The following is a 72089-nucleotide window of genomic DNA, read 5'->3' on the forward strand; positions in this document are numbered from 1 at the left end:
GGGTATATGAAACTTACCATTGGAGAATTGCATTTAATCTTACATGTGAGGTATCATCTTCTCCAATGCTATCTAACTTCTTCTTTTAATTAAAATTAAAAGCATGAAGAAGTTGAACTAATCGTAATCTTATAACTCAAAAATATTATTTGTTTTATTTAAACCAAAGCAAATGGTAAACTATAAAGAGATAATGCTTTGTGTTCGGGGAATTGAAAGCAAAAAAAAATCCATCAGAAATGAGAAAGAAATTATGCTTCTTGCAATGATGAATGTTCTCATAACATTATAAGTTTCATATCAACTCCATTTCCATAAATTGTCCAGAATTAAGACCAAATACGAGATAATGAAATTTATATGTATAGATGGGAAGGTCTTAAATTTCATATTAAATATGGAGTGGTATATCTAAAACTAAAATATAAGAGAAATTGAAATGATCTAACTTTGTTGCAAATTTCCTATCAATTGCTTTAATACCATAGTGATTACCCAAGATTGCCAAAAAATATTGTATACAACACAATGCCTCAACGGATGTTTCGCATTGCAAGTTTCTTCGTCATACTTAAATTTCAATCCGTGATTTTTACCTTTGCCAATATGGGATATAACGATTGAATGTTAATGGAAAAGGGGCATGTATCAGATTCTATCTTAACATAAAATCTTAAGATAAGGCTTCATTTGATTTTTGCGATGCGATATATTTTTTGCGGTGGCAACTTTGTGATATGGACATATGCTATGAAAATATGTGATGCAATGGGGCGATGGAAAAATCGAATAATCATTATATCGGGGAATAGTCACATCGTACATCACACATTGCAGATTCAGAATTGTGATATGAGCATATATAATAAAAATTACGATGAAGTAATTGCGATATCGACATACTGGGAAATTGGGAAATAGTCATGTCAGAAATACCAATATTATTCTGCGATTGCGGGGATGCGATGGATGACGTGGTAAATTGGTGGGACCAGTTTTGGATATCGAAAGAAATCGGCGATCGGCAAGTTTATGTATATGATGTAACATTGTTGATATGCCTATGTGCGATGAATAACGGACCCGATAAATTTATTATGTTAATTTAATATCGTATCGAATCCAGAACATTGGGACTTTTAAACCTATGCCCCTACCATTATTGCGATTCAATGGATGCGATATTTTTACTTGATTTAAATTTTATATCGGGTCTGAAATTGTGTGAACATAGCAATATTGGCAAGGTCAACTATCGGATATGCGAAATGCGATATACGATATGATAATTGTGGAATTTTGCGAGAGAGACGTTGATCCAGGTGGATTTTGGTGGCCACCTGCCAAATCCACCTGGACCCCCACCATTGTCTTTCTCAGCATTTTCAGTTTCCTTAATTGTAGCACAATTTACTATTTTTAGCAGTTTTTCGGGTCCTGAACTTCCGGAGCCGTTTGAGGCCCTAAACGACGTTTTTTGGGGAATCCGGGGGCAACACGAGTCCATGGAATGGACTGGTGTTGCCCGCTCCAACAATGATAGTGCTCGGATAGATCTTTCTAATGAGCTATTGTACGCGTCAAACGGAGATCATATGCCAAAGTTACGACCCCGGGAAGTTGATGTACCAACTTACCCCCAAACGGGGCCCACAGTTTGGCGTTTCATCTCCTAGGGTTAGGTTTTGGAATGTTAAGGGCTTTTCCATTGTTTCTCAACAATAAATAGGCCTTCGAGCCTCATTGTAACACAGTTCAGAGGCATGTAGCCATCACATTGCTTCTCAGAGATAAGCTACCATCGCCCTAGCTAGTTCATTTCCATTTCTGTTTGTAAGCATATTTCAGTATTTTCCATTAATGAAACTAAGTATTATTTCCGCTGCATATTTGTGTATATGGTTATCTCTGTAATGTGTTGCGTTCCTGTTTAAATCTGGATCAGTGGTATCAGAGCGGTCTGCTTTTTCTCTGTTTTTCTTTGCATGTCCCCAACAAGGTCGGGATATAAGAAGTTAGGGCTTGAACTGGTTGAACCTTTGCAAGACCAGCCTCGCAAATCCCGACGGCCTCCCATGGCGGACGAGAAGAAAGACGAGGTGGCAGGAGATCCCTTCAAAATCTTGCTCGAAGAAGCGCTCGAGCGACAACGGAACGTGATGATGGACAGCTTTGCGCAGATCCTTCAGCGGCTACCCAGAAGCGGCGCATCGGCTTCCAGCAGCTCCTCTGGAAACGCCACACCCTTTAAGGTACAAGTTAATTTTGAAATCCCCATATTCGAGGGTCAGATAGACGCCGATGCCGTAGATAAATGGTTAAATCTGCTAGAGGGTTATTTTTCTGTTCATGAGTTTTCGAGTCGGGAAAAGATTGTTTTTGCTCTTCTCAAAGCAGCCCCCCACGTCAAGGACTGGTGGGAAACCTAGTGCGAGCAGAAGGATGAAAGTACTGGCTCACTATTTTTAGCCGCACCCACCTGGGATTCGTTCTGGGATGCCATCAAGGAGCAGTACTACCCTGTCGGAAGCTATGAGGATGAATACATAAAGTGGACCACGCTGCGGCAGGGAAGGGACCAAGACGTGCCGGAGTTCACCAATCTTTTCCATACCCTTCGCACAAAGTTGGGTATCAAGGATTCGGAGCAACATTTGATACTCAAATATCGTGGCTGCATGCACAAGTAAATCCAGGAAGAAATATAGTTCCTAAACATCCCCTCGCTCGGCGCAGCGTACCGGTATGCCGTCAAGGTCGAGCAGAAGTTTAAACAAAAGAAGCGAGACTTTGGATCTGCGAATCCAAAGCAGGGGAAAGGTGCCCCTAAACCACAGAACAAAGGACAAAGCCAAGGCGGGACAGCCCAAGACAACCAGCCGAAGCTGCAAGCAAAGAGCAACGCCGCGAAGCCGAGAAAGGACACTGGAAAATGGTGCGAGTTCCATAAGAGCTCCACTCACAACACAAGTGAGTGTCGGGCCAAGCAGTCACTGGTGGCTGAGCTAAAGGTTTCAGAATCAGATGCATGTTCCGACTCTGAGTCAGAACCCGATAAGGGGTATGAAAAAGGGAAGCAGATCATTGATGCGGATCCCAGCGCCACTGTTGCTACCGCAAAGATCCAGAAAAATGAACCCGAAGATCCAGAGGAGGAGGAGCGTCTCTTCCACTCCTAGATGTGGGTAAAGGGCTCCCCGATACAGTTCATTGTTGATAGCGGTAGTCAAAAGAACCTCATTTCGGCAGAGGTCGTGAAGTGGTTGGGCTTACCGACCACAGCACATCCACAACCATACACCATTGGGTGGCTTCACCAAGGGCGAGATCTCCGCGTGAGCCAGCAGTGTCGCCTTCCATACAACATCAAGCCCTTCACAGATGAGGTATTGTGTGACATTGCTCCCATTGAAGTTTGTGATGTATTTCTAGGACAACCATACTTGTGGAAGCGACATGCTGTGTATGAATCAAGGCCCCGTGCTGTTATTATTACATTGGGAAATAAGTTGTTCAGGATACCAGAGGTAGCACCACCTGCCGCCATCTCATTGATTACTGCAAAACAATGCAGTAAGATCATTTCCAAAACCAGGAAATTTGTTTTCCTGATGATACGCCCTCAAGGGAAGAAGAAGACAGTGGCCGCGACCTCCAAACGGGGTCCCTCTGCACGGCAGCTACAGATGGACAAGATTGTGGAGGAGTACGAAGACATCTTCACCTCCCCGGCAGGGGTTCCTCTGCACTGTCAAGTCAAGCACTCCATCGATCTGACCCCAGGTGCGCCACTACCCAATGGACCAATTTATCGGCGCTCCGTTCTGGAGAACAATGAAATCAAGAGGCAGATTCAGGAGCTCCTGCAGAAAGGTCACATCCGTCCGAGTTCTTCGCCCAGTGGGAGCCCGATAGTGTTGGTACAGAAGAAGGATGGGATGTGGAGACTCTGTATTGACTATCGGGCGTTGAACAAGATCACTGTCCGTAATAGGTACCCGATCCCGCAGATTGATGACCTCCTAGACCAACTAAAGGGGGCGAAATATTTCAGCAAGATCGATCTAAATTCAGGATATCACCAGGTACCAATTGAACCCTCAGATGTGTGGAAGACTGCCTTCAAATCCAAGGAGGGCCTCTTCGAATAGTTGGTCATGCCTTTCAGATTGACGAATGCTCCTGCAACCTTTATGAGGCTAACGGATGACATCTTGCGGCCGTTCACCAACTCCTTTGTAGTAGTATACTTGGATGACATTCTGATCTTCAGCCAGAGTTGGGAAGAGCACTTCCACCACATCCGACAGGTTATCCAAACACTGCGGCAACACAAGCTATGTGCCAATTTGGAGAAATGCACTTTTGGCATGACCGAGGTTCAGTATCTGGGATACATCATTGATGAACAGGGGGTGCATGTCGATCTAGCCAAGGTCCAAGTCATTCGGGATTGGCCCTCTCCAACCACTCTAACAGAGCTCCGCAGCTTTCTAGGTCTTGCCAACTTCTACCGCAGGTTTGTGTTGGGATTTTCTCATATTTCTTGGCCCTTGAGTCAAGTCACCAAGGGCGGGGCGAAAGCAAAATTCTTTTGGTCTGAATCTCAACAGAAGGCATTCAGAGAGTTGAAGGATCGCCTCTGCATGGCACCAGTGCTCACGTTACCAGATTTACAACAACCATTTGAGGTCGAGACAGATGCCTCTGACTATGCTATTGGGGCAGTCCTTACTCAACATGGACATCCGGTGGCATATCACAGTGAAACACTTTCAGACACGGTCTGGAAGTACCCCACTTATGATAAATAGATGTATTCCATTGTACAGGCCTGCCGACAATGGAAGCATTACATTTTGGGGAAGGAAACGGTCATCCACACAAACCACCGACCTCTGCAGTTCATACAGACCCAAGGGAAGTTGCAGAATGATCGCCATCAGAAGTGGTCTACATACCTGCAACAGTTTCACTTGAATATCAAGTATAAAAAGGGCAACACCAATAATGTTGCAGATTGCCTCAGTCGACCACCGATCATGGTGCTAACCACAGTGCTCAACTCTTGCGGGCACGAGACTTCTGATAGGCCACTTCTCTACAAAAGCGACCCAGAATTCGGCCACACATACCAGACACTCTTGGAGGGTCGGCAGGTTGCAGATTTTCACCTCCAGGATGCCCTATTATGCCACCTCGGTCATCTTTGTGTTCCTTCAAGCGAGCGTGCCAAGATGATTTGGGAAGCACACTACAGTCGGGCTGCTGGGCATTTCGGGGTCGAGAAAACAGTGGCAGTACTGCAAAACTATTTCTATTGGCCGAATCTTCGACAGGATGTTGGGAAGTACATCCGATCATGTACTGCCTGTGCCATTGCCAAACCGAACATTAAGAAGCAAGGCCTCTATACCCCGTTGCCTACCCCTAGTCGACCTTGGGAATCCATCTCCATGGATTACATGTCAGGCCTTCCTTCCACTAAGCATGGAAATGACTGTGTTTTTGTGGTCGTCGACAGGTTCTCAAAGATGGCCATTATGATGGCCTGCAAGAAGAATATCACAGCAGAAGCCACTGCTAAACTTTTCTTTGAACGAGTGTGGGTGCACTTTGGGATCCCACAGTCTATCATCTCAGATCGGGACAGTCGGTTTCTCAGCACCTTTTGGTCCAGTCTCTGGTCAATGCTGGACACCAAACTCACGAAGTCCACAGCCTTCCATCCTCAAAGTGATGGCCAGACAGAGGTTGTCAATAGGATGATTGTGCACATTCTGCGCATGTATAACTCAAAGCATCCACGCACATGGGACGAGAGCCTCCCCTACATTCAGCACAGCTACAACCGAGCTCTTCACAGCTCCACTGGCCATAGCCCTTTTAAGGTGGGTTTGGGATTCCAGCCACTATGCCCCATTGATGTGGCCATGCCACTTGCAGCTACTCACATGAATTCAGCTCATGTCCAGTCCGAAACAGATAAGGCCACCAGCTTCATTGAGCGCATCCAACATATTCGCCAGCAGGTCCATGACATTCTTGAGAAATCAAATGCCAAGTACAAGCAGCGACATGATCAACATCGGGTGCCACACAAGTTTCAGGTGGGCGACAAAGTCTGGTTGCATTTGCAAAAGGAACGCCTTACTGGAGCCTATCGGAAATTGAGACCACTCCGATATGGTCCTTACACCATTACTAAGGCTATGGGCGACAATGCATTTGAGCTCAGCATTCCCCCATTCCTTGGCCTGCACCCAGTATTCAATGTGGATCGCCTTCGGCCATACTTTCCACCATTGCTAGACACATCCGACATTGCAGAACAGCTCAAACCCACAGAATTAAATCCAGATTGCATGGAACAAGCTGAAACTGATCGGACCATGGACACACAGATCAAGAACACTCGCCAACAGAATATCCAACTGTATCGAGTTGTCAAAGTGGGCCAACTCCTTCAGCAGGGCAAGTGGCTCACCAGGGAACAAGTTCAGCAGAAGTTTCCTCATCTCATGGAGGAGCTCAATGCAATGGGGACCATTGCTTCCTAAGGGGGGAGGAATGATCCAGGTGGATTTTGGTGGCCACCTGCCAAATCCACCTGGACCCCCACCATTGTCTTTCTCAGCATTTTCAGTTTCCTTAATTGTAGCACAATTTACTATTTTTAGCAGTTTTTCGGGTCCTGAACTTCTGGATCCGTTTGAGGCCCTAAACGACGTTTTTTGGGGAATTCGGGGGCAACACGAGTCCATGGAATGGACTAGTGTTGCTCGTTCCAACAATGATAGTGCTCGGATAGATCTTTCTAATGAGCTATTGTACGCGTCAAACGGAGATCATATGCCAAAGTTACGACCCCGGGAAGTTGATGTACCAACTTACCCCCAAACGGGGCCCACAGTTTGGCGTTTCATCTCCTAGGGTTAGGTTTTGGAATGTTAAGGGCTTTTCCATTGTTTCTCAACAATAAATAGGCCTTCGAGCCTCATTGTAACATAGTTCAGAGGCATGTAGCCATCACATCTCTTCTCAGAGATAAGCTACCATCGCCCTAGCTAGTTCATTTCCATTTCTGTTTGTAAGCATATTTCAGTATTTTCCATTAATGAAACTAAGTATTATTTCCGCTGCATATTTGTGTATATGGTTATCTCTGTAATGTGTTGCGTTCCTGTTTAAATCCGGATCAGACGTGTAAAAGAACATCATAGGTCTTGTATCAACAATTTTTTATCAGTAAACGCTAAGAGTCGCTTTCGATGGAATATTGTGATACAAATAGTTGTGATATGGATGATGTAATATTGAAAGGAAAGAATTGATAAAGATGAGTGGGAAGGGAATATCACAAATGTATATTCATCATAGTATCAGTGATATAAAAGTCAAGTTGAAGTATTCCGATATGAATTTTGTGATAATGTTTTAAAGGCCTATTTTTTTTTTTAATGAATGAAAGCAAAATTAAAGAATGTTCAAATTCTAATGACCAACAAATAAAATTTCCCTGAACCTTTTGCAGAGTTGAAATGGGTTTGCTACTTACTTCAAGTTTTTGAAAATGAATGAAAACCTGCAAATGAAACAGAACAAGAATAAGAAATAAACTAAGGAAAAGGAAAAACCAACAATATATGAGAATGAATTGATGAATGCGTACCTGGAAGAAAATTGTCTGTGAATTTTATCTAATGAATCTTTAATTTCTTCCATGGATTTCTCAAAATTCGGATTTTGTTCAAAATTATCTCTAAATTAGAGTGTGCAATCAGCTTAAAGAAAATAAGTTGTTCATGTTCGGGAAATCTGAAATTCATGGAATTCACCCGAAATGTAAATGAAAATATGCTCCCCTTTGACTTACAACAATAATTATTACCTTTGCTCATTCCAAATTAACTTAACCAAAATCTGTATTGTTAAGTTGGTTGTTCAATAATGTCTTTAGTAAATAAATATGGTTCATATTACAACATCAAATAATAAACTAAAGATCAGAATAGAATAAAGCCATTGGTTATGAAAGAATATCAACACAAATTCAAATGTGTGCTCACAGCAAAATAGACACTCATAAGGTCACTTTAACAAATTACAAGGAAGATAACATGAACTTCATGTGTTTACAACAAAAAGTAACATTGATTAATAATAATTGAATTGGCATTAAGCTTGCGAGCTTAGATAGTCATATATTTTATGGGACAATGATATCAAGAAGATTTTGCATCATCGAAATTTTCAACATAGCAATCTAAGAAAAAAACTTAGAAGGAAATGTTGAAACAGAGAAAATTGGCTTTCAAGTGATGTGTGGCAAGTGCATACTCAATTAATTTTAGCCAAAACATTATTCGAAATAAGCAGAGATGTAGTCATGGGTAGAGGTATTGCTGCAAGAAATTTTTATTTAAAGATCGGAAGCAAAAATCAAAAAGTTTCCGATGAGAGGAAAATATTTCTCTGAACATGTATATGACATGAGAAGGGTTGATTGCTTGCTTTATTTTTATCTGTAGAATTGTTAAAAATAAATTAACTATATAAGCAAACTAACTACATTAATTCTACTCCTATCATGACTATATACTTGAAAATGACTAGGTATAGTCATATTTCCAATGTAACCACTCTCTCATTTTAATTCCTACATATATGCACAGTCCAAACATTAGTGATAGAAATACAAATCTAGTTAAAGTAAGAAAGCTAAATATGAAAGCAGAATGTACAGTTATTGTTAGCAACTTAATTAAAATCTCCTTCTTTTGAAATTCCCTTTCCAATTGGATTTCAATTGGATCATAGAAATCTGAATGGATTTCCATTAATGATTGGAAAAGATTAAAAAGAGAAGATAACAAACCAGATTGTGGATATGAGTTTTTAGATTCACAGGCCTGAAAAAATTTGTTAGTGTTATGTGTAAGTGTTAAACTATTAACAATATTCCATGAAGGAAAACTTTCCAAATATTTTTCAAATGAGTTAATGAAAAATGGATGGAAATCTGTTAGATACAATGGAAGATTATTAATTGAATTAGATTGTTGGTCAGATTGTAAAAATACACTCTCTTGTTGATACTGCCTTTGAGAAGATAGAAGCTTTTGATAAAAAATTAGCATCGATTGAAATTGAAATATTGATAGCTTTTGATGTTCATGATTATAATATGAAACTTCAATTTCCCAATAGGGCAATGCATCAATGGAGTGTTTGATAGTGCAATGTTTAATATGCTAGCGTGAAGTAAAAATAAAATCATAAGTTAAATCTGATTTTAAACAAAATAAGTGAGAAAACAAAAATAAAATAAAATCACTATTGGTACAACTAATGGTACAACACAATTAGGATTGTTTTGAAGTAATTTGTTTCTCACAAGGATTGACCAGAATAATGGAATTTGAATTATTGCCAATTCCAACTTGTGCACTAGAAATAAAATTATGACCATTAATAGGAATGAGAGCTTGATCATGATATGAATCATAAATTGGCATGATTTTTCGGATGTCGAAATCATGAAGATAATTTGCTGCTTGAGAATGAAGATTAGTTGGAATAATTTCTGAATCAAAGAGTTCTTCATCCTCATATGTGTTTTGAATTTTCTCATGAGAATTGATTTGAGAAGAGTACAAATCAACATCTTCATTCTCAGAGTAATTATCATAAATGACTTCACGATATTTTTAGAATTCCCTTCGATCTCATCCAATGTATCAAAGCAAGAAGGAATATAAAGTACATGTTTATTAATGCTAAAAGAATGATCAATTATTGTTTTTCTATCTGGATAAGAACTAATTGGCATTTCATTTAGATTAGCCTCTGTATTTTCTAAAATATCATTAATACCAAGAGGGGAAAAATCACCATCAGTAAAAATATCAAGATAAAGGGAAAAATGAGAATCAGAAATAATGAACCTAAAGTTTCTCTGTTTGAGAACTCTTATGCATTATGTTCATTATAAATTTTAGATTCTAAATCATTCCTTTATGTACTCATTATTTCTTGAAGAAGATTGATTTGTTGCTCTGATTTTGGCATTTTCTCATCATGGAAAAATTCAGAAATTTGTACAACAGTTTGTGTGTTATTGGTTATTTTAATTGCTTCTTGTACTTTCTGATTTGCGATCTGATTTTTTGAATTCAATGAAGAGTCATTTTCAGATTTCAAAGCAGCGCTTTCTTCAAAATTGTTGTTGTTGTCTTCTTGCATTTGGATAGAAATATTTTCCAAGCTTTATGAGACCACTTCATCATAATTGATTTGCACATCCATATTGGAATTCTCATTTATGTTGGAAGGGGATGGAACAAAACTTGAACTAATTTTATATGAATTATGAATGGGAGGAAGAGAACAAATATGTTCAAATCAATTTAATGATTCTTCTTCTGGAGGTTTATCTTCGACTTTAAATTTTAAACAATTCAAACGAAATCGAATATTAAAATCAATAACGGACTCATTTTCAAACCTTCGTAGATATTCAATTTCATCACATACATGTTCATAATCATAACTGTCAAATTTACAAATGAAAATTCTAACAATTGATCCCAGCTATGAATTGAGACAACTGGAAGAGTTTGACACCAGTTTTTGGATTTTGCTAAGAATGTGACAGTAAAAATTCTACATAAAATGTCTTCATCAATTCCTTGAAAATCAAAATTAGAAAAATTTTAAATAAATTGAAAGGTATGATTAAAATTAGAATAATTTCTCTTACCATTAAACTTTAACTGAGACAAGAGTCTTACCACTTCGGGTGGAGTATTGGAAGATGCACATCCATGGATACAACTCCAAATTGGAAGTCTAAGAGGATCCATCGTTATTAAATAAATGTTAAATTTTAAAAGACTCCAATAGAAAAGAAGTTTCAATCCCTCCTTCTAGCACCACAATGTTGAAGCCTCGAAATTCGCTGCAACAACATGGGGGATGACCACCTAGTCCGGACCTTAAAGCAACTCCTTTTCCATTTGGAATGGTGGTTCTGACTGGTTCAACTAGGTCCAATTACCTTCTCTCAATCTCCAATGAATTTAAATATGACTTTCATTCACCAATGGAGAAAAGACATCATATCAACCCTCTTGTTGATCAGGGAAGAAAGTGATCCTTAAATAGATTTGGTGCTCGGCCAAGCACTACTAAAGTTTGCCTCTTTGGGAAGAGGATTTAAAAGAATGTAGAAATTAATCTAAATGCAAACTTATTCTAAGATGCAAGCAAAAGGAACTATTCTAATCCTATCTCAATTAGACAGATATAGCTCTAACCCAATTAAGAGCAAAATAATTTTGAATAATTGAGACTTAAATATGTATGATTTATAATGAATATCAAGTTAATTAAGTAGTTCAATTAACAGACATTATGAATACCGAAACACATCCTATTGAGACCTCTTAACTGAAATAATCAATCAACAACACTCAGGAAGAATTTCACAAAATGATATTGATCATTTAATCAGTAACTTGAATAATTAAATAATAATATGTGGAAGAAGTTCACAACATATCACTATTCAATAAATCAGTTTTACAAGACAGATTTCTGAGTAAATAGTTACTCAGAAATCAGAATTTAATCCATAAGAGTAGAGATACATAATAACATAAAATTGAGACAAATTATCCATATCGACAAAAGTGCACAAATATGAAATTAACTTGACACATTCTTGTCATCTTAAAATGAAACAAGTATTTAAAATAATAGTATTCGAAATACCAATTTTATTGAATCCATTCTCTAGCTCCGGTCTCCAACAGTCTTTTACAATGCCTGAGCTTCTGCTTACAAAACCAGAGCTACAATAGTGCAAACTTTGTTTATTATACATAACTCAAAATGTAAAAGAAAAACCTCAATAATCTCAAGATCTGAGATTGCTCTCCTCCCACATACAACTCTAAATCTCTATTACAAAAGTGCTTTTAGAATTTCAGAATTACAGAGGAGAGAAACTGTGATTACATTTTGCAATCTACTATTTCTAATATTTGCAAATGAATTCTTAAAAAGAAAGTTTGTTGAAGAATATATTTTCTCAATCAATTTTCATTTGCTGAAAATTCCATTCTTTAATTGCTAGAGCATTCTCATTGATTGAGATCTTGTTTTACTCATCTTTTCAACTGTTTTCCTGCAAAAATAAATTAAAACAAAACTAAAATGCTAAATCTGAAATTAAAACAAATCTAATTGATTTCAATTAAGTCAATAATTGAAAAAGAAATTTTAGCTTTTTATTGACGTCTGTAATGATTTAATTGGCCAAGGATATTATTGACGAATGGATCTGCATTCAGAAGAGGTTTGGACAAATGAAGATGTAGAGAATAAAACTCGGAAAATTGATTTTGTTTAAAAATTCAGAGCTTGATATTATATCTATTTTTAGACCCAACAAATGATCAAATATGTTAGTGAAACCTCTTCAAAAATTTTCTCCTTGATTTTATCTTTTCAATGAGCCATCATAAGTCTCATTTGGCCAAGTAAAACTCAATTTGTGAGTCTCCAAAGTTGATGAGTCAAAATTGCCAGAATTCTGGAATTTTTGTTGTTAGGCAAAAAAATCAGAATTTTTTAATTAAATTCTAATCTTAAATTAAATTTTAATTATCTAATAATTAATACTTAATATAATTAACATGCAATTAATTTTAATTTAATTTAATTAATTATATATATTATATATTAATTTATTTATTTATATTAAAATTAATTTACATTTTATAACATAAGTTAACGTAACATTACATAGACCATTTACTAAAAACGAATTCAATTCACAACAAATGAATGTGAGAATGACTTTAAAATGAAAGTCATGGTTTAACTTTGATTGCATCACATGAAACTTTTGTATCGCAATCGCATGAAACTTTCGATCGAGGGTTTGTAAAATATTTTCTTTGTAAATTTGCGATGCGATGGATCCAATAGATTTTATAAAATTTTATATATTTTTTAAGTGGCGTTGAGGATTGTCATGAATTGGTGGAATTATGGAGATGAAACAAAGTGGGGTCTACTTAAAGTGGGATTCTCCTATTATAAACTACAGCCACTTTGCTAATAAAAAAGAATGAACTTCAACCACTTTGATATTTTGAGATTTCGGGATTGGTAATTTGTTTTACAATAGGAAATTAGAATGAATTACCGAGATTCTAAAAAACACGTTTTTAAGTGTTCTACAATTTCGCTAGGTCATTTAGCAAGATCTTAGAAAAAAATTAAAAATTAATAAAAATTCAACTAAAGATTAATATTTACAATAAATGTATTTTTGAACTAAATTAATTATAAAAACGTTATTTTGTACATTTGATGCATTTTTTAACCCAGGCGACACAAATGATCAAACTTCAAAATTATACCATTTATAAAACTATTGACCAAATGAGGCAAAACAAGTATCGATGGAAATCTTGCCAAATGTCGGATTCAATGATAAAATCAAAATAGAAATCCGATGCAAACTAAAAAATAAAAAAGTAAGACAATTAAAAAATAAAAAATCATAAAATATGCTTAGCCAAAAATTAATGGAAAGAGTCCCCATTATTTGAGTCAATAAATAAAAAAATGGGGGGATTGTGTTTTACCACACAGCTCCATATTTTAGCTTTCACATTCTCCTTGGCTATTGGAAGCCCTAGGTAGGTGAAGTGCGTCCATCTTGCTTGTGTTGGAATCTCAAGGATTTGTGAGATATTCTGCATTATTCTTGGAGGAGTGTTCCAACCATATATTCTACATTTTGAATTATTTAATAGCCCTTTGGATACCTGAAGAAAGTCATCCAGGACTTTTTAAAATATTCTTGTTATTATACTTGATGCCCCTCCCAATAAAAGAGTGTCATCAGCAAAAAGAGAATGATTGATATTTTTTACTCCTTTTGCAATTTGGATACTTGTGATTTTTTTTCTTTCCTTTGATTTTCCAAAGCTGCACTTAGCGTTTTAGCCATTATAATATATAGAAATGGAGATATAAGACATCCTTGTCTTAACCCTCTTGAGCTCTGAAAGAAGTTGTTGGGTCTTCCATTTATTAGAGGCGCTATCCAAAGGGTTGAGATGCAAGCCTGTATGGTCTCGATTATGTCTTGAGAGAACCCAAATTTTTTAAGAACTGTTGTTAAATATGTGTGGCTGACTCTATCAAAAACATTTTCCATGTCTAGCTTTATAATAATTCCTTTCTCTTTCCTTTGAATGCTAGTATGAATTACTTCCTCGACAATAATCACATTGTCAATTATTTGTTGGTTGGGAACAAAGCCGCCCTAATTTTCAGAGATTACTTCATGGAGAACTCTCTTGATTCTATTGGGTATAATTTTTGTGATAATTTTGTAGGAGGAGTTGCAGAGATATATTGGTCTATATCTGTTGAAAGTTGTTGGATTGGAGTCTTTGGGAATTAGAGCCAGATATGAGGATTTGGTATTTCCTCACTTTTTTTTTGCATACATTTTTTGTCATCCTCATGAAGTCTTTTTTTATGACATTCTAATGCTGCCTATAAAAGGCAATTGTGAACCCATCTGGCCCCGGAGCCTTGTCTGGATGAAGACTCCATATTGCTGCGAGCACTTCTTCTTCAGAGATTTCTTTGTTTATTTCTGAATTTTGTTCATCACTTTTTTTTTGGATGTGTTGTAGAAAATACTCATGATCTGTTGGCTGCTCATTTGTTTTTAATAGATACTTGAAGTGGTTACGGGCTGCCTTTTTTAATTCCTCCACTCCATTTATTTCTTGTCCATCCACTTTAATTTGGTCTATCTTATTTTTGACTCTTCTAATTTTCATTGTGTTATGAAAGAAGGCAATATTTTTGTCCCCTGCTTTCAGCCAAAGGCATATGGATTTCAATCTGAGCTCTTCTTCTTCCTTTCTATTTTGCCTGTACATTTCCCAAAATAATTCATTTTCTTTCAAGTAATCTTGCTTATCCTCCTCTTTGTTTTCCTTTTCTTCTTGCATGCTGTCGATTTTTTTTTTGCAACTCTATTTTCCTTTCTTTTTTTTTATTTCATTCTCTCTTGCCCATATTTTTAGCTTTATTCTCAGATTTTTTTAATTTTGTTTCCCATACATAATGGGGAGATCCTGTAATGTTTTGTGCCCATCCCTCTTTGATTTGAGTTTTGAAATCTTCATTGCTGTCCCAAATTGAGTTGTATCTAAAAGGAAGAGGACCTTGATTGCTCGTTATGCCCAAAATAAGTGCTACAGGTTTATGATCCAAAGTTGTTGTATGAATAATTTTGGATTTGAAAGAGGTGTATTCAACTGTTATGTTTTCTTGAACTAAAATTCTATCCAACCTCTCCTTTATATTATTCTTACCCACTCTCTTGTTGTTCCATGTGTATTTCTCATTACTTGGTGAGATATCAATTAGATTGTGTTGCTCCAATATTTCTTCCAAGGCTTCTCTTGACAGATCTGCATGATGAGTCCCTCCAAATTTTTCTTCTACCTTTCTAACCAAATTTAGATCACCTCCAAAAATTATTTTCCTATTTTAACTTTCTATTAGTACCTTTTTTTATCGAGTTCCAACTTTGTTCTTTTTCTTTATAATGATTTGGAGCATATATGTTAATGAGGTTGTAATTTTCCTTTGTTCTGAGATCCTTTAAATCTATTTTGATCCAATGCTTACCGATTTTTTGATTTGTCATTTCCCATTTCCCTTTTTTCCAAAGGGTGCAAATTCCTCCTGAGGCTCCTGTTGCCTCAAGCGCTAGTCCTTCATAATTTTTTAATTTTTGTATCATTTTTCCAGTTTCTTGACTGTTTGTTTTAGTCTCCTTGATCATGAAAATGTTTGGCACTTCTTTCGTTAGAATGTATCTTGCTACATTTGCTTTGTAGGTTGTGCCCAGACCATGACAATTCCAAGAGACCACTATCATTATTTATTGGTTTGTTGATGCACGATACCCTTCCCTCTCTACTGATTTTTCTCACTGTTTCCTGTATTTTTCCCAAGGAAGGAGTCCATTGGTTGCTGAGTACCTAGAGCCATCTCTTTGGCAGCTCCTTCATCCCTTATTTCCTTGTTGGATTTTTTGCCTGCTTTTTTTGGGTGTTCATTGATTTGTAGGGTCTCTTTGGATTGGTTTCTAGTTAAGATACGGTCCACTGATGGGGGTGGGAAGGGGAACGATGGTTTGAAGGGATGGTGGACAAAATAAGGGGATTATGGGAATGTGATGGGGATCTGGGTGAGGGAGGATCTGTATTGTCTTCCAGTGGCCCAAAGGGGTTCGAGTTTGTGAGGTGCGGCAGTGGAAGGAGATGGTGAGGAGGTTTCATTTGATACTTGGAGCTGCGAATATGGGGGGGCAGATTGCTTTTTGGTGGGTTTGTTCCTTTTTACTTGCTCCCATTTATTTTCTTGTTCCTCAACATTTTCACTTTCCTTTTTTAGAACATCTATTTGCAAAATGACCATATTCGTGACATACCTTGCATTTGAATGGGATTTGTTCGTAGTCCAGCTACTGTATATGCATCCATTAGTCGACCTTGATCTTTATCGCTTCTGGGAGTTCTTTTCCTAAACCCACTTCCACGCATATTCTGGCACATGCATGCATATTGTCCTTTGGTTCACATCTATCTATATATTTTCCTACTGCATTTCATATGGCCTTTACTGACTCATCTCCCTAGAAATGTAGAGGGAGATGCAGTAACCTGACCCATACTAGCACTGCAATTGGCACATCCATTTCAGGATCGAAGTCTGGGGTCCATCAATTTAGGTATAGTCCTTTGGTATTAATGAAATATGGGCCATTTCTGAAGATTAGATCTCTATCTTCCTTTGTTTCAAAATGAAAGGTGTAGTATCCCCTTCCACATAATCTTATTGTGATTTTCCCATTGATGGTTGAGCTCCAGTTTCTTTCGACCCATCTTTGGACCGATTTGGGGGACGGCCATAGCCCAGTGAACTATCCAACTAGTCCATGTTCAGCGAGAGACAATGTTGCTCTGTGAGAAAGAGAAGGAGGAAGGGACATTTCTGGAATATCATCGAGCTTTTTAACAAACTTGTTTACTGTTGGATTGATTCTTGGAGGTCCTGTCACAGCTATAAGGGAGGAAAATGCATCAGCTACTTCTTCATTTCCTTGGAGTCGATCTGTTAGTGGATCACCCTCCTCTGGGGGATCCATTGGCTCTGAGATCTCACCAGCAGGAGGCTGCTGAGTGGCAACTGCATGCAGAGAGGGAACCCGCTAGGTCACAGTAGTAGGCTCGCATGCGCAGCCCAACAATCACACTTCTTATAAGTTGGTTATGTATAGATAACATTGTAGTAAGAATGATGTGGTGGAGTTTTAAAAGGACCTTAATTATAACCTATAAAAAAACACTAGATGAATAATGATTGCATTTATCCAAAAAAATTTGGCAAGGTCACATTGGAGAAACCTTTATTTAAGCAAGTATGATTTCAAAAGTTGACCTGAAACCCTAAAATCAATTTTTATATCATACTTTATTAGCTAAGAGCTAACGAAAATCCTTTAAAATTTAAAAGAGGTGCATGTCTTATAAGTTATGATATTCATAGACGACAAATTTTTATTATATAATTTGGAGATAGTTGGATTTTTTTAATAAACTAATTTATCTACCACAAGGATTATGGCTAATAAATCCATTAAAAATTGTTTTGGATATTGAGAATAAGATTAATATGTTAGCCATTTTTTTATTTTTATTGTTTTGAATCATAAATGGAGGATTTTCAATAACAAAAGTTGTAGCATATCTAACAACAAAACTATATCGAAAAGAGGTTTTGATCATCATTTCACAATCCAAAAAAATATATCTATTATATAATTAAATGCTTGAAAAATCCTTGGATACGTGATGTGTCTGTTTTTTCTTCTTTTTTGTAGTAGAACACCCCATCCCAATATGACTTCCACCTAAGAGTTAGAATTGGTTCACTATTCCATCAATTTCTCTTGAATTGTAAATTAAATTATCATGCTTTTCAATTGTCTCTTCATTAAATTTGAGAGCCTTCTAGGTCTCTGAAAGTTCCTCATGATCTATCATTGCATGCCTAATCATGAAATGGGTAGAGACAAATACGTATACAAATGATAGAAGAGCCTAATATGACCAAGGACAGAATTGAAATAGAAACAAGGCCATCAACCAAGAATAAAACCTATAAGCCAAATATCATAGACACTTCATAACCCACCAATTCATAATTCTAACCTTGATGCAAGAAACAAAGTGAAGAAAATCAATGATTTGGAATAGTAGGAACCAAAAAATAGAAATAACTAAGATTTCAATATTAGACTTAGCAAAATACTCTAAGAGTTATGAACATGTTATATTGAAGAGGAACTCTTGAATTGGAAGTATATTGAATTTCAATATCACATGGAAGTTAAGGCCAAGAGAAAGGGTTGCCACCCAGAAAACCATATGTATTGGTGCCCAGTATAGCTAGGGATCTTTGCACCTGAACCCATGAAATTTTAAGTCCTTATCTATTAAATTTCTATGAGGACTATACCAAGCTCAATCAAATGATTCAAATGCATGCACAAGGAAGGTTACTTGCATGTGGAAAGAGGTGGATAACCTTATTGAGCCCTCCCTCACTTAAAATAAACCTCTATCCATAGGATTAAACACATGCCCAATCAAATGCATGATTAGTGACAAGAAATCTATAATCATTGAATGGGTTGGTACAACTCTTTTTTATTGAGGATTATGATCCCCTCCTTTTTTGGAGTAGATAAATTTGCATAATGATATACTACCATATTATTTCCTTGCAAAATGTGGAAATATCTTGTAATATTCCTAATGGAAATTTTACAATGATAACAAAGACATGCAAATACAATAACACAGAAATTTTCAGAAACAAATACACATGAACTAGAAATTTCTACAAATCCCCCAACTGGCCAAGGTTTTACTAGTAATATCAACTTGTGCTACGAAGATATGGAGTAAGTGCACCTAGGCTTGCACAAGGCAAGATACAAGCACAAAGTGATGAGTACAAGTACGCCCAATGGCTACAATATTCAGTTCCTCCAGAAAATTGTGCTACTGCTCCAAAACTATGTTGTTGCTTAACTTTGACCCCTGATTTTCCCACTCTAGAGTGCCTAGAAAATCTAATAATTCGGGAGTGCGGTCATTTCCAAAGACCCAGAAAAACCTAGAAAGGGTTTCCCTTGTTTCCAACCCTCAAAAATTGACCCTTCATAGCTTGACCCTCCTCCAATTTTGAATTTTGTTGTTGTGACTGATCATGTCAATCTCTTATCTCCCAACTCCAACAATCCTCCTCAAATGGACCTCCAAATGATCTCCTGACACCCCAGCTCCAAACTCCCTCGGATGGTGTTGCCCCAAAGAGTCTCACTCCAATCACTGCGCAGTCATGGAGGAGATGACGCAGTTCTGTGTGTGATGAAATGAGAACTATGTGTAGGATGGCCCTCTTATCTGTAGCTTCCCTCTATACCTTGAAAATGATGAAAGGATGCTCCTAACTCCCCAACTTCCCAAAGTGCCTCACGTTATGATTGTGCAATCCCTGTGTTGTTGTTACTCCCCCTATTGTCGGTACTCGACTTACAGTTGTTGTAACTTGACTCCTTGTTGCTTCTACGAACTGATATGAAGTAGAATCCCTCCTAGGGTTGGCACTCAAAGTCCACCAAAGCAAGGGTGAGCTTCATTCCTTGGGAAGCTCTTATGCTAAACAACACAATATTGGCTCAACTAAACAGCTAAGGAAAATTTGATTTTCAAATAGACAAAAGACCATTATTTCTCCCTCATTCCTTCCTTTTATAATTGTTGGCCATGCATCCCTTGTGGGTCCCTCCACCAATTCGATTTTCCTCAAGGAATTTGAATTCCTTCTTCCCCAAGTGCGTACTTCATGTGGGCCCCATATTCCACTACCAATTTAATTTTCTTTTTCTCTAATTTGGTGGCCTCCATTTCTCCCAAAAATTAAGTGGGGACTCCTTCAACCCACTTTTCCTAATTTTTCATGCCAAAACATTCCCAACGCCCAAATTGAAAAAATGGGAATTCTTATGAACAAAATTAATTTAATTGGGGATATTACAGTCCTCCCCACAAAAAATAGCTTGTCCTCAAGCAATGCCAGAACAAGCACCCTCTCAATCAGCTAACACAAACAATCACTACACACTATACCGGGGTCCCAAATGTACCACCGGGTCACCCTAAATTCGTGCACCATCCTGTCATAAATGAATCCCTCGATACCAGGGTCCCATGCTAATCTCAAAAAGATGCCACCATGCCGACACTGCACTACTTTAATTACGACTGACTGCCCATCATGTCCATGTCGTATCCTCTTCTCTTGGAACCAGATGGGGAAATATGGATAAAGGAAAAATACATCTTGCTCAGGTATCTTCATGATGCCAAAGCCCACTCATCTAAAGCTAACCCTGAACCTTTGCAACAATAGGGAAATCCTGCCTCGCCATATGATGAAGGCCTATGAGAACCCCCATGTGTTGGCCCAAGAGTGAACTAGATCACCCTCTATCATGACTCCGCTCATCATGAGACAAAGTGATCTATCAACCAACTGAACCCCTAGATCCCATAGCCAAACCTGTTGCAACATAGCTCTAACAACTGTTGGAATCAATTCGTGCCTCGTCTCTAGCCCCTGCATGCAATCAATATATAAGCTCCAAATATCATGAACTAATATGATGCGTGTTAAATGGACTTGTGCCTGCCACTATGTAGTATGGGTGACCGTTGGAAACCACATGTGCTAAATAGCTACCCCCTGAATGCAACTAATAGACAGATGTTTGATACTTGCGATCGTCTCAATGTATGCAGATTTTTTCTACTCCATCCAATCATCACCACCAAGTATGCCATCTACACCCTCAGTAAAGTTCCAATACAGTGTATGAAGCCCGGATACCCACTGGAAAACTTCCTTAGCTATACACGATATCCCTTGCTCATGCATGGTCTCAACATGCCCTTAGAAAAGAGTGACATATGTCTCCCTCGTGACTAGCGCCCCAGACATAGGCTCAATGATGAACGATATGCCACCCCTGCAAATGATCACCTCATCCAGCAAACTGTGGTTGTCAACTGACAGACTAACCCAGTGCCACTGCTGAGAAGTGTCTTCCCTAGTGCGTTGAGTGTCTTCCAAATATCTCCAATGAGGTCCTCGTCCCCCACTTCTCATGCCCCAAGTGTGAAAAGTCAACAGCAAAATCGATTGCGCCAATGTCGGATGTAGAAGAGGGTCAAGTGTGTGAGTCCCCATGGATATTATCAACTATCGCTCATCAGTGTCCCCATCGATCCTGGGTGAACTACACCCCAAGGTATGCTCGATGTCTCTGTTCACGAGTCCCCCCGGAGGCAACACTCCAAGGCCTCGTTGTGCAGCGTCATACGCCCTTGTATACCACTGATCATCCCAGTACTCCTGGACATGCCACTGTACACCACGGCCTACCCTTGTACACCATTGGATACCCTCAACTAAGGCTATGCCATCCTGTATCGACCTGTGTCTCGCTTATGTCAAGTGTACCTGTCACTCCCCATGTAAACCAGAAAGTTGTGGTATACCCCCATGCATCTCCATGCTCCTCTGCAGGCCATTGCTCCTCGTTGCATAGCCCTGCACACCACTGGGTGTTATGGTCTAGAATTGCATCTGTATGCATCAGGTCGCACCTCCTCATCCATCCTAGTAGATCTGAGCGCCCTAAATCTGCTCCTACTAGAGGGGATAACTTTGTTGTGTCGATCCTCGGTGACCCCTGAGTCCTAAACCTCAAAGGGAGAACATTGTCCCCATACAATGCCTAGTCTGGTGGCCTACCCATGCCACCTCCTCCAACCATCCCCTGCTAGAGAGCGCTAATCATCCTGTGACCCCATGCGCAACCAACATGCCAAATCAACCCATGGACTCTGCTCATAAATTATCTAGCCACTAGTGTCGACTGAAACTCCCCTAAGGAACGCATGCACTCAGGCACTGGGTTGACTACAATTCCATAGCCATCTCGTATGGCTGATGTTGGATAGAAAGCCTCGCGTGGATCCCAGTGCTAATCTCGACCTCGAGTACCTTCCAATTCTTGTACCCATTTTCTGGTAGAACTCCTAGATGAACCATCAAAGTGGGTGAGGGTCATTTTTCCCTCAATGATACTCACTCTCCCTTGAGCCATGGGTTTGTCTATAGTTCACGCATCACAGTGCATACATGGCCAAATCTTCCATGATCTTGTTGGCTACTCCACAACTAGCCAAGATCATGCTCTGATACTACTATAATATTCCTAATGGAAATTTTACAATGATAATAAAGACATGCAAATACAATAACATAGAAATTTTCAAAAACAAATACACATGAGCCAGAAATTTCTGCAAATCCCCAAACTAGCCAAGATTTTATTAATAATATTAGCTTGTGTTACAAAGAGTTGGATTAAGTGCACTTGGGCTTGCACAAGGCAAGCTACAAGCACCAGATGACGAGTACAAGTACGCCCAACAGCTGCAATATCCAGTTCCTCCATAATACTATGTTGCTACTCCAAACCTATATTGTTGCCTGACTTCAACCCCTAATTTTCCAACTCTAGAGTGCCCAGAAAATTCTAAGAATTTGGGAGTGTGGTCCTTACCCAAAACCCAGAAAAAGCCAAAAAGGGTTTCCCTTGGTTCCAACATTCAAAAATTGACCCTTCACAGCTTGGCCCTCCTCCAATTTCGAATTTTGTTGTTGTGACTGATCCTGTCAATCTCTGCTCTCCCAACTCCAACAATCCTCCTCAAATGGCCTTCCAAATTATCTCCTAGTACCCCAACTCCAAACTCCCATGGATGGTGTTGCCCCAAAGAGTCTCACTCCAATGACTACGCAGTCATGGAGGAGATGACACAGTCCTGTGTGTGATGAAATGAGAGCTATGTGTAGGATGGCCCTCTTGTCTGTAGTTGCCCTCTATACTCCTGAAAATGATGAAAGGATGCTCCTGTCTCCCCAACTTCCTAGAGTGCCTCACGTTGTGACTGTAGAATCCTTGTACTATTGTTACTCCCCCTGCTGCAGGTACTTGACTTATAGTTTTTGTAACTTGACTCCCTGTTGCTGCTACGAACTGAGATGAAGTAGAATCCCTCCTAGGGCTAGCACTTGATGTCCATCGAAGCAAGGGTGAGCTTCACTCCTTGGGAAGCTCTTGTGCTAAGCAACACAATATTGGCTCAATTGAACATCCAAGGGAAGTTCGTTTTTCAAATAGACTAAAGACCACTATTGCTCCCTCATTCCTTCCTTTTATACTCGTCGGTCATTAATCCCTTGTGTATCCCTCCACAAATTTGATTTGCCTCAATGAATTTGAATTCCTTCTTCCCAAAGTGCGTACTTCACGTGGGCCCCATATTCCACTACCAATTTAATTTTCTTTTTATCTAATGTTGGTGGCCTCCATTTCTCCCAAAAATTAAGTGGGGACTCCCTCAACCCACTTTTCCTGAGTTTTCATGCCAAAAATTCCCAACGCCCAAATTGTAAAAATGGGAATTCTTCTTAACAAAATTAATTTAATTGGGGACATTACGTATCTCCCTCTTATAATTGAATATTGAACGTATGTAACCCTTCTAATCATCAATGTTAGTATAGCATCTTTGGAGTTAGATTCCAAGGCCATAATTCTAATAATGGTTGAAGAATTCCCTACCACAATCAATTCCTACATGCACAAAGTTTTGGTGAGATTCATGCCTTGCAAAATTTCATAGGCCTTGGCCAAATTGTTGGAGGTGATGCCAAGACTCCATGCATACGTATAAATAGTTGCTCCTCCGGGATTGATAATAAACCCTTTTGCATCTACCACCCCTTAGCTCATTTTTCAATAGTTGCAATACATAATATAGTTTATTAAAGGTGATAATGATATGTTAACACACGTTTTATTAATAATATGAATTATATTTTAACCCTCTATAGAATTGAGGGATCGTGAAATCCTAGATTGGTTTTTACTTCTGCTCAACTTGCCACTCTAGATAGATTTAGCATTGTTATAGGCCATTGTACATCAGACTGTAACATTTCTTTGGTTGATGGGGTGTTTCGTGGAGCCTCTATTAGAGATGGAAATGCATGGATAGACAAGTAAAAAGGGAATATGATATTTTCATTCCTATAATATTTTTGATCTCTAAGACAATATGGCTCAACTTCAATTGCAAGATTGTTAACCGGAAACCTAATGGCTCTCTACAATGGATATTTTAATGGGATAGAGGCATCAACTCTAAAATATAGATGATGAAATCAACCCTCTTAGGGATTAAATCGAGGAACTAAAGCTAACTAGTTTGCAAGGCACTAGAGTTCATTCATCTTCTACAAATTTTCTATGCTCTCCCTCTCTTTCGCTCCCTTCCCTAAATGAAGAAGCTCCTTTTTCAGAGCTTGTTTCTCTTACAAGTCTAGGAAACACTCAATCATATATTTAACCTCCATGCAACTAAAAAATATTCTATTTTGGGCACATATTACAAGATATTCACCACTAAGACTTTTGTATATGTAATAATTTTCTTGTAATACTTCACAAAGGATTGGCTTTTTGTTTTTTCAGGTGACTTTAAATAGTAAGTAATCTTATATGTAATTATGGATCTTTGTTGTGCCTCTATACATACAATTAAATTAAAATCCATAGTTATGGTTACCAATGTGTGTGTGTGTGTGAATTAGATGGAGCATTATTTTGAATTGTGGGTTTTCACTTACCACAATATTCACATGTGCTCACACTAGATTGATGTATATGGATTATTTTGTTTTTGGCACATTTTCATTTTTTTCAATCGAGATATTGCTATATAGATATTTAATTTTTGGGTGTGTTGAAGCCCCGAAAATCGGGTCGACAACAAGGGGGATACCCGCCCGGTCCGGACCTTGGTTGGCAGCTCCTTATCCGTTTGGTATAGCGGGTCCGACTGGGGATAATGGGACCAGTTTCCCAATCTATGGGTGTGTGTGTGTAGAATTGGATGTTGTTGATCTAACAGTAACTATCTAAGCTATTCTAATTCAAACTTTAATTTAATTCTATGCTATTGTAATCTAATAAACAGCACATCTAATCTATGCTAACCCGGGATGTAATTTTTCTATTATGCGATCTAAAGAGATTTCAAATAACAACTGGTAATAAAGATCATTCAGTGATTATAAGAAAGGAAATCAATTAAGATGAACTATTTTGCATAAAAAGTTAGGCAAAACAGTTATGAACAGCATATCGCATAATAAGTTATTCATACATTAAACATAAATAAATAGTTACCACCGTACAAAAGTGCCAAATGATAACTCAAGCATTCATGCAATAACATATAAACAACTAAAAACTGTATATCACTTTAACATATAAGCAGAAATGGTCAAGAGATAAAAGTACCATTTATGACTGGTCCTACTCATAAGCTTCAAGTAATAATGATTTATCTCTCCTTGCTCTAACATCTACTAAGAGTACAGAAGTGCAACATCAGTAGCAGATATCAAATGCAAACATCAACAAATCTTGATCCATTCATTCACCAAAACCTCCTATGAGGGTGCAAAAGTGCATGTTCTGAGGACAAGTTTTTGATAAATTTCTGGACCCTTCTCTAAATGCATGAGAAGGGTTTAAATACTACTAACTAAATAACTTAATTACACAGATTCAGGATACGGTTTAAATGACCGCCCTTTTTCAAAGCAAAATTATTTCTAAAAATTAAATCTAATATCTAACTATTTCTGCATTTGCCCCTTAATGTTGCGAGCATTCAATATTTGCCTGAGTAGAATCGGCTGACTGTCTTCCGCTTTTGTTTGAGCTAAGCAAACAGAAATGGCAAGCGCTGGCACCATTTTTCAGCAAAATAGAAGATATACTTGAGAATCATCTTCTGGCTATGTGGATTTACTGTGTATGCTCAGTAATAATCCAAATTCCACTTGGTTAACCCTCCAATTGCCTCTGCCTTTGCTTTCTTGCGTTTTCTGGGCTTACGAGTGACTAAGCAGTTAGGGACTTTGCTTTTTGAGCAATTTTCTCAGCGATAGCGCTAATCGCGCATCGTAAACTACCTCCGTTCTTTGATCCAAGCCTTTATGGTGCGTTTTTTTCCTTTAGTGCCTTTTCCTTCACCGGGTATAAGCTTCAAAATTTTATAAACATACTGCTTTCGTGAGCTTCTAACCTGTTGATATCAGCATTGTTCAACTACTCAGTCAACCATGGCTCTGACTGACAGATCTGTAATGGATAGCTCAGCAGCGTTCTAGAATTTGCGGCTCTGTTGCATGCGGTATCCGTTTATGAGGGCATCTCTTCTCTGTTTCCGAGCATTGGAGCTTTACCCTTTTCCTTAATCGCTCCCTGCACATTGCTTCATGTTGTTTCTGTTTTTTTTTGTTCCTGCAGTTCACACATGAGGAGAGAGTAATGATAATAGAAATTGACAAGAAAGCTCTGAGCTCTACGAATGTACAAAAACATGCCACCTGACGTGAACTAACTCTTCGAAAAACACAAAGCTGTCTTTCATTAACACTTGGCGTATCATTCATTAATTTCCATTAAAGCGCGTATCCAATTTTTGGTTTACGAACAGCTTTTCTTGAATGTTGAGCCGGGGAAAATCTGTGATGGACAATTTCTGCGATTTGTATCGCAGCATCGCATCATCACAGTATCGCGTTATCGCATTTTCATCAAGATGTGTTATCGCAGGGTTGCCCAATCACGTTTATCGCAAGATCGCAGATCGCAGTATCGCGTTATCGCAAGATCGCAGATTTGTTACAATCGTTAAATGGTTATGTGTTTTTATGCGATATTTGCGATATGCGATATCGCATATCGGCCATCGGCGATTTTTTTAAGGTTTTCGAATATGAGTGTTTCTTAATGCATGCGATGCGATGGAATTCGCGTCGCACTCTCGCAGTTTATCATTTTACTCACAAGGAAATGTCCTATCTTCTTCGCGCGATGCGATGTTTTCATGAGTTTTAATTGAATATTTTGAATTTTTTACTAAGGGTCCCCACTTACCTAGTGTTATTGCTAATACTAAATAAGGAGGGGGGTTGTTGGTGGCCACAACAGGGTTTCAAGTACATTGTTGTAAATCAGTTTAACTAGAACTTGAATACATCTTGATGAAGCTAGTTGGAACTAGAATCAAAATGGAAATATATTTAAAGGATTTTCAACTTAGATAAGGAAATATGGGAAGCATGTGAAATATCTATATGTGCCTACTCAACTCTTAAGTTGTCATTGAACCAACAATGAGAAGTTCCTTCTAATCCAAGGGAAAGGTGAATGGTACTAGTCTTTTATCTTCTGGGATGAATTTTTTTCTCCCACTTCCCACCAACAAATATACAGACCTTCAATTTTAGTTATGTGGATAAGATAGTAGTTTTAACATAGTTATAATTTCTCTCAAAAAAAGGTGATATATTGTATATATTCCTTGTACCCTAATTAAGTTCAAATGATCAAGGCAATTTCCTCAAATTTTAGGGAGATATATTGTTAGGGTATGTGTTACCCAATGCCCCATTGCCTCCAACACACCAACTTCTCCCTATTTTTATCAACTTTATAAAGGGAATGATGAAAAAATAATATTAATCCATCAAACATTCAATAATTCATCATTTAGTCTCTCCCTCACTCATTAAACAAAATGAATGCCCAAAAATCTTCCATCGTTAGTGAAATGTGATTTCCCTTTTTGAGTTGGTAGAAATTGGTGCCACTTTCATCTTATTCTCGCCCTCATTAGAAAATAAACAATTGTAGGTTCATATTCCTTAAAAAATTTGGTCCTTCTTATTCTGTGTAACAAATAAAAAAATTCCCTTTCCATAGAGATTATTCCTAGGGCGACGAACAAACAAATAAAGTGTGTTGAAAACGTAGAAAGGTTCTAATAGCTCGTGTGTATGAGTGAAAATACATCCTCAAATAGTGTGTTTTGAAACAAGAAATTTTTCATCAAATTGGAATAAATTGTAAGAGTTTCTTTGTTAGGTCCCTATAATACTAGTGATTACCCCATTATTATTGTAGTTGTATCCCTTATTAATATTGTTGTGCCCCTATTGCCCCCATATTGTTATTATTGTGCCCCATTCAATCCCTCTATTGTTATTTTTGTGGCTTTATATTATTATTGTTAGGTCGGCTGGGTTATATTGTGACTCCTTAAGGCTCGGGCAGGCGTGCACAATGGGCGGGCGCCCTCGTGCACGACGGAGAGCGCGTGTTGGCACGAGCGGGCGGACAAATTGGACGACGGTCGGGTGGCGAGCTGGGTGAAAACGCGCCCACCCGCCGGGCAGACGCACACGGGAGTCGGGTGGAAAGGCGCACGGGTGAACCGGGCGGATAGTCGTGCACGGTGACCGGGCGGATGAACACGAAACAGTTGGGTGGCGAGTCGGGCAGAGGCGCGCCCACCCTTCGAGCGGACGCACACGAGAGGCGGGTGACGGGCGAGCTGGGCAGGAGCGCGCCCACCCGCCGGGCGAACGCACACGAGCTAAGAGGCGAGCTGGGCAGAAGCGCGCCGGGATGGTTGGGCGGCGAGCCGGGCAGAGGCGCGCCCACCGGGTGAACAGATACACAGAGGTTGGGCGGCGAGCCGGGCAGAGACGCGCCCACCGGAGGAACGAAACGAACGGAAGTCGGGCGGCGAGCCGGGCGAGGGCGCGCCCGCCCGCCGGGCAAACATAAACACAGGCGAAACGGCGAGTTGGGCAAGGGAGCGCCCACCCGCCGGGCGAATGGACACGGGCACGACGTACGAAAGGCGAACCGGTTGATGAACCGGCGGGTCGACCCGAGGGCGCCCCGCACCAAACGGGCGGGCGACCCAAGGGCGAACCCGCCCAGGCGCGAGTGACGAAGAAGGCAGCGGGCAGACCAGGACGAGTTGGCAGCGAGCTAGGCGGAGATCGGCACAGGAGCGCGGGCAGCAAGGCAAAGACACAGAAAATAAGAAGTAAAAGGACCGAAGATTTATAAGGCATGGTCGGCCTTGCCTTAAAGCAAGGGCCGACCCGCCCATCAAGGAATTTCGGGGTTTCGTAGAACACAAGTATGGGCGTCGGCCAAATTTATGGAAGCTCCTAGAGGATGGAGGAGAAACTATAAAGGCGAGCTCATTGTGACAATGAAGGGCATCGAAGTCTTGGCGTTCTCTCTATACGCAGAAGACTGTAACAAAGGATGCGCACTCTTGTAGTGCGAGGTTGAAAGGGAATGCAAGTTGGGTTGTTAAGGAGGCCGAACAAGATTGAAAAGGAGAACTATCTTAGCCACCAGCAGCAAGCGTCCAAGCCGAGTAGACAGGGAGGCCGAATTGATAACAGCACTTGGTTCGGGTGAACAGCCACCGGGTGCAGATCGGGTTGAAGGAGGACTCGGGCGAGTCGCCTTAAGGAGATCTAACGTGTAGAGGCAGCACCGTGTAACAGTTGGGCGGCGAGTGTGAGTTCGGGCGAACTAACTCGGCCGCATTCCAAATCTGAACAGGCGGCGACCTGTGGTAAACCGGGTAGCAGCGGACGACGTTCCGGGTGGAGTCTGCCGCGGGCAGAACCGGGCGGAGTTCGGGTAAGAGCAAATGACGAGTTAGGCGGAGTGTCGACTCGGGAGCGGTTGTGGGTGAACACACACGGACCGGCGAGCTGCGGTTGGGTGAACCGGCTCGGCCGCGTCGTGCGGTGGCAACCAGCGACAGTGTCAACAGAAGGTGCGGGTTGGTCGTGCAGTGACAACCAGCGGGCAATAGTGAACGACCAGCAGTGGTCGTGTGGGAGTAACCGGTCGGGCAGTGGATCGGGCGAACGGTGAACGATCGTGCAGCAGCAAAACGACGTGCGGGCGGGTGCCCGAGTTGGGTTTTGTGAACGACGGTCGGGTGTTGCCCGACGTCCATTGTAAATTGTCAAAGGGTGCGGCCGAGACTTAGACCGGCGCACGGATTGTAAATCTTGTGATTTGGTTATAATATAAATCGGTTGGGCAGACTTTTGGGAGTTGCCCCTCCCACATATTGTTGTATGGTTTATTATTGTGGCATGTTATATGTTGAATGTTGAATTAATGTTTAACAGGATTTAGATGCATAATAATAAGTTGAAGTATAAGTGGAAGGCGTAGTCCATAGGCGCACACTTGGGAAAAGTGGGCGCCCGTTGGTGCCGCGCGCTGCCCAATTAACAAAAAAAATATTGGGGGCGTGACAGGTGGTATCAGAGCCCGAACGGACCCGGGCGTTGTAGCAGTGAGCAGTTGGCAAGCGAAGATACAGTTATGGAGAGCAACCAAGATCTTGTAATCTTGAACGTCTGTGGCAGAGATGTTCCAGCATTGACAAAAACAGATAGTTTACATAATCTCATATCTTTGCGATTGGTTGAGGAAGTGGGGCTGACATCTACCATGGAGAACTGGGGATGGAGCTTGGCCGTGGATGCGCCCGTACAGTTCGAAGGATATAGAGGGCAGCTGACTTTCATGGTGATCAATGCCGATGGTATTGATGTAATACTTGGGCAAAAGGGACTTCTTCAGATTGATCAGGCAATCGAACCGGATGGAGTTGCAGACCAAGAAGAAGAGGTCACCGAGGATACGGAAGACTTGACTATGATGGAGGATTGGCTTGGAGATAATCAAGCTAAGTCCGAATCATGCAGTTTGGGGACATGGGTGGACCCTTATGATGATGAACCGATGGAGGTAGCACTTGAAGATGTTCAAGACGAACCAGGATCGGGTGGCTTATCAGCATGGAAGAGTGAGGACACTCACGTGGAAAGCAAAGTACAAGGTATGGCGGATCTTGTAGAACGTAAGGAGAACCTCTTGGGCATCTTATACAGGTTGGAAAGGATGAAAGGAGGGCATCTCCGAATTCAGGATACACTTGAGGCCTTGGGAAGAAGTGTTAAAAGGGAGCTTCTTCAACTCGGTTGGACAGTGGAGCAAGGTTGGGCAAACCCGGAAGAAGAAGCCGTGATGAACGATGTTGTTGCAAACATGATGGAGGATGGATTTGAAGCTGTTCAAATCGACCCAGGATCGTGTACATGGATGGAGGAACCTCATATTGGTGAAGTAAGTATGGGTGCTTACTTTTCATTTGATCATTTGACAGATGGAGTATGTGTAGGAGATGGCAAGACCAGCTTGCCTGAGCATGGAAGCAGCTTGCTATGGACGAACATGGTGGAACCTTGCATGGAGAAGCAAGGGTCGTTGGCTGATAAAGAACTTGTCGGGGATCCTTGCTACCTTGAGATAGAAAGGGCAAGACCTCCGGACAAGGGGGGAACTTGAGGATTGTTGCAAGTGAAGTAGTCATGCTTTAGCCCCATGGCTAAAGTGCCCGGCATGACTCATGGATAGGTTGGAAGGGCACACCTTTGGGGGTAGACTGGTCATGGCCACTCGGTGGAGGAGCATGATGAAAGGAGCCCGTGATGATGACTTCTCGTGGCCAAGGTCCAGAGATAGTCATGATGGACACCTTAGTGGAGTGTCGTGAAGTATGATGATACGGTTGGTGATCGAGTTCACTAAGCCGAGAATGCAGTTTTGGGGGAAAAATACTAAGATAACATGTTGTCGAGGTCGACAACGACTTCGGGTGGAGGAGAATGTGACGCCCTTAAGGCTCGGGCAGGCGTGCACGATGGGTGGGCGCCCTCGTGCACGACGGAGAGTGCATGTTGGCACGAGCGGGTGGACAAATTGGACGACGGTCGGGTGGCGAGCTGGGTGAAAACGCGCCCACCCGCCGGGCAGACGCACACGGGAGTCGGGTGGAAAGGCACACGGGTGAACTAGGCGGATAGTCGTGCACGGTGACCGGGCGGATGAACACGAAACAGTTGGGTGGCGAGTCGGGCAGAGGCGCACCCACCCTTCGAGCGGACGCACACGGGAGGCGGGTGACGGGCGAGCTGGGCAGGAGCGCGCCCACCCGCCGGGCGAACGCACACGAACTAAGAGGCGAGCTGGGCAGAAGCGCGCCGGGATGGTTGGGCGACGAGCCGGGCAGAGGCGCGCCCACCGGGTGAACAGATACACAGAGGTTGGGCGGCGAACCGGGCAGAGACGCGCCCACCGAAGGAACGAAACGAATGGAAGTTGGGCGGCGAGCCGGGCGAGAGCTCGCCCGCCCGCCGGGAAAACATAAACATAGGCGAAATGGCGAGTTGGGCAAGGGAGCGCCCACACGCCGGGTGAATAAACACGGGCACAGGGCGACGTGCGAAAGGCGAACCGGTTGAAGAACCGGCGGGTCGACCCGAGGGCGCCCCGCACCAAACGGGCGGGCGACCCAAGGGCGAACCCGCCCAGGCGCGAGTGACGAAGAAGACAGCGGGCAGACCAGGACGAGTTGGCAGCGAGCTGGGTGGAGGTCGGCACAGGAGCGCGGGCAGCAAGGCGAAGACACAGAAAATAAGAAGTAAAAGGACCGAAGATTTATAAGGCGTGGTCGGCCTTGCCTTAAAGCAAGGGCCGACCCGCCCATCAAGGAATTTCGGGGTTTCGTAGAACACAAGTATGGGCGTCGGCCAAATTTATGGAAGCTCCTAGAGGATGGAGGAGAAACTATAAAGGCGAGCTCATTGTGACAATGAAGGGCATCGAAGTCTTGGCGTTCTCTCTATACGCAGAAGACTGTAACAAAGGATGCGCACTCTCTTGTAGTGCGAGGTTGAAAGGGAATGCAAGTTGGGTTGTTAAGGAGGCCGAACAAGATTGAAAAGGAGGACTGTCTTAGCCACCAGCAGCAAGCGTCCAAGCCGAGTAGACAGGGAGGCCGAATTGATAACAGCACTTGGTTCGGGTGAACAGCCACCGGGCGCAGATCGGGTAGAAGGCGGAACTCGGGCGAGTCGCCTTAAGGAGATCTAGCGTGCAGAGGCAGCACCGTGTAACAGTCGGGCGGCGAGTGTGAGCTCGGGCGAGCTAACTCGGCCGCATTCCAAAACTGAACAGGCGGCGACCTGTGGTAAACCGGGTAACAGCGAACGACGTTCCGGGTGGAGTCTGCCGCGGGCAGAACCGGGCGGAGTTCGGGTAAGAGCAAACGACGAGTTGGGCGGAGTGTCGACTCGGGCGCGGTTGTGGGTAGACACACACGGACCGGCGAGCTGCGGTTGGGTGAACCGGCTCGGCCGTGTCGTGCGGTGGCAACCGGCGACAGTGTAAACAGAAGGCGCGGGTTGGTCGTGCAGCGACAACCGGCGGGCAGCAGTGAACGACCAGCGGTGGTCGTGTGGGAGTAACCGGTCGGGCAGTGGATCGGGCGAACGGTGAACGATCGTGCAGCAGCAAAACGACGTGCGGGCGGGTGCCCGAGTTGGGTTTTGTGAACGACGGTCGGGTGTTGCCCGACGTCCATTGTAAATTGTCAAAGGGTGCGGCCGAGACTTAGACCGGCGCACGGATTGTAAATCTTGTGATTTGGTTATAATATAAATCGGTTGGGCAGACTTTTGGGAGTTGCCCCTCCCACATATTGTTGTATGGTTTATTATTGTGGCATGTTATATGTTGAATGTTGAATTAATGTTTAACAGGATTTAGATGCATAATAATAAGTTGAAGTATAAGCGGAAGGCGTAGTCCATAGGCGCACACTTGGGAAAAGTGGGCGCCCATTGGTGCCGCGCGCTGCCCAATTAACAAAAAAAATATTGGGGGCGTGACTCCACAGACGTTCAAGATTACAAGATCTTGGTTGCTCTCCATAACTGTATCTTCGCTTGCCAACTGCTCACTGCTACAACGCCCGGGTCCGTTCGGGCTCTGATACCACCAAGAATTGTTCATTTGTGTAATGTAAAGGAGGTTGCCCCCTCGAACAGGCTGAATTCTAAGGCGTTCAACTATATTTTCTATCTTTTTGTGAGCTGGTTTCATAACATTTGGTATCAGAGCATTGGATTCTAGGGTTTCGTTGCTCCAAATAGGTCATCGTGGAATTTTCGCTATAACTTTTTTTCTGCGAAGTTTCAGAAGCTAAAAAAAAACCCATTTGAGAAGACATCGCACTAAACCTTGGGTACAAATTTCATAGCTTTTCGCACTATATTTGCGGAGATATGATCTGAGGAAGTTGGTGTTTTTGCAGACTCTTGAATTACATTCCAAACAGGTGACTTGGGAAAAATCGTCATAACTTTCTCTTTGAGCATTGGATTGAAATTTTGTAAGAAGGTATAGAAAGACAACGGACTGTAGTTTCTTGTATATATTTTTCAGAGCCAAATGTCAAAATAATGACTCGTGGCACATCATACAAGTTCACTCTACTGAACTAGTCCATAATCAGGTCACTGTGGGAGATTTGGCATAACTCTTCCCTGGAGAATCCAATTTGGATCAGACTGGTGGCATTGGAAATAGGATGCGGAGGGCTACCGCAGGTCACAATTTCAGAAATGGATGATCTGAAATTGCAAAGATACATTAGATTCAATATCAAGCTCCTACAAAGTGAAAAAAAGTGTGTAGTTTTTTTTTAATTTTTGCATAAACTTGGTTTGAAAAATTAGTCTGAAGGAATTTAAAGGGCATAGTACAGCATTATTATCAATAATTGATGCCTCGGGGAAAGAAAATGCAAACACCTAGTAAGAAACTTGAAAGCTCTAGCATGACTCATGAAGAAGAGGAAGAAATGCAACATGATATATCAAAATTACGAGACCAAGTGCAACAAGTGTCACTTGCACAAAAAGGAACAGAATCTAAGATGGATGGTTTAAAGAAAGATGTAGAAGCTAAGATGGATGGTTTAAAGAAAGGTGTAGAAGCTAAGATGGATTGTTTAAAGAAAGGCGTAGAAGTTAAGATGAATGACATGGAAGCTAAGATGGACAATTTGAAGATAGATTTGAAGACAGATTTAACAAAGTTTCTACAAGAAATGCTTACTAATGGTGAAAGGGTAGTAAAGGAAACTCACGATGAGAACAAAAGAAATTTTAATCATGATTTCATAGACTCTAATGTTAGATCAAAGACCCACCATATTCCAAAAATCGATATGAGGAAGTTTCATGGCAAGGATCCCACAACATGGATATTACAAATGGAGCAATTTTTCGATCTCAATAATGTGCAAAACACACAAAAGGTACGTATTGCAACTTTATATTTGGAACCAAATCAGTTTGTATGGTATCAATGGCTTTACTCTCATAAAAAAATTATCACTTGGGCAATTTTTACAGAAGAATTGACAGCACATTATGAGGATACAAAAAGCAACACTTTTTTTAGCCAATTGATAAGTCTCAAACAAAAGGGTTCAATAATGGAGCACATTGAGGAGTTCCAAAAATTGAACATAAGGGTATAATACATTCCAGAGGAGCATAGGATTGATGTGTTCATAGGGACTTTAAAGGATAATATCCAACATGATGTTCGCCTTTGGGAACCTGATTCAATAGAGAAGGCATTCATGTTAGCAAGAAAAATGGAAAGCAAAATTATGGCAACCAGGAAGCATACCACTCACAACTCTAAAGATGGAAGTGCAGTTGCCCCTAGTCTTCCACAACCTGTGAGTTGACACCACAACAATTGGAAGTAAAAAGAGCAAAAGGTCTTTGTTATAGTTATGATAGCAAATACACTAAAGGTCATAAGTGTGCTGAGAAGAAATTATTCTACATAGATTGTGAAGAGGAAGAAGAAAAGGAGCAAAAAAGGTCAAAAGAAGAGGATATACTCCAGGAACAAAGCCTAGATAAAGAAGAAATGAATCCGACCATATCTTGTAATGCATTGGCTAGAATTACCACTCCTCAAACCATCAAGATAGAAGGACAAATCAAGAAGAAAAAGGTAATAGTGTTGATTGATTCAGGAAGTACCCACAATTTTATTCATTGTAAGATAGCAAAAGAATTGAATTGCTTCCTATATCCAGCACCAGAGTGTCAAGTGATGATTGCAAATGGAGGAACGATAAATTTCTCTAGAAAGTGCCATAATATCAAGCTATCCATGGGAAAATATGTATTGACTAGCCCAATGCTTTCCATTCCAATGGGAGGTGTTGATGTTGTACTAGGAGTCCAATGGCTACAATCCTTGGGTACAAGAGCTTTTAATTTTCAAGAACTTTTCATGAAATTTTCTGCGGAAGGAAAGGAAGTTGAATTAAGGGGTATTGCAGGGAAACCGGGAAAGATAATTAGCTCTAAAGGTATGACAAAGCTTTTGAAAAGCAACAAAGAGGTGTAATTGCACGATTATGTTCGCTAGATGTTTCCAAATTGCAATCATCTATTTCTCTAGATCTCCAAAAAGTCTTGGAAAATCATTCCAAGGTATTTGAGACTCCCAAAAGTCTCCCACCTATTCGTGACCATGATCATGCTATTCATCTAATTCCAGGAAGTGTTCCTCCAAATATCAGGCCGTACAGATATCCCTATGCCCAAAAGAGTGAAATTGAACATATGGTTGCAGAAATGCTAGAGGCTAATATAATTCAACCTAGTCAAAGTTCTTTCTCTGCTCCAGTGGTATTGGTGCACAAGAAGGATGGATCATGGCGCATGTGTCTAGATTATAGGGAGCTCAACAAGCTCACTATTAAAGATAAGTTTCCCATTCCTGTCATTGATGAATTGCATGGATCAATTTACTTCACCAAGTTGGATCTTCATTCAGGATATCATCAAATCAAAATGAAGACTGAAGACATTCTGAAAATAGCATTTAGAACTCATGAGGGTCATTATGAATCTTTGGTCATGCCTTTTGGCCTTGCCAATGCACCTTCTACATTTCAATGTTTGATGAATTCCATTTTCAAACCCTTCCTTAGAAAATTTGTGTTAGTATTTTTTGATGATATACTAATCTACAGCAAGTCTTGGAAGGATCATGTTGAACATGTTGACAGGGTGCTACAACTATTGGAGGAGAAACAATTATATGCAAAAAGATCCAAATGTTTCTTTGAAGTACAAGAGGTGGAATATCTGGGTCATATTGTATCTCATGAAGGAGTTAAGGTAGACCCTAGCAAAATTAAAGCCATTAAGGAATGGAAAATCCCCACATCCATAAAGCATCTGCGAGGATTTCTCGGGTTGACAGGGTATTATTGCAAGTTTGTTAAGAATTATGGGAGAATAGCAACACCTCTAACAACATTATTGAAGAAAGATGCATTTTCATGGACTCCAGAAGCAACAAAGGCCTTCGAACATCTTAAAGAGGCAATGTGCTAAGCACCGGTCTTAGCTACACCAGACTTCACAAAAACCTTTATTGTGGAATGTGATGCTTCAGGAAATGGAATTGGTGTTGTTTTAATGCAAGATGAAAGACCCATTACTTTTGAAAGTTGTCCAATCAAGGGAAAGTTTTTACACAAAGCTATTTATGAGAAGGAAATGTTGGCAATACTACATGCACTTAAGAAATGGCGACCCTACCTAATGGGAAGACACTTCAAGGTAAAAACGGATCATGATAGCCTTAAATACTTTTTAGAACAAATATTATCCTCTAAAGAGCAACAAAAGCGGGTCACAAAGATGTTGGGTTATGACTTTGAAATCATCTACAAAAAAGGGAAGCAAAATGTGGTGGCAGATGCACTCTCAAGAAAGGATGAGGATGTGGAAGCATTGTTGTGCGCCATTTCTATTATCCAACCAGATTGGATAAACGAAGCAAGGGAGGAATGGAAGAATGATGAAGAAGTGTGGGCACTTATTCGAAAGTTACAACAAGATTCCAGTACATCTGATACATTTAGCTGGCAAAATGATTCGTTATGGTACAAAGATCGCTTATACCTCTGTAAGAATTCCCAACTCAAACAAAAGATTCTTATGGAATTGCACACTTCTCCCTTAGGAGGGCACTCAGGATTTTTAAAAACTTACCACAGGGTTAAGAAGGAATTTTTTGGGATGGCCTTAAATAGGATATTCAAAAGTTTGTGGCAGAATGTTTGGTTTGCCAACAAAATAAAGTGGAAACAATTAAGACCCCGGGTCTATTACAACCTTTATCCATTCCAAGCCAACGTTGGGAGGAGGTTTCAATGGATTTTATCACAGGTTTACCCAAGTTTGATGGAAAGAGTGTCATCATGGTGGTAGTTGACAGACTTACCAAGTATGCACACTTTTGTGCATTATCACATCCATTTAAAGCCAGTATAGTTTCTATTGCATTTATGGAAACAATTGAAAGGCTACATGGAAATCCAAAGATTATTGTAAGTGACAGAGATCCCATTTTCACTGGAAATTTTTGGAAAATATTATTTTCTTGTCTTGGTACTCAGTTAGCTCATAGCTCATCTTATCATCCTCAATTTGATGGGAAAACTGAGATAGTAAACAAATGTTTGGAAGGATATCTTCGTTGCTTTGTATCTAATAAACAGACACAATGGGTCAAATGGTTGCCTCTCGCTGAATGGTGGTATAACACTTCCTTCCATACAACAACAAAAATGACCCCATTTATGGCACATTATGGATATCAGCCACCATCCATCACATCATATTTAAGAGAAAATTATAAGGTTCAAGTAGTGGAACATCACATCGAACATCAACAACAAGTCCTCCAACTCTTAAAGGATAACCTCATGTTGGCACAGAATAGAATGAAACAACAGGCAGATCAACATCACAGCGAAAGATGTTTCGATGTAGGTGATTGGGTATTCCTATGGCTACAACCATATAAACAAATGTCTCTCAAGCAAGATAAGAAGGATCATAAATTATCATCAAAGTATTATGGTCTGTACAAGGTGTTGCAAAAGATTGGTACGATGGCATACAAATTGGAGCTTCCTGCAGCTTCTCGAGTGCACCCAGTTTTCCATGTTTCATGTTTAAAGAAGGTTATAGGCGACAAGCTCCCAGTTCAAACAATATTTCCAGAACTTGACGAGGAAGGAAAAATTATATTGGAACAGGAAGCAGTCACAGAAACAAGAACTCGATAGCTACGAAATCGATCAATTTTGGAGTATCTCATCAACTGGAAGAACTTATCCACTAAAGATTCCACATGGGAGGATGAGACTTTTATACAGAAGCATCCAGAACTACTCAAGCGTTGAGGACAACATTTTTTGAAGGAGAGGGGCATGTTAGGTCCCTATAATACTAGTGATTACCCCATTACTATTGTAGTTGTATCCCTTATTAATATTGTTGTGCCCCTATTGCCCCCATATTGTTATTACTGTGCCCCATAGAATCCCTCTATTGTTATTTTTGTGGCTTTATATTATTATTGTTAGGTCGGCTGGGTTATATTGTGACTCCTTAGATTCCTATATATAGAAAGGAGGTTTTGTCATTTGAATCATCCAATAATTGTTCATTTGTGTAATGTAAAGGAGGTTGCCCCCTCGAAGAGGCTGAATTCTAAGGCGTTCAACTATCTTTTCTATCTTTTTGTGAGTTGGTTTCATAACATTCTTAGTTGATAATCATTGAAGATTTTTTTCAAATATTGTATTTGAGTATTAAAATATAATTTCCTTACCTTAAATGGATGCTTAATTTATGGTTTATATTCTTGATGTTTAAGTTTCTAAATTTTATTTTTTTATTTTGAATACTATAAGCTTTTGTGGAGTATTACAAGTATTTTACATATTTTCTATATTAAAAAATACGAGAGATATTTTGTGAATGAAATAATCCCACATCATTAAAGGAACAAGGGGTTTAATTTTATAAGTATGATCACTTTCTTCCCAGTCGCCAAAAGGGTTGGGCATATTAAATAAACCAACTTACCTACATTTCATGAAAATGGCTTACAAAATTGGAATCCAACATTGATTGATTGCATATGTTAAAAAATTAATTATTGAAATGACTAAAAGGAATATTTTTGCACAAACCCCTATGGCATGTTATAATGTAAGTTGTTTACTATGGATGGCATACAAGATCACATCTTGTGGATGGAAAGAAATTAAAATGCACCTTGAGTGTGGAGACATTTCATTTTAGGTAATGTTATACAATTTTGATTTTTCTTGTTCTTTGATTTTCACAATGTTTGACATCATTTTTAATTAAATTTTCAATCCCATTACCTTGTAGATACTCAACACCAAGATTAAATTTCTATACTTCTTTTAAGTTTCGATGATTTAGGTGGATAAAGGATAGCATGGATTGTATTTGGATGCCAATAAAGCAAGGAAATAGTCGTTCATCTAACATTGATATTTTTAAGGATGGTGCACATTTCAAAACATTTTCCATGAAGAACACTAGATTTTTTTTGAATTTAGAAGACACCTTGAATCTGAAGAGAAATCAAGCCGCAAGGAAGACTTCTATTTTATTTACAACTAAGGGGGTGAGAAAATTTTATAATTTATGTATATTTATTCTTTTTTTTTTAACAAGAATGGGTAGTGTATTTATTGCCAAAAGTGGAGCATGCTCCTATTTCAATCGACACTAGCTTACAAAAAATGAGCAATGAGAATGATCTAGGGGCGTATCCCCTTCTTATGCTTATATTCAAAAATTCATTGAGTTATTTGGCTATTCTTGATTTTTGTCTTACATATTGTCTCTCTGGAAGAGAAAAATCTGTGGCCTGTTCCTTGTGTTTTTCCTTTTGCTATTCCTTAAGTTTGTTGTTCCTTCTGTTGTTGTTCATTATGCTTGTTGTTCCTTTTGCTTATTGTTCCTTTTGCTTGTCGTTCCTTCTGCTTGTTGTTCCTTTCACTTAATGTTCCTTCTGCTGGTTGTTCCTTATGCTTGTCGCTCCTTCTGCTTGTTGTTCCTTCTGCTATTGTTCCTTCATCTGTTTGTTGTTCCTTTGGCCTGTTGTTCCTTTGGATGTTGTTCCTTCTGCTTGATTTTTCTTCTGGTGTTGTTCCTTCTGCTGATGTTCCTTCTGGTTGTTGTTCCTTCTGCAATTGTTCCTTCTACCATCTATTGTTGTTCCTTCTTGTGTTGTTCCTTTTGCTTGATATTCCTTTTGCTTGTTGTTCCTTCTACTTGTTGCTTAGCGTTCCTAGATTTGACTTTCAAAGTTCCAAATACCACTCTCAATCTAAATTTTGGGGCCAGTGAGTGCAGATCTGCCTACTGTAGATTGGTTAGGGAAAAGGATGAATCGAGCAAGGTCCTCCATTAAGGCTAAGTTTTCCTTGAGGTAGCAGACAATCTTTATTTGCCAGCGAGTCTGCTTGCTTGTTTAAATCCCGTAGAATATGGTATGAGTCAACTGTGTCAAAGTATTTCAATGTGTTTCGAATTCTCTGCAAGGTTTTATTTAAATCTAGGTTACAAAAATAATCTTCGGAGTTTAAGAGATTAATCAGAAGCTCCAAACTTCTGAATATTTTTATTATTTTATAACCTAGCTCCTTCGCAATCTAGCAAGATTTTAAGAGACTGTAACTCTCTGCTTGATTGTTCGAACTTATGCCTAGGCCCCAACTGAAGCTGGTTTTATTCGATCTATCTGGGGAAAGAATCAATCCTCTTGCGCCTGCAGTTCCTGGATTCCCCTTGGATGCTCCATCAAAGAAGATAGTGGCTTTTGAGGTCCCCTGCCACCACGTAAGAAAGTCACCTTCAATGAGATGCAAGTGCCAAGTAGGATCTTTCATCGGTTTGCTGGTTGAATCTTTCCTTTCTCCTGTCACGCAGGGTCCTAGCCATGCAGAGGCTTCTGTAGATAAAGAAGAGGCAAAAACTGATTTATCTATGATTTCCAACAAGAGGGCTTTCACTTTGGCAGCCACTTCCACTGATTTCGGGAGCCTATTGTTGAAAACGCCCTTGTTTCTAGCCAACCACACTTTCCACCAAAGGCATTTTGGAATAGCTTGCCAAATGTTTTTCCAGCCTGTGTTTTTTAGTTTTTTTCTCAGGGTTTTGATCTGCCCAAGAGGTGTAGAGAGAAACGACTGATATCTGGGAGGGGGTGGGAACGCTAAGTCCATGGAGGACCATCTTCCAGACTGCTTGTGTGAAATCGCAATCAACCAGTAAGTGGTCAGAGGTTTCGATAGCAGAAGTGCATAGGCGACATCTAAAGGGGCCATGGAACCCTCTTTTGTTCAAATTTTCTCCTGTTAGTTCCTTTTTATGCATGAGTAACCAAGTGAAGAAATTCACCTTTGGAAGGTTAAAGGGGGACCACACGGATTTCCATAGCTTCGGTGTCAGCAATGGTGCGTGTGTAAGTTGTAAAGAGGAGAATCCTTGAGTTGCTGTATAAAATTTGGTTCTTCTCCACCCCCATTTATCTTTGGATGAGTGATGGACAGGGGCGAGGCCAGAGAGAGCTACACACAACAAGTTTTTTTGTGGTTCCAGAGGGTCAGGAACCCCTGGAAAAGTCCATCCTGCCCAATTCCCTTTGATGTCCCAAGAACATATGTCTGCAAGTTGAAGGAGACCTTTGTTCACTCGCCAGATCTTTAAATCGTTACACAAATTTAGGGTGGACAATGGGGCATTCCCTTGAATGGTATCCTCCCACAGTAATGTTCTTTGTCCATTGCCTAGAATTCTATATAATTGCTGCTGTAAATGGTCGATGCTTCTTCTGACTAAATTCCATATTGTTGTTCCTATTGGAGTAGAAGTTGTTGTGAGGTTTCTCAGGGAGCCTCCCTTTAGGTATTTCTTCCAGAGGATCTTGCTGACAGGATGATTTTTATCTGCATACAGTTTCCATATGATTTTTCCACCAAAAGACAAATTTGCCAGGCCTGGATCCCGAATCTGTAACCCACCTTGCTCGAGTGGTCTTTTAAGGATATCCCATCTTACGAGATGTAACTTGCTCTGGTTTCCCTTGCCCCCATTCCAAAGAAAGTCCCGAAGGAGTTTGGAAATTTTTTCCATGGTAGTCTTAGGTGCTAGCAGAAGGGAAGATTGGAAGATGGGAAAGGCGGAGAGGACTGCCTTTATCAAAACCATCTTCCCATCCTTTGTTAGCCATTGGCCTCCCCAATATGCTATTTTTGCTTTTATCTTGATAATTACTTCAGACCAAAGGGAGGGAGGGCTTGGTCCCAAGGTTAAGGGAAGGCCTAGGTATTTGATCTTTTCCCATTTATCATACCCAGGGAATCCTAATGTGCATGCAATTTGAAGGATAGTAGGATGATCTACATTCTAGCTGTAGACAACGCTTTTTCTTTTATTGATCAAGGCTCCTGTGATTAAGCAAAAGTGTTGAATAATTTCTTTGAAAACCTTTGCTATCTTAATCAAGGCCCCTCCCAAGAGGAGAGATTCATCCGCAAAGAGTGCATGATTTATAGGATCCACTCCTCTTGCTACCTTAATACCTGGGATAGAGCCCACTTCCATTTCCGCTGTAAGCTTTCTGCTTAGGGATTCTGCCAAGAAGATATAAAGAAAGGGTGACAATGGTAATGCTTGGTGGAGCCCTCTTGAAGCTTGGAAGAAGTCATAAGGTCTGCCATTGACCAGGGGTGCTATCTAAGGTCTGTCTGTGCAGGCTTTTATCAAGTTGACAAATTCAGCACTAAAACTGAAGGAGAGAAGGATTTTATAGAGAAATGAAAGTTTAACCCGGTTAAAAGCATTTGACATATCCAACTTGATGAGCATACCTTTTTCCTTTCGAGTGTGGCTAGAGTGGAGGGCTTCTTGCACTTGGATCACATTGTCTATGAGGTGCCTTCCTTTGACGAAACTGCCCTACAAAGGGGAGATCAGGTTCCCTAACAGAGGCTTAAGTCTGTTGGCTAAGAGTTTGGCAAGAATCTTGTTGGAGGCATTGCAAAGAGAGATAGGCCGGAACCTATCGAAAGTCTCAGGGTTAACTTCTTTCGGGATTAGGGCGAGGAAGGTGGAGGTGGTGCACCCTCCCACTTTGGCTTTCTTTTGGAAGGCTTTTACCATTCTGAGGAGATCGAGTTTTATTACATTCCAGCAAGCTCTGTAAAAATGGATGGTGAAGCCATCCGGCCCAGGAGCTTTATCCGGCTACATTGACCATATGACTTCCACTATCTCTTTTTCATAAAAAGGCTTCAATAACCCAGCGTTTACATCTGTAGTGACAAGAGAGGGGACTTTTGACAAAAAGTTGGCAGCCAGGTCTTCATCGGAAGAACCATCTTCCTGGAACAGATGCTGAAAATGGGATGAGGTTGCCTGTTTTATGAGAGGTTGTCCTTTGATGACTTTTCCCTCACTAGTGGATATTTTGGAAATGTGATTCCAAGAGAGACGCGCTCTACATTGTCTATGAAAGAAAGCTATGTTTCTGTCTCCAGCTTGCAGCCAGAGGCTGCGAGACTTAAGGCACCAATATTCATCTTCCTGTTGAAATTAAAGAAAAGAGTTGAACTGAGCGTTCTGTTTGATGATCAGCTGAGCTTTGGTGATTTCAGATCCTTCCATGCCTAACTGAATCTCAGCTAGAGCATGAACAGTCTTTTGTCGATGGAGTGGAAAGGGTTTTTTTTTCCCAATATTTTAATGCAAACTTATTGTATTTGAGTTTCTGTTCCCACACAAATCTAGAGGATCCTTCGACTAGTTGCGACCAAACGTGAGCCACTATGTCCATAAAGCCCTCCCTCGATACCTAAGAGGGTTGAATCTAAAGGGAATAGGGCCCAAGTCCTCTTTTTTTTTATCAGCAGTGAGATGGGGTTATGATCAGATGTTATTTTGGGCAGTGTTTTTGAAGAGATTAAATGCTTCCCCTCCATCAAAGTACTTTGAACTAGAAATCGGTCTAGACGGGCATCAATATTGGCATTACCAACTCTATTGTTGGTCCAAGTATAATGACCTTTCTTAGGTTTGAGTTCAAGAAGGTCCCATGCAAGAATCAGAGACTCCACCGAGGCATGGAAGGGATCTTTACCCCATACTCCACCTTTTTTCTCATTTGGGTCTAGTGTGATGTTAAGATCCCCCGCCAGAATGATGTTTGGGGGGGAATAGATTTCTAGGAAGTCTGAGAGAGAATTCCAGTAGTCCTTCTTTTCCAGGAAGTTGACAGGAACATAAAGATTGAAGAGAGCTAAAGAAATCTTACTTGGGAGGTGTAGAAGATCTGTATATATCTAGTGTTGGGTTGCGAAGGAGCTTTTCAGCTGAAACATATCCTCTGACCATAAGGTTGCAAGGCCCCCTGAAGTACCTCAGGCGCTGACCACTTTTCCTGAGTTCTTTTTCCACTTGGTTTGAATTAAAGACAGAAGAGCATCTTCTTCTATCTTTGTCTCTTGGAGCAGGAGAATATCTGAGGTTTCCATTCTTGATAGATCTTTTATTGCTTCAAATTTTAGAGGGTTCCCAAACCCCTGCAATTCCAAGAGACAATCTGCATTATTTACTAGAGAGGGGAGGAGTAGGCCCTCCCTTTGGGGGTCGGGTCCTTGTGTTTCTGCCTAGTGACATTTCGATTGTGGACTGATTGCCCTGCATCTTTAGTCACTCTGCCTCTTCTTCTCTGATCTCCTTACAAGACTTCCTTCCTACCTTTTTGTTGGATTGCTCAAAAGGTTCATCTTCAAAAGAACCAGGGTTGTCTATCAGCTTTTTCTTTTTGGTCATTTTTGCATAAGAGGGTGGGGATATGGCGCCTACTGGAGGGCCCTGATTTTCCTGCTGGATTGCTTCTACACAAGGGATTTCTAAAGTGGCTTCTCCAGTTTGTTCCTGAGATCCTGAGTTTATTTCTGCATCTGTTATTTGTTCCATATATTGTTGCACCTCTCCCTCTTCAAGTTCTGGTTGGTCTTCTGGAGGGTTTAGAGTAGCAAAAGGATTTGTTGAGATGGTGGCATTCGTTGTGGCTTGATCTTCGGGTAAACTCTTCCCAGCAGAGGGTCCTCCGGTCTCTGGATTCCCTCCTTTCCTTTTCACTTTGTTGGTCTGTTTGGAAGTGCCTGCTTTTCGGGCTTGTGTCCACTGTTTGCCCTTTTCTTTTTTAGATTCTTCCTCAGTTTTCTTCTTGCAATTTCGAGTGAAATGACCATAGCCGTGACAAGGATGGAACTTGAAGGGGAGTTGTTCATAATCAAGTTCTTGTATGTGAGACCAGCCAGCTATGGTAAGCTTGATTGCCTCAAGCAACCCTATCTCCAGATCGACTTCAACACATATTCTGGAACAGGAATATTGTTCTCTCCTTTTAGCCCTATCAATTTATTTACCTAGTATGTTCCCAGTTGTTTCCATAGATTCCGAGTTCCAGCAATGAAGAGGTAGATGGGGTAACCTGACCCAAACAGGGACGGCTGAAGGAGTATCCTGGGAAGGATCAAATTCTGGTGTCCATTTATTCAGATAGAGCCCTCAGGGGCCCATGAAATATGGACCGTTTCAGAAAATAAGATCTTGATCTTCTGCTGATTCGAAAACAAAAACATAATAACCTCTACCTACCAGGTGATTTCGGATTCCTTCAGAGACAAGGGGCCTCCAGTTTCACTGGACCCATCCATCAATAGCTTTGGGAGAGGGCTAGAAGCCCGTAAATTGTCCAATGAGCCCTCGTTCTGCAAGGTTCAACGCAGTCTGGGGCAGTTCTACAGAGGGGATGGATTCAGCTTTCTTAACAAACTTCCGCTGGTTCAAGTTTTCTTTCCTCTTGCCACAGGAGGCTACCAATCATTTGAAGGCATCGATCTCAAGAGGGGGGGAGGGCGAGGGCCCCCTCCAGCATCCATGCTTGTTGAACTCGAATTTTTTATGAAGACGCTCACCACGCAGAGCTTTCTCCACTCTCTTTCTGGTTGGCCTCAGCAACAGGAGGTTGCTGAGAGAGAGATCAATAGGAGCAACGGTGGCTAGGTCAGAGGAGGGCTATTGAGCGTGCTCCAGAGCGTATTTTTTTTCCTTGAGGCTAGAATCTTAGTGGGTATTGCAATCTATGCTCTATCTCCACAGCCCTCAAGCCAGGAAGCCCTGGACAGTCCCCACACTGAGTGAACTGCGCCTAGATCAGTCCCCTGATGGTCATTGAAACATGTGTATATTTATTCTTTTATAAACACAACTCCATACATATTAATGATTTCCTCGTGGTAGATTGGTAAAAAAAAAGATAATATCATCACATGCAAAAGTTGCATTAATCTTCATCTATTAGAAATTTGGAAACATGACAAAAGATGAAACTTCTCTAACTATATGTTAAGAAACCCTTTTAAACTTAGATATGATCTCTATATTTTAGAATTAATTTTGAAATTTCCAAATAAAAATGCATGTGATGTTGTTCACTAAGCCTAAATCATTTGTATTATTTTTAATTTATTACGTATTCCCTTGGATATTTTACTAAAACTATACTCATATTAAACATTGATAGTTTTGATTTTCTATGCTAATATCAAACATTCACAATTTTGATTTTCTAATGATGCTTTATGTTTTTTAATAATGTTTATGATTTAATTAGCTTAATCCTAAATGAAGATTATTTTAAATTGATATACATGGTAATATTATCCAATATTTGTTGACAACTCATCATTTGATTAATCAAACTTAAGAAATTTTAAGCATCGCGCAAATTTTTCTACACATGGCAGTGAAGTAACATGTATTATGATATGCCAATAGTCGATTATATTCAGATGTTCAAAACAATTTTTAATCAATCTTTGTTCATCACATCAAGAGGGAAATAAATGGACCCAATGGAATTTTAAAGGTTGATGCGCAATAGGAGAATAGCCAAATGGCATATTCAAGAGCTCAAGTGTGGTCAATGCTTTGAATATTTTCATCCCTCTTTTTGCTAAGTTTATTCTATATCGAATATGTTATAGTTTTTTTTATTATGAAGAATATAGAAGGGTTACCTAGTTATTTGGATTATTTAGAAAATTGCCACACCTTTTTTACAAACTTATGTTTAGAAATCTAAGAGTTCTTCAAAAGAGATTTTTGCTCCTTTGCGGAACTCAACATTCATAATATTCTACGTTGTCTTTTTTTGTAATATATGATCATTGATTTCTATTAATATCCAAAATAAAATAAAATTATTTTTCTTGTTCTTTGGAGCACAATGTTGATATGGTCAAAAGTTCGATCACTTACTGACAATAGAACAAAAGAGAACCCACCCAATTGTGAACAGTTTGACGTGGTGGTTATCCGACCATGCAAAAAAACCATTGATGCTAACAAAGAGTGTTTTACCCACTAGCAACAAGTACCATATAAGGATAAAGATGACAAAACAGGGACATAAGAACAACCACTGATTATGAAACCATAACAACTTAAGAGCAACTCCTAACAGAACATAATCAGAGATGGATTCACTCATCCAAAATTATCACCAGGGATGAATTTTCACTGACCATATTGATTGGTGGAGCATTTATAATTGCTTCCCCATTCTAAGGTGCAATTGAGTCAATGTCTGAATCTGAGATTAATAACGTTCCATTTTGTTCAAAGAAACCACAATGTCGTCCATGTGATAACGGATATCCCTCAAAATCCTCTTTAATTCCTCCTGGCCAACGAAGAGTTTATGGTTATTTACATGTTTGTCTCAGAGCACTATATGAAGAAGTAATATTCTACAATGTCAATCAAATGCTATAAGGGAAGTTATATTTTCTCTCTCTTTTTTAAGATAATATAAATGCTTAAGTGCATACATGAAATACAATTTTATCTTACTATGCATAAAATTATGTTTAAAAAAAAAATATTCTACTAAAGTTATTTATATGTTTCCCTTAATTATATATTGTCATTCAAGTCAATTAGTAAGTCTATGTCTATAACATAATGAATTTATATTAAACATTGTAATTAAAATAGTTTTTAGAATATTAGTAGGTACTTATTTGGACTAATAGTTTTTTGAAACTTTAAAATTATCTTTGCTCTTCACTACTCTTTCCATGTTCTCGGTGTAACTTTTTTTCCCTCAAAGAAAGAAATCAGCCTCCTTCTTAGTGTGAGGGATAGAGTGAGGTTGTTGCTACCAGGCTAGGCCATCCCATAGGTATACTCATTTAAGAGTTCACAAGGCTTAAAGCCAATACAACACTATTTATGAATGCATTATACCTCATCATGTCACTAGCGGGTATTTGAACCTTGGTGGGGAAGATAATAACCATTTTTCCCAAATACCCAGGATAACCCCAACTGACCATTCTCGTCGTAATTATTAGAACATAGTTCTTTTTAGGGATACAATATAGTCCAATATGACAAACATATTCAGATAGTTTTCAAAAGTTAAAATTCTTTCATTTTCAATCTTGATCTTTGATCAACGGGGAGAAAAAATCTAAGACCTTCTCACTATAACATTTCATGTTATTATTAATATTTAGGTGACTTGTTGCACATTCCACATGCCATAACTTCCTCCTAGTACTTTTATGTATATGTAAGAGATTGAGAACACATTATTATTAAACTCATAACTTAATGATGGTAAATCTAGAATGTAATGCATGTGGTACGAAATATATTAATTGATGCAAAAGAGGTCAACATAGTAGAAAAATATCATGCACTATAATTTGCATAAGGAGGCCTAAAATTAGATACTTGGGTGTTTGGTTGCAAAGGTATTTACTGCGCATCTCAACTAAGCTCCATGTATCCATTCTTAGGATATAAATGAAAGAAAAAAAAAACACATGTTGATGTTGTTTAAACTACCACCTTAATATTTAACTTTTTTATTGATTTATACAAAGTGACTAACAACGATAAATTAGAAAATTGTAAGTTTATTATAATGATTGCACATTGAATTTTTTTATGTAGGAGCTTTGTGCTCCATGCTCCTTATCATATACATCACTCAAATGATATATAATGACTTGAATTTAGATAAGTATAGTTTAAATCCCCTCCCCCATCCTAAAAAATGAGTCTAAGCCTTTGTACCATAACCCATAGTGTATATTTTACTTCGATCATCTATTCATCATTACCAACAGATTTGTTAGAAATGACTATTGTTAGAAAGTGTAGCAGGAAAGGCTCAATTTGACTTTAGCCTTAGTCAAATTAAGTAAATCGAATTTCCACATCAGCAAGACAACTTGGAGGCAGATAAATAATGTGGAATGGCTCTTTCACTCAGTTAGATCAACAAATTAGAGTTAGTGGGCTTGGAGTTCAATCATGCATGTGTTGATTGCTAAATTTTTGCAATCTAGTTTAGTTACTTTCAGTTATACTCAACTAACTGGCCTCTAACAATTAATAGAGTCAGTTGAAGGTTAGTTGAGCAGTGAGACAGGAGTATAACACAGAGATATGTCAGTTAACTGATCAATCAACAAAAATAGCTGATGCATGCATGGAATTCGAATTCCTTAGCTGGAGTGGAGGAATTAAGGCTAATGTAAGATTATTTGTATACTAGTGGAGTGTGTAGAAATTTGCATGCAGGAAATTGATCGATCCTTGGGAATTGTGCAAGGAAATAAGGATCTTTCCTATTGTTTAGGAGCTTGAATTAGCTCATATTTGCGCAAGGAAATAGGATGTTGGAGGAGGCAAATTTTAGCTAAGTGTTGGCCAGAGGTTCTCATTTAGCAGAGAGTACAATTTTGCTTTTGTAGGTTGTGCTCATAGCTGAAGCAAGCGATTGTAATAATTTATTTATTCAACTGATTAATGAAAAGAGGCTTGAGGGGTTTTTCCTAGTTGGTTTCCACTAGAAATCAATTTGTACTTGTGGTTTTGCTTGTTGCATGTCTATGCATGTTGTTCTAAATTGTGATTTCCATTCCGTAGATTAGTAGATTAGAATTTTTGTCTCTTGTTTTATGTTCGAAATATTGAGCAGTGGAAACTTCTATCAAATTTATACATGGTATCAAAGCCCTGAAATCACGTTAGAACCATCAAATTTGTCCCTCATGAATTTCGAATTTGCAACTTTAGTGTAGCATTTTTTCTTCAAATTCAGGAGAATGTCTTTCAAAGGACTGAGATTGGGGTATGCTGTAGAGGGTGGCTCAAATTTTATAGCCTCAAAGGATCAAATGGAAGCATTGCTTGATGATAATGGTGTGTTGGAATATATTAAAAATGATATTGCAAAACCTCCAAAGTCGGATGCACAGCAGTTAACCCATTGGAAGAAGGATGTCGCAAGAGTCGGGAGGATCATCCTGGAGGGTCTGAGAGATCACATAGTATCGAAATTACATGGAAAGGATACTCCCTTTGCTATAACGAAGACCCTTACTGAGCTATTCGAAAATTTTAGTGTTATCAGAAACTTTGGTCTGATGAAAAAATTGAGGATTGAAGACAAAGGGTATGAGGTAGTCCTAAACAATGGAAAGGCCTACCTCAATCATTTTGCTTCAGGTCAGGTCAAGCATATTGGGGTCAAGATTAAGAGCCTATAAAAATGGAAGGAAGATGCATGTGCAACCTTGAGGAGCAAGGCATATATTTCTAAGAGTAGAGATGTGGTGGTTGAGAGGGAGCATGATAGAGCTCTCAAGATGGAGCCTCAACCAGTATCTTAGCTTCAGTCTAAGCTAGTTGGCAGTTGGGTTGACCAGCAAAATGATGAGGAAGAGGACCAGTCAAAGACCTCCAGTAGAAGGAGAGTTCGAGATAAGTGAGAAGAGGGATCAATTGTATATATACCTCCAAGAGTAAGGTGGGACGATGTAGAGCCTTAGTCTTGGAGTTGTAGATATTTGGGAAGAGTCCATTGAGGTGTCATCCTCATGGATCATTACCTTGCTACATGAGCCCACATTATTCAGTAGCATAAGGATCAATGTGAGTTGGTGCAGTCGGATGCTCAGGAGAACATAACAGTGTTGATAGCAGTGCAAGAGGCACAATGCAAAATCAACATCAGTGCAATTTTCCCAGTAGATAGTTGCAGAGATACAATTGATTCGGTATTTTTTTTGGATGCTTCTCAATTGCAGCTATTGCAGTAGTAGTAGCAACAGTGAGAGGTAGTGCTAAATTACATTTCATAGGTGTTGGATAGGGGTGGTTCAAAATCCCTTTCTTGCTAAGAGGGAGTGTTAGGAAGTGTAGCAAGAAAGGATCAATTAGACTTTAGCCTTAGTCAAATTGAGTAAATTGAATTTCCACATCGGCAGGACAACTTGGAGTTTGTTAATTGGTGTGAAATGGCTCTTTTCACTTAGTTAGATCAAAAAATTTGAGTTAGCAGGCTTGGAGTTCAATCATGCATGTGTTGATTGCTAAATTTTATCAATCTAGTTCAGTTATTTTTAGTTGTACTCAGTTAATTGACCTCTAACAATTAATAGAGTCAATTAAAGGTCATTTGAGCAGTGAGACAATAGTCTAACTCGGAGATTTTTCAGTTAACTAATCAATCAAGCCAAAATAGCTCATCCATGCATGGGATTTTAACTCTTCAGCTAGAGTGGAGGAACTAAGGCTAATGTAAAATTATTTGTGTATTAGTAGAGTGTGCAGAATTTTGCATGCACGCAATTGATAAATCCTTTGGAATTGCGCAAGGAAATAGGGACCTTTCCTATTGTTTAGGAGCTTGAATTAGCTTAGATTTTTGCAAGGAAATAGGAGGTTGGAGGAGGCAAAAATTGGCTAAGTGTTGGCCAGAGGTTCTCATTCAGTAGAGATAACAGTTTTGCTTTTGCAGATTGTGCTCAGAGTTGAAGCAAGCAATTGTAGTAGTTTCTTTATTTTATTGATTAATGCAAAGAGGCTTGACGTTTTTTCCTAGTTGGGTTCCCCTAGAAATCAATGTTTATGCATGTTGTTCTAAATTGTGATTTCTGTTCCGCATATTAGTAGAGTAGAATTTGTATCTCTTGTTTTCAGTTTGAAATCTTGAGCAATTGAAATTTCTATAAAATTTCTACAACTACATAGAGGTTTCTTGTAATACATAAGCCTAAATAATTATTTATACCTACTCGTAGTTTGAGCACAATTTTAGACCTTCTTATACATCAATTCACTAGATTTAAAAGTGTTGTAAATTTGATGTCAATTTCATAGTGCAACGTTCTTTTTCCATGAGAAATATATTTGTATTTCAGATGAGGAATGCGCATTAGTAGTCCTCAAGGGACTATTTAGACAACAAATCTCAAATTCATTACAAGAAATACTCATTATGAGCACAACGTGTCATATGCAAGAATTGAAATCAGATGGGCAGGATAACAACATTTCTTCCAACCACCTAAACTAAACCCAATTTACTTCATAATGTAACATACCCAAATCGATAAGTGTCATTAAGGAGGCAGGGTATTCCAAAAAATTCCTTGAAACCATGATTTTAAAGCCACTCTTGAGTTTGCAAAGTATTCTACTCATCGAGAGCTTTCCAACAATTATATTCTTGTTAAATTCCTAAGCTCTAAGCACCAAGTTATTTCACTTTGAATTTTCTTGATGATATTTTTGTCTCTCTCCATATCATCATCCATACAAGTTATGTTGGAAACATACCTACATGGCACTCATATGGCACCACATCATGCCATATACATAAACCCCCTACTCTTCATGCTTACTGATCCAAAAGGCTCCTTTTTGGATTCTCATACCTTAGAAAACTTCCTTGATGCACAATATTGCATCCCCAAAAAACTTATTTTTCCACCTCAAAATTTTGTGACTTCTGATGTGTCGCATCTTGATAGTTTTATCTTGGTAGCAAAGGTATTTCTACTCTTTATCTCATTTTTGAAATGTTTCTCTGATGCATCATTTCACACTCAAATATTTTACCCATGTGACGTATCACATTAGGGAAATCCTTTTTCGATACGATGACTTGAAAATTTACTTCATCCCAACATGTTCTACCCCCATTAATCTTCCTAATTTACTCAAAAGTTGTAAAAATTATGACATGATGCACCTTGAATAACTTAATTCATTTGAAAAGGCCTTAGTTCCTTCATATTTTCTCTACACCCATTTCCTTCTCTTTCTGTCTCCTTCCTTCTTCACTTTTACTCCTTCCCCTCTCCCTCTTTCCTTTCCTCCTATCATATGCCTCTTGCATTGAAAACCTCAATATTTGAGATTCACTACACGTCATGCCATAGAAAATTTGGATGTGATGTATCATACTTGGGAAACTCTTTACACTTGTGGCATTGGCATCCTCCTCTTTGCTATCATGACCACACAAAAATTGGGTTTGCAATGTATCATTACTAAGATCGGTAATTGGAGACATTTTTGCTTCCATCCCACCCCCTTTTGCCCCTTTAACCTTTCATTTTTCAATTTCACAACTCTTTTTGTACACATCGTTGAGTTACTGGGTTGTTGTAGACAAATTTTCAAGGTTATGAGGTAAACTCTTAAATAACGCCATTAATCTTATGTTTGATTGCATTAATGAAGCCTAATTATTATGTCGAAAAGATATTAATGAAAGTTTAAGTCTTGCATCCAAGACTAGTGAGTTGTACAACTATTTCGAATAGATATGTAGCAAATGGGCCCATGGAGCGCATTATTGGACACTCTCGTAATTTGTGAATATACTCGGGGTCAAATGATTGGCACGTTGCATGGTGCCTTCCATTTGGTTGTTAGATGATTGAGACCGAGATTCGTAGATGTATTCTTAGAGTATTTCTACCGAGTAATTCGAGCTTATTCCAGTTCTCAGAAACAGAATGTTACCAGATAAACTCAAATAAAAGACTATTTTGATCTCTATATTTTATGTTTTCTAACCATCATGGTTTGTTTTAGCCTCTTTATGTATCACGATCATTATATAAGTCTAGATCTGGCCTCAGGACAAGCTAGGGGTCTTTGTATATTACTATGCTAGCATTTTAAGCATGTGAACCACTCTAGTGGCCACTAGGTCATATTATATTGTTTTGCTTCATGTAAAAGTACCATAGATCTCTTAAGACAAAGTTGATGCGAGGTTATTTTACTTATTTTTTGTGAATTTTTTGGGCACCCTTTCATTTATTCTTTTAGAGGCAAAGCGCTAGTTGGCATGGGCCCACCAATCCATATTGTTTCTCTCTTATTATCCTCTATTTAAATGCATAGATATAAGCATTAATATTTTAGATTTGAAGATTTGGCTTGTATATCAAGTGAAATTGTTGTTTATTTCTCAGATTTGAGGTCTGGCATATTATAATAGTATATGGGTTGTTATTTCATCTTGTTTAGAATGATTCCTTGAATGCAAGAATGAATGTGCACAAATACAGAAGCTTATGATGTTTGAGATTACAATTTGAGTCAATTTATGATACCTAGAGTTGTGATTCGAATTGGATTAACAGTTGTTATTTACCTCTTGAAGTTTCCTTCTTATACAAACGATATTCTATTTCTTATGCATAAGACTGTGGGGATATTTTATGTGTTGAGTATTTTCAATACAGTAAGAAGCTTTTTAATGTTCTGGAGTTACTGATCTTGATCAAATGACTGTGATATAAAAAATATAATTTGTAAATGAGATGATAACAAACGAAATCATTATTTTACCCTAAGCAGGAATACCCAAACTATAATATCGTTTCTTAGTAGGTTTGTAAGGGATTCTTTATTATTTGTGTTTGCACTTATGTATGAGTTTGTGGTACTAAAATATATGCATCGACCACATTCATAGCTTGTATATGAGTTTTATAACCACAGGTGTGAGTTTTTATTACAAGTTTTACATTCATATAAATCTCAGCCTTTGAATGTTGTATTTCTATATTCATTTATGTTATGTTTTGATTCTTATAAAATACATCTTTATAATATTGTCTATTGAGTTGAAGTGGGTTATTTGTTGAAACAAATAAATGATTACAAGTTGCATCTTCCAGTTTATATTCAAATCAGTAAGAATGAAAATAGTGAGGTAACCTTGAGGAGATTTAAGACTAGCCATTGCTATCTTTCAGCGGAAGTGTAGCACTACTTAGCGGTTGACTGTGATCAAGCCTGAGTCTTTTCTTTTTATGCATGTAGAAGAGATCTCATGTCCCTTTGTTGATTGGATACCTTAGTAAGTCATTAGGTCTTCCAGCCTAGGAGGAGATAGGATCAAGAGCTTTGTTTCTACTGGTCTTGTATCCATGTAAACCACAAAGAGTTCTTGACTTCCCTTGTCCGCTAGAAAATTGAGTAAGACCTTAAGTCTCTCAGCCTAGGAAGAGACAAAATCAAAGAACTCAGTGATCCCTCTAGTTAGGATTTTCTTGTGTTTTGCTAGAATAATGCCACTAGGAGCCTTTTGGTGATGTGAGTATAGGAGACTGAACTTTAACAAAGATTTTGAAGTGTTAATAGGCTTTGGTAATAATTTTGTAAAGTTACCTTAGATAGACAAAGTTCGGTTAGCAGGTCCCTGAGGGTTTTTTCCTTGCATATATTGTGTTGTGCCTCAAATTTTATGATGCTCAGATTCAAAAATAAAGGGTTGAGACATTGTGTTGATGGTGCTGGAAATTTGTCAACCAAGGGGTCTCACCAATGTGAAGTCCCAATTAGACCTCACACCATTTGGAGTAGGAACCCCATCTAAAATATCGGCCTGGTTTCCATGTATTCTTATGAATATGCCTTGGCTCTAACTGTCAGCAAGGGAGAGGAGTGAGCATGCACCTTTGAAAAGCAAGGGGTGTGCCTAGTGAGTGTTCGATCATATGTGTATCAAAGTTCTTTCACTGTGGAGGGGACAAGAAGTGAGCCTCTAAGAGAGAGGTAGTAGTACCACCCTAGTAGAGACACACATGAACAAGAAGGGTTTGTGCAACATCAAGCAGAATAGTCCACAGAGATGCGATGGTCATTGAAACCAATATGATGAGGAAGATTTTTCAAATATCCTGTGGAATAGCCCACAAGGATGTGATAACGATAATAGCAATTACAGCACATTCTTAATATGATAAGTACCAAAATAACCGAAATAGTTCAACTACTTTAGCACAGATGAAAGCAAACATGAATTACAAACATTCACATAATAGTCCTACAAATATTCATAATCCCTGCATGAAGAATGTGTTGGCCATGAAGGCTTATGTTATTAAGTAAAATTTCCAAGACACGTGTATATAATGAACATCACTAGCTCCAATAATGAAGCATTGGAGCCACTCCTTGCTCCTTAAAAGAATTGATATGTCACTCTAATGCCTTGTAGGAGGAGCCAAGGTGAAAATCCCTTTGCTCATACAATGAGGGTGTATATATAACCAAGGGGTGATGATTCACCCTCCTTGTGACTCTTTGGCTACCCTCATGATTGTTTGACTTTCTATGACCTTTCAACTTACATGACTCTTCATATTGCATATGTGTCCCTTGGACTTCCACTTTACAAAAACTTTTGAATACACATGATCCACAATGATGATGTGGCCTATGAAAACTAATGACATGACATGCCATGATGTTGCTGACATGGACTACTTGATGATGTGGCAGTGTCACACCACTACTATTATTATGTCTCTGATATATTCTTGAAAATTCTTTTGTCTTCCACTTCCTCATGCCTTAGTGATAAGGAGTCTTCAATGATCTCATGTCTTGGGTTGTGGTCACAAATTGGTGTCCCTTTGCTTTGCCTCGATTGACAACTTGCATGTCTAGTTGCAAAGATGTATTCCAACAGGATTCCCTTTTGCATCTCCTTCTTCATCATCCTGTCATGGTGTGAGAGAGTACCTCCATCTGCAATTCACTCATGGCGAGATGACATCAGTCTGAAAATCCCCTAGTCTAATATAGTTCATTTGGATCCATTAACTGAGCTGGGACCAGGTGACAGGTCAGGAGGGAGGCCCCAATGACTACGCAATTGTGCAGTTCAAACAACCAGGGGTGAGGCTTGATCATTGAGATTGCGCAGTTCTGGTTAGACTGAGGGAAAAAACTACACAATTTTGGGTGACAGTGAGGCAAGTTGAGGGGACGGACATTGGGAGGACACATTGCATAGTTTTAGGAGGAAAAAAAGACTGAGCTCCTACGCAAATGCACATTTTAGAGTCTTAGGGAAAGAGCTTGAGCCTTGTGCTTGTGTAGTGCGTAGTTAGGACCAGGCTGGGAGCAATGATTGTGCAATCCTAGAGGTCAATGCTTGGACTTGGGCACAGAAATTGTGCAGTGCAATAGTCCTGGGATGCAGGAATTGTGCATTACGTAGTGCCAAGGGGGAAGGAGGCATGGAACTACGCAATGCACGGTCCACACAAGAGGGGTGGAGCCAAGTTGCTTGGTCAGGAATCCTCTTTGGAAATGGTTGTGTGAGACCGGTGAGATGGATGTGAATAGTGATAAGACTTCAACTGTAATCTCACACTTAAAATACTTGATGACGCAATAACATAGATCACCCATGACACATTAACAACACATTTACCTCATGTGACCACTTTATGACCAGTTACGACAAGTACGACACTTAAGATACACTTTGTGATGGTCGTGAGGACACATGTGCGACAGTGCTCAAAACGTTGTGAATGAGTGTGACTGGTATTTTCATGGTTAGGACAACTCATATACACAAAGGTAGACCATTCAAACCATCATAATAGGATTTTACATGTTGTGCAACATCCAATATGCGAAAAGATGACACTTTGCCTATGTTGTAAATGGGATCAAGACACTTAAAGAAAATACATGAAATGAGTTTTAATGTTTGCGACAATACATGACATTGAAGACATAATGATGTGGCAATGATAAGTTGTCCTTATTACTTCAACTTCATGAGGGATGCGGTTTATTTTTCATATCTATTCTCCAAAATGTTGTAAATCAGATGGAGACTTCATGCGGTCCTGATCATATTCCAGGTCCTTTGTACTCTTGCCTGATGATCATCCTTTAACCTCAACTCCTTAGGTGTCATCTAACATGTCTTCCTTCTCCATCTCCTTCTTTATCATCTTGCCATAGTAGAGTTCTTGTCTATGAAATCAACTCATGACAATACGACATCATTATGATAAACCCTATCTAAGATGTTGCATGATGATTAATTGATTGAGCTGGAACCAGTCGTGGGCCATGGGAAAGCCCCTGTGACTGTGAATTTTTGCAATTCAGACAGTTAGGGGTGTAGCTTGGGCTCTGAGACTATGCAATGTGTAGTTCAGGCTGGGATGAGGAAGAAGATTATGCAGTTTGAGAGCTCAATGAGCTAGGCTGAGGGGTTGGGAATTGGCTCAGCCAACTGCATAGTTCTAGAAGATAGAGGGGACAGGGTGATTGTGTGGTTCTGGGAGTCAAGGCTTGGGCTTCATCACTGAGGTTGTGAAATGCGCAGTTCTGGGAGGTAGAGACTGCGCAGTGCTAAGAGACAAGATTGTTTCTTAAGGGCTGAGATTGTGCAATACCCAGTTCAGGAGGGTTGGATGAGGCTAGGTTTCTAGGAACTTTCCAAAATTTGGCTAAGTGTGGGATCAGTGAAACTAATGTGAACAGTGATAGAACTTGGATGTGATCACACACTTAAACACTTGGTAACACAACATATATCATCCAGAACATATGAACACATACTTCGCTTAGTGTTACAACCTTTGTGGTAACTTACGACAAGTTCTTGTGCGACAGTGCATGAAAATTTGGAAATGAGTGCGAAACATGCCTACATCACACGAACAACTCACTATAAACAAACCAAAACTCCACTTTGCATGATAAGCAGCAATTCCCATGCCAGAAGATGAAATTTTCTATATGAAGATAAAAATGTGAACTACACTTGCAATACATTAACGACATTGAAAGCAACACATGCCAAAGCAAAGATAACATGAAAATGACACTAGTTAGAGTGTAAGAAAGTGAAAGCGACAACCGAAAACGTGAAAATGACACTCGCAGAAATAAAGATGCACAAAAGGGATAGTTTGCAAAACTCGCTGAAATGCAAGTACGAACAAAACTAGAATGTGAGAAACTATCATTGTCAGTTTGCACTGACTATCGACATGGATTGGACATCGCACATGCATAGTCCTGATGGAACGTGTTATGCTTGTTCGAGCTTGCGTAGGAGAATGTGCTCATGAACTTATTATGGACTGAGCATGTGTGTGCAAGTACCTTCAACACTACCAATGCAAGAGGGAGCTCAAAAAGCATCAACCAACCAAGAAGTGACTATTTAAATACCAATCACAAGATCCATGGTAGGCTCCTAAATTCGAGTATGATAAAAAATTTTGAGGTTGTTATCGCAACAACAACACATTGGTTTGTCAAAATATTACACTACACATTTTGGCGTTGTTTTCCACGAGGTGCTAGACAATTAGACCCTGGTAACCTAAATTTTTTATTGGATTCCAAAGTATTTAAGACTTGAAGAAGGAGGGGAGGTAACACGAGAGGTAATAACCTGCACTAACACCTCAGGTGTGCCCCACAGATCCTTGTCATGTTGGTTTCACATTAAGGCTTGTTTCTTTTACTCTCTTTTTTCAAGTAATTTTCTTTTTAATTCTAGTGAGATTTCTAACTAAAAATGCAACATTGTTGACACTACTGTGTCAATATAGTCAGAAGACAATAGGTTGGTTTGCCTCTTTAGTTTAACATTTTCTACGATATTTTTTTTCTTTTAAATATGTACGAATGCGGGAAAGGGTAAAAACCTAAAAATAGGGGTAAGACTAAATCTGAAATTTTTGAAATCCCTTTCTCTAACGTTAGGTTGGTTGCAAATATATTGTCCAAGTTGACTCAAACCAACGAGGACATGAATTTACACTTGGATTCTAAAGAGAGAATTTTTTAAGTCAACTTTTACAATTGAATCTCCCTCTATGATCGAGTTTGTAGGAAGAACAAATCCAAGAACGAAATAGCCTCAATTGCCACCACTAGAGGATGAATATATTCTTCTTGTAAATAATGAAAAATTGGAAAATAATGAGGATCCTAATCATGGAACTAGTGAAGGGCATGGAGAGAACAATGTAGAAGAGGAAAACACTTTTAGGTTCCCATTTGTGGACCCTAACTCCATATTACAGAGGAAGAAAATTCCTCCATCGGTTCTCTCGCAGTTTCATGGTAAGACTCATGAGTACCCTTATGCATTTCTCTTTGAGTTTGATATTTTGTGCAATAGTTATGGATATTCATTTGATTCCCAAAATCTTAATCTCTTCCTTTCTACCCTTAAGGATGTGGTTGTGCATTGGTTCATGGGGTTAGGAGGAAATACCATTCGGACATGGGATGGGATGAGGAGACTTAGAAAATATCAAGAATAGTACAAAGCCCGTGACCTAAGAGAGGAAGTTTTCAAAATGACACAATAAGAGGAAGGGAGCCTCGAGGATTACCATGAGAGTTTTTTATACAATCTCTAGTGGTCTAAATAGCATAAATTAGATATTGAAACCATCAAAATTATCTATTTAAGAGGTATTTTAGATGGATCCATTAAAATACTAAATTTGTTAGGACATGGAGATGTTTCTCACATATTGTTTAATCAAATTTGTGAATTGTGTAGGAATTAATCTTGCAACTAGGTAAGGTATGGTAGAGGAGTTAAGGACATTCTCCTAAAAAATACCAAATTTGTAACTTGTGGTGTTACCAAGAACGAACTCGGACATCTATTTGACAACTTTAAAAGTGAATTTCTTGAAAATGGATTTTACAACTAGATGTATTACAGTTTAAAAAGAAGTAAGAGGATGAGTGTGTTGCACTTTATATTTCTTGTCCTAGGTGTAGACAAAATCACCCTTTGTGTGAGTGTCCTGTAAATGTTGTTGACTGATCAGGTGCTTAGTATTTAGCTCAAAATCAAAGTTCTTAGATTGGCTCGAAACCTAAACGATTGCGTCCGTCTCGTCAATACGATCTCAATGCAATTCGTTTCACTAAAAACCGAGTTCAGATGAGGGAGAAAAGGCCTGTTGTTCGTTTTCCTAAACAACTAAAAAAATTGCAAAACATGACAGAATGATGACATGGTAGTACAGTCAGCATGATGGGAATCTTCTTCAGTTTTTGCCCAATGAGGTTGTGACAAGTGTCACTTCAGGATTCGCCAGTTTGGTTGTGTGAAGATGAAATTGTCCAATGTCCTCCAAGGTGGAATTATGGATTCATGATGAATATTATGTGGAAAAAATATATATATATATATATCCGAACTATACCAAAGGCATCGAAATATTTGAATGGCGCAAAGATTATTTGGGTGGAAAAATGTATGAAGGGACGGACGGAGGGTCGATCGAACCATGACCTCCCCCTCCCAACTTCGTTGCATAACCATTGAACCAAGCGGTGGACTTGTTAAATGGTGGCCACAATATGCTATTTAAGCCTACATTGAATGTCGACGGCGGAGCGGAGGGAGCCAACCCCGCGAGCCAGCTCCCTCACCATACGACCACAAAGTATAAACCATGGGAAAGCGCTTATAGTGCCACTAATACAGGTTTAAACTTAATTAATCATCTTTGAAGTTGGAGGTAATTTTGGAGGCGCGCCAATTTCGACAAAATTGCCAATTTTGGAGGTGCTAACTAGAGTCTTCTCTAGTTTTAGCGGGGTTTCCTAGGGAAACATTGAATGAAGCATATCTTGAGCAATTTTCAACCAAATGGAGCTCAGAAACAGGTGTTCTTGGCTAATTTGGACATTCTTAACACATTGGTGCAGGTATCAGGAGCCATATTTAAATAGCATTTTTTCCACATTGAGCTAACATAGAGGCCCAAGCCATGGAAGCTGGACCAAGGAGATGTGGCATAGGAGGGGTGAACTCCTTCATCAAAACATTGTGTTAATGTGTCTCTTTGATGGTTGCTGCATTGTACATGTTTTTTGTTTAATATTTGTTTCTGAAGCTATTTTTCTCATGAATGTCTTCTTAAACTTAAGGAAATTTACTTGACTTTATTTACAAACAACAAATGAAACCTCAGCAAAAGAAGCAATAAGCATGCACATATTTATAAATCTGTAATTTTTATTAGCACAACAAAACTAATCATACAAAAATAGATCAAGTTGGTATCAGAGTAAAGTTTGAATTGCTTGATTGCTTGAGTTTGTGCAATTAGGATTTTAATGGTTGCAAAATTGCGATGCTTACAAGGTTAAAGTTGCAGAAAGGAGAAGGGAATTTATTGGTTGCAATTCCTAAGGTAATGCCCAGAAAAAGGAGAGCCATAAGGCCACAATCTCCACCACCCAAAGTTACAATTCCAGCTGCACTTGAAACTCCTCAAGTTTTGCCTTCAATTGAGATTGAAGAGGTACAAGTAGTACCAATTTCTGAGCCTGAATCCACAGTCATTATGTCTGGAGAAAGAGAGCCTGAAGGTCCCTCTTCATAAGAGGTAGAATTCAAGAAATATTTATATACTTTGACTGAGATGATTAAAGTTCTCTATGAGTAGAGGAACACTAGAATGGTTAGAGAGAGTTCTAAACCTCCACATGGAGAAGGAAGCTCAAAGGACAAAAATGATGAGAAGAAGGATTCCAAAGAGAATGGTGGAAATCCACCTCCATCTCCACCATCCTCATCATATTCCTCATCATCTCCACCATCTCACACAACATCATCTTCCACTACCACCACTGAAACTACCCATACTCATTCAAAAACCCCAAAAGGAAAGACTCCATTACTGAAATTGGACATAAAATTTGAACTTCCCATGTATAATGGAGAGGTGAATGCAGAAAAGTTGGACAATTGGATTTGATAGTTGGAGGTATGCTGCAGAATTAAGAACCTTCAAGAAGACAACATAAAGATCCAGTTGGCTTCATTGAGGCTAGAAAGAGCTGCATTAGTTTGGTGGGAAGCAAAGACTCAAGAAGAAATGAGAATCCAAGGTAAGATATCCATCACTTGGGTTGAATTTGTTTCTGCAGTTAAAAGACAGTTTTATCCCTTAGCCTACATGCAAAAGGCCATTATCAGTTGGCATAATTTTAGGCAGCTTAAAGGCCAAACAATCTAAGATTATACACAGGAGCTTAGGAAAAGGGCTTTGTTATTAGGAATGAATTTGAATTCCCAAGATACACTACTAAAATATATTGGGAGTTTACATTCCTGTCTGAAACATATTATCCTTACGTTTAATCCAAATAACTTAGATGAGTATTGTGTGCAAGCCACGCACCTTGAATCTAGAGGAAAGAACATTCAGGAAGAGGGTACTAAGAGGAAGCCCTTCAAGGGCAAGGAGAAAGAAGAGGGTGGAAAATGGAAGGGAAAGAAGAATGCAAGTATGAATAAAGAAGGGGAGAAAATCACATGAAAACATCATTCTAAAGAGGGGCATGATGAAGCCCGCTGCTGGAAATTTCATCCTGAATTAATGCCTAAGAAACAAAACAATAAGGGAAAGCAAAAGACGATCGCTACCACACAACATGACCTTGGTTCATATTCTAGTGATGAGACCAAGATTTCAGCCATGGTTACAAAAGGAAAAGAAACTATTGCAAGCACTAGTTCATCACATAGTCAAAATAACACTCCAAATGAAGAGTCAAGAATAGATTTGTTTCATGTTAGAATGATTTCAAATCATACAAAGATTGATGCATTATTTAATGGTGGGTCACAATCAAACTTGATTTCAGAATACTTGGTTAAAAAACTAAACCTTGAAACTGTACCTCATCATAAGCCATATCCATTGGGTTGGATAGTAAACAATGCAAACTTATAGGTTACAATGAAGTGTTTATTCAAGTTCGCCATTACTGAAAAGTTCATTGATGAAGTTGAGTTAGATGTATGTCCACTTGACATATCAGGAATCATTTTGGGTAGTCCTTATTTGTATGATAATATAGTAGTATTTTATCACCATGAAAACAAATACATATTGCTCAAGAATGGGGTGGAGTACATAGTGAGAGCCCATCACAAAAAGCTAAACATTTCTTTGGTTAATGCAGGGAAGGTGAAGAGACTAGTAAATGCAAGTAAAAATTTTGTGCTTCTCGTGATCAAGAAAAAAAATGATATTAATTATGAATATTTTGAAGGTTGTGATGATAAATTGAAATTTGATTTGTTTGATGTGGTAAGCAAGCATGGCAAGATGTTTCAGGAACCAAAGGGGTTACCTCCCAAGAGGGGAATTCAACATGAGATTCAGTTGCAACAGGATGTTCCACTTCCGAACATTGGCATGTATCGCATGTCTATTATGGAGAGCTTGGAAATCAAAAAGCAAATTCAAGAATTGATGAGAAAAGGTATAATATGCCCATCTAATTCACCATGTGGTTCGCCCATTGTCTTGGTGCCAAAGAAGGATGGAACTTGGTGCATGTGTGTGGATTTTCGTGCACTGAATAAAATCACGGTAAAGAATCGTTATCCACTCCCAAGAATTGATGATTTTCTTGATCAATTGAGGTATGCAAAGTATTTCACTAAGTTATACTTATGAAGTGGTTATCATCAAGTTAGGATAGCTGAAGTAGACATTTGGAAAACTGCATTTAAAACTAGACAAGGATTGTTGAGTGGCTTGTTATGCCTTTTGGTCTTACAAATGCTCCAGCTACTTTCATGAGGGTAATGAATGATGTATTTGTTGAAAATGCAACAAGATGATGGAGCTTAGTGGAAAGGAGTCGCCTTCACTAAGTGGGCTCGCAGGCTATTTTTGGCACAAAGTCTATTTTTAGACATATGGATCTTGGTCTATGAGTTGCAGGATGCTATTTATGGATGATTGGTCATGTTGGTAAAAATAGATGGACTTCTATTTTTAGACATATGGGCAGAGTCTATTTTTAGATTGTCAGGCTAAAAATAGAACAGTCGAATATTATTAGCTCTTAATAATATTTGGACTATAAACATTATCTTATCCTCTTGGAGCACTTTAGTTCGAGCTACGGATGTGGCACATGCAACTGCCAGAAGGAAATACGCTTTTCTTATGGGTAAGTTGAGCTATTGCATGATGGACTTCAGTTAGAACTCAAGTGATTGAGTTTGGTGGAGTTGATTGAGGATTTGATGGAGTTGTGTTCAGTTTGACTTAGCTGAACTAGTTGTATTTAGTCTAACTGCCTAATACACTAGTGATGAGTGATGTGAATTAATTATTAATTAATTCACTAATTATTAACTCATAAATCAACTAAAGAATACATCAGTTAACTCAGTGCATGGACATTTTAGTGGAGACAAGTGTTAGAGGTGGGTGAAAGAGTGAGATTGCTATCAGTTGTGACAATAGCTGTGCATGAGATTTGCACAATCATTGATGGAGATTGCCAATGAGGATTGCGTAGTACAACAAAAGGGAATTCGAACTTGTATCATTCCTATTCTCACATTGGATTGCGTAGTAGAGGCAGGCAGACATCGGAGGAGATTTGAACCTGTGACTTGATTCAAATCTGAGCTAGTTTGTGTGTAGCAGGTGGAGATAGTACTGAGTACTTGTGAGGAGTATTGTACTATGTATTGTTACATGTTCTCTATCATTATAATATACAGATAGTTGGGGGTTTTCAGCTGTATGCTTTCCCCAGTACATATTGTGTTAATGTGCGCATGCGATTGATGTTTCATTGTTTTTAATTCCACAAAATTGATGATCAACATAGAGGAGGTTATGTATTATGCATGCATTCCGCAAATAGTGTATAATCAGGATAATCTCTGTGAATAAGTGTTATATTATTCAAAATTTCTACAGTATTGAGACCACTTCTAGATAATTTTGTCATTGTCTACTTGTATTATATCCTCATATTCAGCAAATCAAGATATGAACATGTCATGCATATAAACAAAGTACTTGATGTCTTGAGAAAAGAACAGTTGTTTTTACAGATGTCGAATGTGAATTTGGCAAGACTTCTTTGGTGTATTTGGGACACATTGTTGGAGTAGGTGAACTGAAGATAGACCCATGTAAGGTTGAGGTCATTCTGAATTGACCCTGTTATCACCCCAAGAAACTCTCCTAGGTTGTATCTCAAAGATGCTCGGGAACATTACAAACTCAACAAATTGTTGGAGATGGATGAATGGCAGGATTGATGTATATTCAAGCCAGATAACCACTTCTATTATGCTTAACCCCAGACATGGGTGAACACCCCCAGACTACAAGGCTTTAGACCACTAATCACTCACAGTTTAAGGAATAGGTGAACATGGAGAATACTGACCACCCAGCAGATGCACAGGACCTTGTGATGGTCGGATGCGACCAGTAAAAAGATCTGCAAATCTACTTTTTAATGCACAAACAAGATGACAACTCTTTGGCATTAAAATAACAGAAACCTGTATAACACATTCAATAATACATACAAGATTCTAACACAGAGGTGGGATGACAGCCCCTCTAATGCTAAATATCAAGAGCACATGAAAAATGCATACAGGAACAGCCTAGAACAAAGAAGAAGTAAGTGAGCAATTAACAGCAAAAGAAGCTTGTATTAGCTGAAAATGAAGACCAGACGCTGCAGGTATCACAGTAGTTACAGTCTCTAGAAGTTGAATCTTACATCAAAAACCAAAACCATCAACATCAACCTCCTAACATCTTGCTTCTGGGTATATATGGAGGTTGATTACAAAAATATCTGCTAACCTATGCGTGAAGGGGTCATAATGGACCACCAACCACCTTAACTCTCTGATATGGGTCTGTGATACAATCTGCTGGATTTTAATGAACAAATTGACTTTTTCCGATACTTTGTTGTCCTTCCTGAGCAGATAGAATGTCCTATGAAAGAATGATCCATAACTGATAATTGTTGTGCTCTGCTCCAGGAATTTCCTTTGTTCTTCGGCCATAATGCTCTTTGAATGCAGTCGTTGGAAAAATAACTGTGCCGGGTACAGGTAGTTGATCGCTTCATCCTTTGGGTGAATGATACAGGTTGGAGGCATGACAAAAACATGGAGGATGCATGGGCGGGACGAGAATAAACAATAGCTGTCGGATCCTGCAGATGGACGACGGAGATTGAATCGGAGGGATCTATCGGGGCAAGCGGGCAGAAGCTACATGAATATTAACAAGCGGGGGACGTACAGGTAGGCAGTTAGCGGTTTCCCCGCACCGCTTACGGGAGGCGAGTGGTTTTCGTACGCGAGGGCGCGACGCAATGGAACTGTGACGCGTGGTGGATGTGACAGCGGGGAACCCACTTTCCCCGCAGGCTAACGGGTGTGCAGGTCTCGGCAGCGGGGAAAGCGAAAAACGTCAGATCTTGCGGAAAATGATCGGACGGCTCAGGCAAAAGCATGTGCTTTTGATTGATATGATGGGGGAAAAGACCCCGCAGGTAGTGCTTTTTGAAAGGCACGTGGCTATATGGGTTCAACAGCATTAGCACCCGAGGCTAAACTGAAATGGGGCTCCGATGGATTCTTGGGGTTTATGGAGAAATTTAGAGGAAACAGGGGTGGCGAGAGTTATAACGGTATAAATCAAATGAAGGGGGAAGGGTAAAATGAACTGTTGCAAGCTCCTTTCTTGCAAAAACACAGAGCCATAGTGGTAATTTGGTTCTCCAAATGCATAATTGCATAGCAGAGCTAACACTAGCTCCTTCTGGGGATGAGATCCTCCCTGTGAGGTCTCAAGAACCTACAGATCAATGCCTTTCCAGCTGAAAACAAATTAGCCAAAATTCCTAGTGTTCCATTGGGCATGGAGTCTACTGCACCTATACTAAAACTGATAAAAACATAATATTTACAACCTTTAATGCCATATACCTTAAAGCACATAATTTTTTAAAAAGCGCCCATTAACTGGGCCATCAAAAACTGCCTCTCCTCCCATACTTTTCAGTATGAAGGTGTTGTTCCCTTGAATCTATGAGATGATGAAAGGTCTTGTCCAGAAAGCATCAAACTTCCCATGATTTCCCTTCTTTTCTTTTAATGCATCCCACTTCAAAACCAAGTCACCAACCTGAAAATTATCTACCTTTTTCTTCTTGTCAAAAGCTTCCTTGATCTTTCTCTGATGTACTGCAGCCTTTTCAACCAGTTGTTCTCTAATCTGATGTACCTCTGCTAAATCAGTGATCCTCTTTGCCATTTCTTCTTCTTCATTCTATTCTGTTTGAAGGAATTTTGCCACAGGGAGAGTTAACTGAATTGGATACATTGCTTCTGTGCCATACACTAGCTTGAATGGAGAATTCCCTATGGATTTCTTAATGGTCACTCTGTCAGCCCACATTGCATACTTGAGCTTGGAATCCCAATTCTTTTTGTTGTCCTCCAACAGTTTCTTAATTATCCTTATTAAACTCTTGTTGGACGATTCTGCTAGACCATTTCCTTGAGGGTAATATGAGGTGGAATGAACCAGTTTAATGCCCATTGAATTGCACATTTCCACCAATTCTTTTGCTCTGAAGGCTGCTACATTGTCTATGACTAATTTATGTGGACAACCAAACCTGGTAAAGATGTTCTCTGTCAAAAACTTTATGATCACATTATGATCAGCCTTTCTGGTAGGGATTGCTTCAATCCACTTAGTGAAATAATCAGTGGCTACTAGTATCCATCTGTGATGGCCACTGGAATGTGGATTGATTTCTCCAATGAAATCCATGCCCCACTACTAAAAAGGTCCTTTTGCATGTATTGGTTTTAAGGGTAGGGACTTCAACTGTTGTTTTCCTTCAAATCTTTGGCACCTGTCACAAGATTTAACAAATGAAAATACATCAAAAAATAAGGAGGGCCAATAATATCCAGCTCTGAGAATTTTACGGGCTATAGTCTTCCAATAATGGTGCCCTCCACACATGCTGGAATGAAATTGCTGCATGACTTCTATTGATTGTTCTTTGTCCAGACACCTCAACAGCACTCCAGATGGATCCCTCCAATAGAGCAGAATTTCGTTGATGCAATATTTTGTTGCTCTAAGCTTAATAGTTCTAGCTTGACTTTGAGTAAAGCTGGGAGGGATTTCTAGCTTCAGCAAGAAATTAATTATTGCAGAATACCAATTACAAGAAGCTACATTCTCAACCACTGACTGATTTCTGTCCGGTTCAACTGTTTTCTCTTCTTCTGTTTGACCATTTTCTGCATCTGTGCACATGAGATTTATATCCAGTGCTCTGCAATTTTCTTCAGCTAACAACCTAGCAAGACCCTGACCTCTGACAAGTTTAATGGGTTTCAGTTCTATATTAAATTCAATTAATTTTGCAATCCATTTGGCCCTTCTCCCATCAGCATCAGGCTGGGTTAGGACATCTTTTATTGCAGCAGAGGGTACATATGCGATTATCTTCGAATGTAGAATGTAAACTCTGAATGCTTTCAATGACTTGATAAGAGAATATGCATGTTTTTCAACAATATCACACTTCAACTCAGCATCCCTTAATGTTTTGCTGAAAAATGCCATCAGATGCTCTGAGCCTTCTTCATCTGCCTGCAATAAAACAGCTGCAAGGGTGTCATTAGAGGCAAAAGAAAATATGTGGAACTCCTTACTGTAATCTGGATTGATTAAAGTGGGAGCTTCCATAATAGCCTTCTTAATGGAATCAAAAGATTTTCTTGTTGTTTCAATCCATTTGATCTCTGCCCCTTTCTTCAACATGGAGGTAATATACTTGACCTGCTCTGCAAAATTCGGGATAAACCTCCTCACAAAGTTTATTTTGCCCAGAAATGACTGGATATCCTTCTTTGATCTTGGGACAGACAAAGTCTATATTGCCCTGACTCTTTCTGGGTCAATTCGGACACCTGCAGCAGAAACAATATGTCCTAACAGCTTGCCTTCTTCTAAAGCAAATTGTGACTTTTTCGGATTGACTGAGATTCCAAACCTTCTGCACTTCAAAAAAACTTTTTTCAAATGCTACAAGTGGTCATGATGGCTGCTGGAGTAAACTGTTATGTCATCAAGGTAGATAAGGACAAAATTATCCTTCTCTCCTACAAATTCTATATCCATAGCTCTCTGAAAGGTAGCTCCAGCATTCATCAATCCAAAAGGCATCTTGGAATACATAAAAGTGCCCCAAGGAGTGGTGAATGCAGTCTTCTCTTGGACATCTGGATGTACAGCAATCTGATTAAAGCCTGAAAATCCATCTATGAAAGACATCATTTTGGCCCCTAAGACTTTCTGCAACAAATGCTCCATTTTTGGTAGAGGATAGTTGTCTTTCTTTGAGCATTTGTTCAAGTTTCTGAAATCAACACAAAGTCTGATTTCTCCACTTTTCTTCCTCGCTACTACCAAATTGGATACCCATTTTGAATATCTGAGAGGGACTATGATTTTGGTAGCCAGCAACTTTTTTATTTCTTTTTCAATCAGTGGAAGGAGCATAGGATTTATTGGTCTTAGCTTCTGTTTGAAAGGTATAGTGTCTTTCTCTAAAGGAATTCTATGCTGGATGATCTTCTTATCATACGTTTTCAGGTCACTATATTCCCAGGCAAAAACATCAGCGAATTGCTTCATTAAATTGCAGTACTCAGTGTTGGAAATAATACTGAGAGGGGGGGGGGTGAATCAGTATTATCATATCAGTAAAACCTTTCCAATTTCATACTCAGGAACATATACGCTACTTCAATTAAGTGAACCCGCGTGTACACGCTACTATGTCTAATGCAACTAGCGTATATCCAGAGATCTTATGATTCAGTTAGCTTAATCTTCAGTAAATGCATCAGAACATTATTAAGTATATTAACAGTAAACAGGTGCAGTATAACAGAACAGAACATCACACAAGAGCCACACACATAAACACCAAGATATAAGGTGGAAACCCAATGTGGGTGAAAACCACCT

This window comes from Pinus tabuliformis, chromosome 1_2 (genome assembly GCF_031772625.1).
Source record: "Pinus tabuliformis cultivar Carrire ecotype Pingquan chromosome 1_2, CPIR1, whole genome shotgun sequence".
NCBI lineage: Eukaryota > Viridiplantae > Streptophyta > Pinopsida > Pinales > Pinaceae > Pinus > Pinus tabuliformis.